At 35.5% G+C, this 72,089-nt stretch overlaps 4 protein-coding genes and 1 non-coding gene across 5 annotated transcripts; 4 read left to right on the forward strand and 1 right to left on the reverse strand.

Moving 5' to 3' along the window:
• The first annotated feature begins 12,760 nt into the window (after nucleotides 1–12,760).
• Nucleotides 12,761–16,178, forward strand: LOC141660248 (histidine kinase CKI1-like). The gene is made up of 7 exons (XM_074467215.1): nucleotides 12,761–12,799; nucleotides 12,956–13,192; nucleotides 13,415–14,125; nucleotides 14,329–14,704; nucleotides 14,794–15,365; nucleotides 15,481–16,111; nucleotides 16,162–16,178. Exons 1-7 carry the CDS (start codon nucleotides 12,761–12,763, stop codon nucleotides 16,176–16,178), a joined length of 2,583 nt encoding a protein of 860 aa, XP_074323316.1.
• A 52-nt stretch (nucleotides 16,179–16,230) lies between these two features.
• On the forward strand, nucleotides 16,231–17,187 carry LOC141723653 (two-component response regulator ORR41-like). The gene is made up of 2 exons (XM_074525511.1): nucleotides 16,231–16,650; nucleotides 16,837–17,187. Exons 1-2 carry the CDS (start codon nucleotides 16,276–16,278, stop codon nucleotides 17,044–17,046), a joined length of 585 nt encoding a protein of 194 aa, XP_074381612.1. The 5' UTR covers nucleotides 16,231–16,275; the 3' UTR covers nucleotides 17,047–17,187.
• Nucleotides 17,188–18,349: 1,162 nt separating this feature from the next.
• On the reverse strand, nucleotides 18,350–24,674 carry LOC141660249 (eukaryotic translation initiation factor 4G-like). The gene is made up of 9 exons (XM_074467216.1): nucleotides 24,535–24,674; nucleotides 24,311–24,444; nucleotides 24,020–24,166; nucleotides 23,859–23,911; nucleotides 23,685–23,741; nucleotides 22,067–22,825; nucleotides 19,477–21,917; nucleotides 18,985–19,179; nucleotides 18,350–18,894 (listed from the first exon to the last, which is right to left on the reverse strand). Exons 1-9 carry the CDS (start codon nucleotides 24,672–24,674, stop codon nucleotides 18,564–18,566), a joined length of 4,257 nt encoding a protein of 1,418 aa, XP_074323317.1. The 3' UTR covers nucleotides 18,350–18,563.
• Nucleotides 24,675–31,540: 6,866 nt separating this feature from the next.
• On the forward strand, nucleotides 31,541–32,386 carry LOC141660250 (uncharacterized). Its single transcript, XM_074467217.1, has one exon. The coding sequence runs from the start codon at nucleotides 31,541–31,543 to the stop codon at nucleotides 32,384–32,386; it is 846 nt and encodes a 281-aa protein (XP_074323318.1).
• A 10,885-nt stretch (nucleotides 32,387–43,271) lies between these two features.
• LOC141663239 (small nucleolar RNA R71) lies at nucleotides 43,272–43,378 on the forward strand. Its single transcript, XR_012551317.1, has one exon. It is a non-coding gene; the product is annotated as a small nucleolar RNA R71 (small nucleolar RNA).
• The last annotated feature ends 28,711 nt before the right edge of the window (nucleotides 43,379–72,089 follow it).

The raw sequence follows: 72,089 nt of genomic DNA on the forward strand, positions 1-72,089 counted from the left end.
TCTTGAGTCTTTTTAATATAAGCAACTCTGTCAAAGGTAGGTTGGAAGAATTTTTTCTTATCAATTTTCTGAATTTGTTCATGTTTGATGAATTCTTCCTGAATCTTGTGTAGCTCTACATGAGTAGTTGAATGGAGACCTTGTAGAAGTTTAGTACTCAATGCAGTGACTCTAAGCTGTGTTTTGAAATCATCAATATTTAACATCTCATCAGCTTTTGTCAAGTGCTCAGCCAGATTCTTTGCAGATGGAACACAAGTAATTGGGTTTCATTCCTTAGTCCACTCCTGACCAGCAGGAGTTTCACTTTAAGGCACTGGTGCTTCTCTGGTAACAAACTTCTTAACAAGTTCAGATTTAAGAACTATTTGTTGAGGGGCATGTCCTGAAGGACCTGCTTCATCAGTATCTGCTTGTAAAGCAGCATCACCAGTATCTCCAGTATTTGCAGCATCAGAACTTACAGAATCAGCATCTTGGGACAAAACAACAGTATGCGAAGCAATTGAGGCTTCAGCATCATCTTCTAAGTGCTGATCTGGATCCAAGTTCTGATCAATAGCCATATCCTGATGCTCACCTATATTCTGATCATCAGCATCTAGATGTAGAGAAGGTGTAGTAGATAATTCTGGAGTTTGAGCAGCATCAGTAACAGGTGTTGTTGATGGATTAGTTGTTGTTGGAGCTTCTAAGTAAAGTACTTCAGGCACAACCAAGTTCTGGATATCAATATCAGTACTTGTGCCTGGGTCAACAGGAGATACAGACTTTTGAACAGGATACACAGATGGTGTGTTGGCCTTTTCAGTAACAGCTTCCTGAGTTGGAGTTGATGGAGAAGTAGTGACTTTAGCAGATTCCTTTTCTTGTGAGATCAGAGATTCCTGATCTCCTTCCTTAGCTGCTGCTTCTTCATCATCTGAAACTGGCCTTTTTGCCCTCTGTTTCTTGTATCTCTTTGAAGATATGGATTCCTTGGGAGTTTTATCAACAGTCATTCTTCTAAGCCTTTTGAGAAGCCTAGATCCCCCAATTGCAGAATCCTTCTGAGAAGTCACTTTCTCAACTTCTATATCAACAGGTTCTGATGTGGAAACCTGTTCCTCACTGTCAGATTTATCTCTCAAAACAATCCTCCTTCTCTTCTGAGGTGTTTGAGGAACAGTCTTTGTCCTCTTTGGCTTGGAAGATGAAGGCTTCACAGGGTTAATGCGCACAACTAACAAGTAAAAAATTACTGTACGGGTATGTGAACCACTATCCCTAATGATATTGACTGTTAATATTCTACCCAAACATAGTCTGATTTAAACTGAAACTGTTTTTAGATTTTATGCACAAATAAGTCAAGTAAAGAATCAGAATTTAATATCAGAACTTAGACTTATATCAGAACTTAACAGTTACCAGAACATAATTTCTTAACTCAAAAAATAAATGCCTATCTTAGTAAGTCCTCACACAAATTAGGATTTAGATTCTTCAGAACTTAATCATCAGAACATGCAATCAGAACTTGTCCTCAGAATTTGTGCAATGTGACACAGAAACTGTTCATCTAAAATAACATAGATCACCACAGTTATTTTCATCATTCATATGGAGTGTTGAGTGTGTGCATTAAGCTAAATATCAGACAAAGAGTAAAGTCTAATTCACTTCAGTACATCTTAGAAATAAGGCATAACTAAAACTTTACTAAAAACCTGTCATTATTCTGAAACCTACTATTGAATGAGTTCATGCTTGAGTCCACCTCAACTATTTTGTGCTAATTTTGTGCATCTTTTTAAATTCCATTTTACAGTGGCTTCTCAGTGTAAGTGAGTTATGACTGCTTATCAGAATTTATGCTATTATCAGAGTATTTCTCCAGTAATCATAGAGTGTGAAAAGTCACCAAGAAAATATTTTGCTTTTCTGATGCATATTTACTTAATACCAGCAATGCACTTGGGTCGTTCCTTCCACATTTTTACTCTAGATCTCAAAGGAGTACCTGAATTTTAATCTTTGAATCTTTTCTTTTTCTTTTGATAAGAGAGTTTTATCAGCACTTAGTACATTCAACAGATTTACTAGCGTCAGAACTTAACAGATGAGAAGCATTATTCTAGTTTGTGACTTAGTAATAAGATAGACAAAGTAAACTCAACTAAGCTCAATATCAGAATTTGCTTGTGTCAAATAGATTTCCACAGAAATAATTACTTCTAATATGGGATCCCTAGTTTATTTAAGACTACTAGGTCAGCATCTAGCACAGGTATCCTTATAGGATTGAATAGTTACATAAACAGACGTATCATTTTCAGAGTTTAGAAAGTTACATCAGACAACAGTCAGTACTTAAGCAAATTTTGAATTAAGCACAGAATACACAAAGAGAGTAATTTCTGTAAATACTGATCATAAAGTCTGATGCATTAGAACAAAACTAAGTAGATTTAGAGAAAGAACCTGAAACCATTCCAAGTTCATTTACCAATCTTGTAAAAGTAGCTTCACACAGTGGTTTTGTGAAGATATCTGCTAGTTGTTGATCTGTTGGAACAAAGTGCAATTCCACTGTACCTTCATCCACATGTTCCCTTATGAAATGGTACCTAATGCTGATGTGCTTTGTCATTGAGTGTTGAACTGGATTACCTGTCATAGCAATAGCACTTTGATTATCACAGTAAATAGGGATTTTGAAATATGTTAACCCATAATCCAGTAACTGATTCTTCATCCAAAGAATCTGTGCACAACAGCTTCATGCAGCAATGTACTCTGCTTCTGCAGTTGATGTGGAAATTGACTTTTGTTTCTTGCTAAACCAAGAAACCAATCTGCCTCCAAGAAATTGGCAGCTTCCACTTGTGCTTTTCCTGTCAATTTTGCAACCTGAAAAATCTGCATCTGAGTAACCTATTAGTTTAAAATCTGATTCTCTGGGATACCACAATCCCAGATCAGTTGTTCCATTAAGATACTTGAATATTCTTTTCACAGCTATTAAGTGAGGTTCTCTTGGATCTGCTTGAAATCTTGCACAAAGATAGGTAGCATACATGATATCAGGTCTACTAGCAGTTAGATAGAGTAGAGAGCCAATCATACCTCTGTAATCAGTAATATCTACTGATTTACCAGTATCCTTGTCCAGTTTTGTTGTAGTGGCCATGGGAGTGGATGCACTTGAACAATCTTGTATTCCAAATTTCTTCAGCAAGTTTCTGGTGTACTTAGTTTGACAAATGAAAGTGCCTTCTTCATTCTGCTTGACTTGAAGGCCCAGAAAATAGCTAAGTTCCCTCATCATACTCATCTGATACCTTGACTGCATCAGTTTGGCAAACTTCTTGCAAAGTTTGTCATTTGTAGACCCAAAAATGATATCATCAACATAAATCTGGACCAGAAGTAAGTCCTTTCCATGGTTGAGGTAGAACAGTGGTTTATCTATTGTTCCTCTGTTAAATCCACTTTCCAGAAGAAACTGAGCTAAAGTCTCATACCATGCTCTAGGAGCTTGCTTAAGTTCATAAAGTGTTTTATCAACCCTGTAGACATAATCTGGATATTTGGAATCTACAAAGCCTGGAGGTTGTTTAACATATACTTCCTCCTCCAATTCTCCATTGAGAAAAGCACTTTTCACATCCATTTGAAAGACAGTAAACTTTTTGTGAGCAGCATAAGCCAAAAATATCCTTATGGCTTCTAACCTAGCAACTGGTGCAAATGTTTCATCATAATCAATTCCCTCCTGTTGAGAATATCCTTTTGCAACCAGCCTTGCCTTATTCCTTGTAATTATGCCATCACTGTCAGTTTTGTTTCTGAATACCCACTTTGTACCAACAACGGATCTATTCTTTGGTCTTGGCACTAGGGTCCAGACTTTGTTTCTTTCAAATTAATTTAACTCTTCCTGCATTGCTTGCACCCAATCAGCATCTTGAAGAGCTTCTTCCACTTTCTTTGGCTCAGTCTGAGAAAGAAAAGAATTATAAAGACATTCGTTTGAAGTACCTGTTCTAGTTTTGACACCTACATCAGGATTTCCAATTATCAAATCAGGTGTGTGTGATTTAGTCCACTTCCTTGCAGATGGAAGGTTTTCTCTAGAACTAGATGCTCCCCCATGATCCATGTTGTCTTCATTTTCATTTTCTGATACTCCCCCTGAAACTATACTCTCTGAGTTGGATTCTTCAGAATTTGGATTTTCAGAATTATCAGAACTTGGCTTATCAGAACTTGACGAATCAGAACTTGAAGAGCCAGATGTATGTTCTGATGCTTCTTGAGATGTGGTAATATTTGAGTATGCTCCCCCTGCATAGGTGCATCTTCCTTTGGCGTAGTCACCACAGTTTCAATAACATCAGAGTTTAATCCATCAGAGTTTGCAGTAACAGGACTTATATTGTCAGGATTTTCAGTATCAGAATTTGAGTCTTCATTTTCAAATCTCAGCTGATCATGATCAATAAATCTTCAAGTCCAGTAATCTTCTTATCATCAAAAGAGACATTGATAGATTCCATGACCACTCTTGTTCTCAAGTTATAGACTCTGAAGGCTTTTGTGGAAAGTGGATATCCAACAAAGATTCCTTCATCAGCTTTTAGATCAAATTTGGATAGTTGTTCAGGATGAGTCTTAAGAACAAAACACTTGCATCCAAATACATGAAAATACTTCAGATTTGGCTTCTTTTTCTTCACCATCTCATATGGTGTCTTTCCTTGCTTGTTAATGAGTGTTGCATTTTGAGTAAAACAAGCAGTCTGCACAGCTTCAGCCCACAAATAGGTTGGAAGCTTTGCTTCTTCAAGCATTGTACGTGCAGCTTCAATGAGAGTTCTATTCTTACTTTCAACAACTCCATTTTGCTGTGGAGTTCCAGGAGCAGAGAATTCCTGCCTAATTCCATGGTTTTTGCAGAACTCTTCCATTATCAAATTCTTGAACTCAGTGCCATTATCACTCCTTATGATTTTCACAGAGTCTTTGACCAATTTATCTAGTTGTTTGACATGATCAATCAAGATAGATGCAGTTTCACTTTTTGTGTGCAAGAAATACACCTATGTGTATCTGGTGAACTCATCCACTATGACCAAAGCATATTTCTTCTTTGCAATAGACATGACATTCACTGGACCAAATAGATCAACATGTAGTAGGTGATAAGGCTCAAGAACTGATGATTCAGTCTTGCTCTTGAATGAGGATTTTCTTTGTTTAGCCTTCTGACAAGAATCACAAAGGCCATCAGGAGCAAATACTGACTTTGGCAGTCCTCTCACAAGATCTTTCTTGACTAATTCATTTATATTGTTGAAATTTAAATGAGAGAGTTTCTTGTGCCAATTCCAGCTTTCTTCAATTGATGCTCTACTCATCAAACAGATTGCAGAACCATCAGTACTTGTTGAAAGCTTAGCTTCATAAATGTTACCACGCCTGTATCCTTTCAGAACAACTTTGCCTTTAGATTTACTCACAACTTCACAGTGTTCTTCAAAGAAATCAACATGATAACCTCTGTCACAGATTTGACTTATACTCAACAGATTATGTTTAAGTCCTGAGACCAGAGCTACTTCTTTAATGATGGCATTCCCAAGATTGATATTGCCATATCCCAATATTTTTCCAATGTTGCCATCTCCATAAGAAACACTTGGGCCAGCTTTCTCCACAAAGTCTGATAGCAGGGCTTTATTTTCAGTCATATGTCCTGAACATCCACTGTCCAGAACCAGGATGTTTTTCCTGTTGCCCTACAAATCACAAAGACCACTAATGATTAGTTTTAAGGACCCAGACTTGCTTGGATCCTTTGGCCTTATCAAGTTTGTTAACATTTGCAGCGGATTTAGCATCAGAGTTTGTGTTAACAATTTTCTTATCAGAATTTACACCATCAGACTTTGAATCAGAATTTACACTAGAAGGAACAATGGAAACTTTCTTTAAAGAAGGTTTTATTTGATAATAATCATAGTACAAACTATGATATTCCTTACAAGTATAAATGGAATGCCATAAACTACCACAATGAAAACAAGGATTTTGTGGCTTATATCTAACAGACTGACTCTTAACTCCTGACTTTGAAGGTAAGGAGTTTATGTTCTTATTCTTCCTGCAAAAAGAGGCCAGATGGTTAGAACTTCCACAGTTATGACACGTTTTCCTAGGAGCTTTAGGAACGGGCTTATAATCATTGCTTTTATTCACGCCTTCCTTTCCATTCCTTTTTTTCCTAGGTGATTTTACCTTGTTTGCATTCTTAACATCTTTCAGCTTATGCTTAAGCTGCTTCTTAGTCATTAAACCTATGTTTACTTCAGCTGTCTTTTCCTATTTAAGTTTGTCAGAAGTTAATCCCTCTTTAACTTCTGATTTCTCATTATCAGACTTTACAGTTACAAACTTAACAGGTTTTAACTTTGGCTTTTGCTTAACAACAGGCTTAATTTCTACAGTTCCTTTATCATTCTTATCATCTCCATAACCTAAGCCCTCTTTCCAATTTTCACTACTTAGCAAATTTTGAGTTGTTTTGCCAGAGTTAGTCCAAGTCCTGATAATCTCTCTTTCCTTTTCTAACTCAGTTTTTAGAGATTCATTCATTTTTAGCACTTCATCCCTAACATAAAAAGCATCATCTCTATCCTTCTGAGTTTGATGGAACATAACTAACCCTTTTTCTAAGAAATCATTTTTTTTCTTAAAAGCAAGATTTTCAGAAGTTAATCTTTCACATGTTAAAGTTTGATCTCTATAACTAACAAACATGGTTTTAAGATATCTTCTCAACTCATTAATATCATCAGTATGAAAAGCATAAGTAGTCTGAGGTACCTTTGATTCAGCAGCTTCAGAACTGCTTTCAGCACTTGCTTTATCAGCATTTGCCATCAAAGCATAATTCTCCTCACTTTCAGAGTCTGAGGTATCTGTCTAGCTTTTCTTCTTTGTGACAAGAGCCTTGCCTTTGTCACTCTTCACTTTCTTGCAATCAGGAGATATGTGGCCTTTTTCACCACAATTATAGCATTTGACATTGGTATAATCTCCTCTGTCAGACTTTCCTCCTCTGCCCTCAGATCTTCTGAAATTCTTCTTATCAGAATTTGTGCCTTTCCTGGAAAATTTCTTTCCCTTCCTGAACTTCCTGTATGCAATTTTTGTGATCCCTTTCACTATAAAAGCACATAGCTTCATCATCTCCTCATCAGCATCAGTCTCAGGCAAGCTTTCAGAATCTGAGTCATCATCACTTTCAGAACTTGATGACTCAGTATCAGACTTTGTGAAAAGAGCTTTACCCTTGTCTTTCCTTGAGGTAGCTGCCTTGGGGGATTCTTCTTCAGCCTTAAGAGCAACTGTCCTTGACTTTCCTCATTTCCTCTTGCTTCTTTGTTCCATCTCAAGTTCATGAGTCTTGAGCATTCCATAAATTTCATCAAGAGTTGTATCATCAAGATTGTAGTTGTCTCTTATTGTTGTTGCCTTCAAATCCCAACATTCAAGAAGAGCTAACAGGAATTTAAGGTTTGAATCTTCAAGATCATACTCCTTATTAACCAGTGACAAATCATTCAAGACTTTGACAAATCTATCATATAAATCAGTCAATGACTCATTAGCCTTTGAGTCAAAGTGTTCATACTCTTGAGTGAGTCTTGTCTTCCTGTTCTTTTTAATTGTATCAGTTCCCTGACACCTCGTTTCCAGAGCATCCCATATCTCCTTTGCAGTCTTGCAGTTAATTACCCTGTTTGACATTACATTATCAATGGCACTATGCAGTAAGTGTCGTACCTTAGCATCCTTAGCGATTGATGCGATATCTTCAGCAGTATAATCACTCTTCTCCTTTGGTATAGTCTTTGCTACTTCACCTGCAACTGCAACAGCGAGCTTGGTTGGTTTGTGAGGTCCTTCCTTGATTCTATCAAGATATTCTGGATCTGTAGCTTCCAGAAACATGGTCATCCTCACCTTCCATATGGCATATTTAGATGGTCTCAATATGGGAACTCTGATGGTTTCATACCGACTTTGAATTTGTGTTTTTGGAGGTTCTTCAGTTTTGGTGGACTTAGTTGGAGTTTCTGTGTCAGACATTATTGTGTTTGGATCTTAAACTGTTTATGCATTAACAGATAGGCTCTGATACTACTTGTTAGGTCACACACACACTGTAGAGGGGGTGAATACAGTGTAAAGTACAATCAAATCGAACTTTAATATCTCAAGTAACAGAAAACAAACTTTATTGAAACAATAAACTCTGTTACAGTATGGAACTGTTACCTCTCAGTGATGAACAAATATCACGAGAGCTGCTAGGGTTACAATGAATAATCTTCTCGTATATGATAACACTTATAGTGTAAACCCTATGTCTGTGTTTATAGACTACACAGTTACAAGATAATCGCTAATTGATATGGAATATAATTCTGCTTCCTAAAATATATCAATCAGATATCTTTTCTTCCAAGTATTCTATTCTTCATAGAATTCCTTCTTCATACATATCTCTTCTTATGTTTGTCTCGATCTTCTTTCCTTTAATCAGTTGTTGTCCTTATCTGAACTTCCTTCAGTACTTAAGTTCTGATATCCATCTTCTGATGATTATCTTCTGATAATATAAGTACTGATATCCTTAAGTCCTGACTTCCAGTAAATACTGATTTATCCTGTTTAAGTAAGATCTGAAAAATAAACATAAATCATATTAGCCATGACATTATCAAATATATCTAACAATAGACCACTGGTCTAGTACCATGCAGGCCCAAATGATAGCAGACTGATTTTTTAGTTTACAAAAAATGTACATATATTAGTTAGTTACATTTGTGTGTGATACTAAAGGTCATTTTACTCAATTATGATATTTTGGGTATTTAAAATTTAAATTATGATAATAAGGGCTATTTCTCTAGACCTGGCAATTCGTTCGTGTCGCATACTTTTGTGTCGTGTATTTTTGTGTTTCGTGTATTTAAAGGTCAAACACAAAACCGACATGTTTAGGGTTCGTGTACTTTCGTGTTCGTGTACTTTCGTTTCGTGTCGTTCGTTTCGTGTCGTGTTTTTCGTGTAAAATTGAATATTAATATTAATTATAATAAATAAATAAAAATATAAGATTATTAGGTATATGTTTACAAAATATATTAAAAATATATATTTAGATCACATTTATATACATATTATAAAATTAAGATATTATTTTAAAAATAAATATGCATATATCTATTATAAATATACATATATTTATTATAAATATTAATATTTAATGATAAGATTTATTTATATTTTATACTTCATATCGTGTCGTGTACTTGAAGGCAAAACACAAAACCGACACTAAAACTCGGTTGTGTACTTTCATGTTCGTGTATTTTCATGTCATGTATTAAAAAAACAAACACAAATACTAAATTTTCGTGTCGTGTCGTGTCCAAAATTATCGGATCTACATTTCTTTCAATTCAGACGTGTAATATTATAGGTGTATTTGATTTAGATTGAAAGGATCGATAATCATCGGATTATAAAAGATTTTCGTTAATATTAATAGTTCGCATATTTTGACGGAATTGATAAAAAAATATTGTAGAGTCTTAATGATATTATGGAGTCTTTTAGAAATCTTTCAAAATCTAGATTTTTAAAGTAATTAATGTTAGGTAACAAATGCATTCCCCAAATATTTAACACATAACAAATTTTTATTAGGGACGTATGTGAATACACATAGGGTCTCAAATTATTATATTGACATCTATATAGTTATACATATTGACCGATGAACATGTGGGGTAAAAATTTGGGTTATCTATCATTTCTCTTTCTCTTTTGAAGTACATGAGTATTCAATTTAAATTTTGAAAATTATTTGAAATCAAGACGTATTCAATTTGAATTTTTAAAAGTCCATTAAAATCCGAGTGTATTCAGTCTAGATTTAAAAACAATCCATTAAAATCATGTAGTATTCAATTTTAATTTTAAAAAATTAGCTGAAATCTAATGATATTTAACGTTTCATAAATTTTGTTTTATTTGATAAATTAGTGGATTTTGATGAATTTTCCAGTAATATTTTTAAAATTTTATATTTTTAATATTTTGAAATCTTTCTAAAATACATGAAATTTTGAAAGATTCCTCAAAAACTCAATAAAATCATCAAGACTTTTTATGTTTTTTAACTACTTTGTCAACATCCGTGAAAGCTAAGAAAATCTCCTAAAATCTACGGATTACTATAAAATTTGAAATGAATACACTCCATATTAATATACTAGCAAATCTATCAAAATCGACCAATTTATCAAATAAAACAAAATTAATGACCAAAATACCTCTTTTTAGAGGTCCTTTTGTCCAAAATACTCATTCTCAAATAAGATACCCCAAATGCCCACTACGATACGCCACTTCTCGTGGAGTATCAGGGTGATACTCCTTTGTCAGTGGAGTATCATGGCCGATACTCCTCTTTCGGTGTAGTATCAGTCTCAATATTCCTTTCCCGGTGAAGTATTAGAGCATTATGTATTTTTTTGAAAATTTAATAATTTATTTAATAATTTTTAATATTTTATGTAACAATTCTCCATCTGTGATTTAGAAATATTTTAGAAAATGAACAAAAGTAAAATCGATTTAAGATTTAGGGCATCCTAAAACCCAGAGCCTAAAACCTACTTAAAGTGTGTACCTTAATTTAATAATTTTAAAATTTTAGATGATACTTTAGTGACAAAGGAGTATCTCACATCTTACTCCAGAAGTATTTGGGCCGATACTTCACTGACAAAGAAGTATCTGACATGATACAAATATCATACTCTTATGACACTGGACTATCAAGTTACTCCACCGAAAAAGGAGTATGTGTTGGGTATTTTGAACAGTTTAAAATTCTGTATGTATTCTAGCCATAGTTATTTAAATATGGCTATTTAGGGCTTTCACCCCTTTAGAATACCATCATGTTTCAATTGATTTTTTAATCCATATTAAATACCACAATATTTTAAGATTTTTTGAAATCTATATTAATACTCTCATGGAGTGTATTTAATTGGGATTTTAAAAGATTTTTTTGGATTTTAAAAATTATGGGGAATTTAATTTGGATTATGAAAATTCTTCAAAATATGATGGTATTCAATAAGAATTAAAAAAAAGTCTTTTTAAATCTGGGGTATTTAATTTAGATTTTATAAAGTTTAATAAAATCTGGTAATATTTGATTTGGATTTTAAAAATTCATTAAAATAAGATGTTATTCAAAAGTCCATGAATTTTTTGTGTATGATAAAATATTTGATTTTAATTGATTTGATAGGGTGTTTTATATATTTTTTTTAGAAATAACTATTTAAATGAGCAAGACTTTACGATTTTTCAATAGCTCCGCATAAAGTTAAAAGCAACAACAATAGCCTAAAATCCATGAATGATCATAAATTTACTAAAATCTGAATTAAATACACCCGATTAGATTTTAATAAAAAAATTGACATTACAAATTGAATACCTTTCAAAATCTAAATTAAATAACGTAGATTCTAAAAATCCAAAAAAATACTTAAAAATGCACCCCATTAGTTTGGGGAGGCGAGTGTACTACTGGGCCCACAATTGCTAGGTCCGGAACTTGAAAAATCCATATTTGGAACTTGAAAAATTGTTCTCATACATATAAGTCAACTAACTTAAGAAAATATATGTTACCTTTTAAGATATCACTGAGATTATATAAACTACCATCACAATAAAATCTAAACATGTAAAGATATTAAAATAATAAAATCTATACATGGATATTGAAATATGCAAGAAAGATTATGTGCATAAATACAAGCTTTTTGACACACAATATACAGCAGACAGTTCTTGATCTTAAAATTCTTCCAATCTCTGTCGCTGCTCTCTCTGGTTCTCTATCTCGCGCCTCACTCATACAGTTGGTTGAAGAAAACTCTCTCTCTCTCTCTCTCTCTCTCTCTCTCTCTCCCCCTCCCTCTCTCTCCCTCCCTCTCTCTTCGTTGGTTGAAGAAAACAAAGAGTTTCAGAAAGCTCTTTTCGAGTAAGCAGAGATTTTACGATTTGGTATTTTGTTACATAACTTTTATGTATGTTTACAATCATGATTCCATCGTATTATCTTGTTGTTTTAATAGTATGATAGTCTATTGTTACGTATATGTTTTATTTATGCATGCATGGATGTTGCTTTCTGCAGAACAGACACTCGAATAGGACCAGCAAGGCAGCAACATCAAAAAAAGGTCATATATATACACAATTATTTGCAAATCGTTCTTTTACTCGGTATTGAATAGATTTATATGTACTGTTTTTTAATTTAAGGCATGTTTTTTTTATTAAACAATTCCCCGTTTTTATTAGCTCTAATTATACATAATAGGAGAAAGAAAATTTGATATTCGAATATACTAATTATAGCTAATATGTCCACAAGAGTTTATAATGTGTGGTGCACACCTTTATTTTGTTGACAGAGACCAACAACTCTGTTTAATTTTTTAATTTAATTATAATGTGTATTAAGTGAGCGCACATATATGAGCTTCCTACAATATCTTCTTTGTTATTTTGTTATCTCATTTGGAATATCTACAATTTCTCATAAAATTATAATGGCAATGCAGGACAATATTGTAACTGTGTATGCAATATGCTGTTAACCGATATGATTGTCATGCGACCAATAATGTTCTTCTTGATTCTGGTAATTCCTCGAAGCTTTTCTTTCACTGTTTAGTAGTTATGGATTATATAAGTTTCGTAATTCGAAACTTGTGATCTTAGTAAAAAAGTATACATGATTTGAGTATTATTGTGAAATCTAGAAATAAATTTTATTTACATTCATGCCTGCCTGTAGGCAGGGGCAGTACTGGTGCCTCCAAGTTTGGTGTTTAACTATTGGCACACTAGAAGTGGGACTATAGAAGAAGATGTAAGGCTGTTTACGCAAAACCTTCACCAAGAAATACTTTCTGAAGTTGGAGTAAAAGCAGATTTGCTATCACCACTGCATTCATCTGCAACCAGCCTAGCAAGAATGCTAAGCTCCAGTGTGAATGAAACACAACTCTCGATTTCCAACATTGAATCCGAGGTAAATTTGTCTTTTCATCTATCTTTCGAGCTGCTAAATGAAATCTCATAGCTAGATAGTGGCCAATTTTGCTGTTGATTTATTTACTTGATCTTTTATAAATGATGTAATTTAAGCAAACCTAGTTGACTATTGTAGAGATGTCAAAAAAACTAGAATTGTTATAAATGAATGTAAGACATAACGTGAACTTTGTTCGGCAATTGGCATTCATACGTGTAGGTGGCTCCTTTGTTGTTTCAAGCATTTTCAACAATTCCATATATCTCTCAAGTATCATACATACGAAGAGATGGTTTGTTATTTTCATATTACAACGGAGGCAACCAGCAACCTGTTGCTGTTTATACAAACACCTCGTTATTTTCAGTGGACAAGGACAAGGAATTAGCTACATCAAATTATAACCTCACTTGCTACTCTCAGCCTGTAAATCGCGACACTGGAAAATTATATGGAGTTGTTACTTGGCATCCTCCAAGTATATTGACAGCCAAAACCCTTCAAGCGGCCCTGCAAAGTGCAGATGGAAATGCTTCACTAGGACCTTCGTGGATTGACATCCAAGATCTTTTGTTCCTTAACACGGCTGTTATGGATGGGAGAGGAGCAGTATCTCTGGGGTTTGAAACAAAAGGGATAGTACAATCCTTATCTGGAAGCATAAGCAATGATGGAAGTTTGTTTTTGGCTACGAAGGACATGCAAGTACTTAACAATGCAAAGATTCAGAACACTCGAATTGTTATTGACGGTAACAATTCTGTTGCATTTGAGTTGTCAAATCAAAGTGGTGGTAAAGTAGCGGGCGATGTTATTGGTAATCTTACATGTCAAGAAAATGATGGCACACTGCGACCTAAAACTATCACCACTTCTGCAACAAAGTATGATGCATATTGTTCACAGGTTGAAATCCTTGGGGTGGAAGTGGTATGTATATCTTCTTTTAGTTATCATTCTTCAAAAATGTTTTAATCAAAATTATTACATTGTTGTTTAACCATTTTTACTTGAACTCATTTCTAACATTGCAGGTGAACATTAAACTGAACACATTATTCACATTTACAAATATTTTGAAAATATAAAGTCATGTTAAAGATTTCGACTTCTACTTATGATTTTATTTGCAGGTTTTTGTATTGGCTATGCCACTTGAGGGGCCGGAGAGATCCCTGCACAAGCACTTAAGTAGATCGTACCAGTATCTTTTTGGGACGATTGGCCTAATATTCTTTTCTACTGTGGTTTTTGTGTTCCTTATTGTTGGAGCATTACAAAGATTGATACAGTTGCGTGCTGCATTAATGAAACAAATGGATGCAACAGTTCAAGCAGAAAGGAAAGGTATCAAGAAGAGCACCAACTACGCCAATGCAAGCCATGATGTTCGTGCCTCTCTAGCAGGGATTACCGGTCTAATAGAAATATGCCTGACTCAAGTTGCTCGTGGATCCGATTTGGAGGGAAATATAATGCACATGAAATCTTGTTCCGATGATCTTTTAGGTAATTATCTATTTAATTTTAGTTATCATAATAATAATAATAATAATAATAACATATTTAATGAATACTGTACCTTTGTTTATGTGTAGGTATTCTGAATAACATTCTCGACCGAAGTAAGCTAGAAGCAGGCACTCTCGAACAAGAAGAATTTGAAGTGTCAAAGTTAATTGAAGATGTCGCTGACTTGTTTCATGCTGTTGGGATCAAGAAAGGCATAGATGTTGTGTTGGATCTCAGTGATGGTTCTGTTGATAAGTTTGATCACGTTATAGGTGATCGCAAAAAGCTGAGACAGATACTATCAAATATAGTAAGTAATGCTGTCAAATTTACCTCAGAAGGACATGTTTTGATTCGAGCTTATGCTAGAAAGCCTAGATGTTCAAGTTTAAGACTCGATTCAACTCGGAAAGGTCCTCTGTCATGGTTGTTATGCTATCAATTTCTAAAAAAAGAAGCCTTAACCAAGTACGGAACAACTGTGGACAGTATTCAAAAGGATGAAACCTGCATGGAGTTTGTTTTTGAGGTAGATGATACTGGAGTTGGCATTCAGAAAGATAAGCAAGATATTATTTTTGAGAACTATGCCCAAATAAAGGAGACATCAGCTGGGCAAGAGGGCACGGGCCTAGGACTTGGTATTGTTCAATCTCTGGTACGTATAACTCGCTTATAATGCAAATTTATATTCTAATAATGATCCTACCATATACAAAGAATGCACTTATTTTGCATCACTGAGAATTTTAATATATTTATTTTTTTATTAGGTACGTTTAATGGGCGGGGAGATAGAGATCGTAGACAAAGAAGCAGGAAAAAAAGGAACTTGCTTCAGGTTCAATACATATCTTCCTGTATGTGAAATAGACCAGAGGACTAGTAGTGGAAGAGATCAATATGAGGATATTGAATCACATGTTGGTGGTCGCATGTCATCTTGCGAATCATATTCAGTACGAAATATGCAATTCATTAGTTCTGACACCGAAGGATCACAAGTTGTACTCTTCATTAGAAACGAAGAAAGACGTAAAGTTTGCAAGAAATTCTTCAAAAGACAAGGAATAAAAGTGTTGGTGGCTAGAAACTATGAAGAACTTTCCACTACTTTAAAGAAAATCTGGCACAGGAGGGTTCTTTCTCTAAGCCGTTCTTCCAAGAGGTCTGATGCACTTCTTCAAGTTATAGCTGTACCACGCAATTCGAGCACAAGATCAAAAGAAGTACCGCTGAGTTCTCTAGATGGAACTGATCAGGAGATGCCTCCTTCACATAGAAGGTCAACCACCAAAGGGAGTGTTCTGCCAAGCTTTATATTGGTTGTGATTGATACGGATGGTGGACCATTCCGTGAGCTCAGTAGAGTTGTAGCTGCATTTAGAAAAAATATCTCTACTGGTTTTAACAGTGTTGTCTGGTTGGATAGACCTGGATCTGATCATATTCAGCTACAAGGCCTCAATGAAGACAAACTTCCTCCTAGTGATATTATCATTTCCAAACCTTTCCATGGATCACGTTTGTATCAAGTACTAAAGCTTCTTCCTGAGTTTGGAGGAGAGATGCCAGAGGCCACTTCACCATCGATAAATAGCCATAAACTAACAATCAGCTCAGCAACATATAGTGCTGCCAATGAAGCTAGTACATCTGTATATCAGCCAAGGCAAGTAGCATCATCTTCTTTTGCTATTAATACCCAGCCTCAGGTTGTAGAAATCAAAGAAGCTGATAAGCCTTTAAGCGGGAAGAAAGTGTTGCTTGTAGAGGATGAGGCATTGCTACAAAAAATAGCTGTTGCTGTTCTTTCTAAGCTTGGGGCAATTACTGAAATATGCGCTAATGGTCAACAGGCTGTGCAGTCTGTCTGCAAAGCCCTTAATGATGAGAGGGAATCTCATGTTTTGCCTTACGATTGCATTTTCATGGACTGCGAGGTAATTATGTGACTTATTAATTATCATTTATTGTGCCTAATTATGAAATATTAAAATGAAAAATCTTATAAATGGTTGAATGTTGATCTTAAGACAACATTACCCATGACACGCACATATCACACATGCATATGCACAAAAAGATATGAAAACACGTTTTAACAATGATGTTAAATATTTAATTAGATGCCAGTCATGAATGGAATTGAAGCAACCAGGAGAATCAGAGAAGAGGAAGCCAAATTTAAAGTGCACATACCAATTTTTGCAGTGAGTGCACATACAGATGGCCCAGAGATAAGGCTGATGAAAGAAGCTGGAGTGGATTATAACTTATCTAAACCCCTGACTGCTGCAAAGATTGAAGAAGCTATCAAAAATTTTCTAGACAACTAAGAAAGAAAGTTAGAGGGTAAGCACATCATGCATGTATCTCTAAACACTAAATCTATATGTCAGTATGTGTGGTGGGGTAATGTAGCATAGTGAAAATGAGACTTTGTTGCAGTAAATATGTACATGTAGTAACGTAGGAATGATGAGGCCTTGTTGCATTTTTGTATACCAAATTCATTTACTTTTGCACATTATATGGGTTTTATATTATTCAACTTAAATTTAGTCCATTTAATTTCAGTCTTTCATTCTACTCGGGGTACATCAGGTGTAAAACATAAATTAACTCATATTTCGTCCACGCTCAAAATCAGTTTTTGTACTGTGGTTGTTGAGCCCGACCCATATGTACTATGAAGTTAAGTAAATTAAATCTGCCTAGTTCACATTGGATTGCGTTAGGCATTGCCTACTATTACAATTAGAGCTGCCTTTTAAGGACGATGACTACCTGTGCGGACGGATGCAGGAATTATATTATAGAGGATACCAACTATATTTTGTTAATACATCCTTATTTATACTATATTATAATAGCCGGAATAGAGATAATTTGGTTCAACGGTTTGGTTCAACGATAATTCCCTAATTTTGATTATTACAAAAATAGATAAATAGTGTTATATATCTAATAAACTACTAAATTATTAAACTACTACTAAATATAGTATACCTATCCTACTAAACTACGAATACAACTTATCATTTTACTAAAAGATATAAATAATAGTGTTACATATATGCTAAACTACTAAATTGTTAAACTACTAGAAATATTCTATTTATTATACTAAATTACGACCACATGTTATTCTATTATTTTTATTATAAATTTATAATCATTATATATTTATATAAATATTTTAAAAATATAATATGACTTGATAAATAAAAATTTAAAATATTAATGGAAACCCGTGCATCGCACGGGATTTATGTTAATATTTTTTAATTTTCTGGGACACTTTCATATATTTTCAAAAATTTTAATGATAAAAAAAGTAAAATTTTATTTTAGGGTGACACCCCGTGTCCCTTACTAGATCCGCCTCTGCTACCTGTAACATGCAAGTTCCCTGTCAGTCACACTAATACAAGTTTTCCTGCAGAAGCTTGTTTCTCGCTTCAGATACTCGAAAGTTACACTTGATATGCGACGCCTTTTTAACGTGCATGGAATCTAATTACACATGATTGTACGTACACGGCTTCGGCTTTTTAAAGTTATGCATGTCAGACTGCATTACCAAGCAGCCTTTAGAAGATTAAACAAAATAGTTAAAAGACAAGGCATGAATTATAAATTATAACCCTTTATATTGCTGTTAATTATGTATTGGAAGAGATGGATACCAATAATTTGAAGGAATATTAGAATGCGGCCACAATATTAGAAGTCAACCATCTGAACCAGATTCTTTTATGAAATCTATGTCTGCATATCGAAGAGAGACCCTAATAGAGTTAACAAAAAATTCTTCTATGCAGAGAAATCAGCAATTACCCTATATATAGATCTAAATAAATTTATCTAATCTTAATGATTTCTTAAAGTTTGGAGGCCTAAAATTTTCGAGATGTAGATTGGACGCAGAACGAATTTCATTCAGGACGGGATCACCTTTCTCGTTCTGTATAATCTCCAGTACGCTTCCAAGGACTTCAGATGCAAGGCCTATTTCTACTAGTCGTCCCTGCTCCTCCCCACCTTCATATATTAACCTCTCAATTTCTGTCATTGGAATCACATTTTCTAAAATAACTTTGGCAAATATACCTCCAAGAAAGTCTGCTGCTTTTGGTGCATCAGTTACAGCATCCTCTAAACTAGCTAGAACTGATTCAAACCTGGCAGATGGAACACGATAAAGTTACAGGTCACTTGGCTAGAAACTGGCAACATTTACTCAAAATAGAAATCAATCATCAACTGCATACCCTTTAACGAGTTCAACTTCACTTATTATGGCATTCTGAGAATTTGAAAGATTCACAAGAAGCTTAGCCAGTAGATCCCTCTCCATGTCTTTCCTCTCGAAGGAATCAGTTACCCAGATAGATATCATTGATGGATAAAAGCTGGGAGCATTCAAATCTTTTACACACAGAGCAACTTCCTTCTCATCTTTGGCACTGAGAAATACAATATTTATATTAATAACTGATGTTTTGAGAAAGAAAAAAACAACAATATGCAGGGAAACAAATATTGCATCTATGCCAGCTAATTAGAACAAATTTTAGCTTTTCTACTACATGTATGAATTACAATTTATGACATGTATAGCATAACTAAACATAAAAGCATCATTCTTATTATTCTATAATATGCATCCTCATGCGAACCATACACATATTTTAAGATTAAAAAATTTACATAAGCTTGTAGGAGAGAAACGAAAAGTAAAAAATGTAATAACCTTATTTTACCTGTAAAATTCTTTGATAGCTTCCAGTGACATCTTTTGCAGTTGTTCTTCTGGCCACACCTTTCTACAAGAAACACTTTCTATGGAATGTGGCTCTCTGTTTCTGATTGGAGGTGTAACTGGGCGAGATGTATCAGGAATGTTATCGGAATTTTGTACTTCCCTGCTACCAAAATTCATATTTCTATCAGGCGAATCTATTTCGTCATTGGCAGAAAGGCTAACAAACCGGTCCGGAGAAATTTTCCGTATATATTCCTCTCTTGAAGCATTAGCTGGATGATTTGATACTGACCCATAACCATTAGGACCGGCTGGAATTTTTCTGGAGTCAGAAACGTTCGATGCCAATGGTTGCCCTCTAACAGACATTCCCTTAGCAAGGCCACCTTGGGGGCCTAGAGTGATAGAGTCATCACAAAGGGGCTTCTGGGGCAATGGAACTGATATATTCCTGTTCTCAAACGAGTGTCTCTCACTGGACCAACCATCTTGCATGCCATATCCACGTGGTTGCTGCGGTAACCCACGAAAACCCCCCATGTGTGCCTTCGGAGAAGGTGATATATTTGATCCTCTTGGAGCAAAGTCTGTGGGTTGCTGACGTCTATAAGAAGATCCCATACTTGATCCACGAGTCAACCTATTGGATTGAGCTTGCCGTTCATTGGCAGCATCTCTGTGCACTTCATCAATCTTTTTTGGACCTTCAACTTTCCTCCTCTGCTGCCATTTATTCTTCCGCAGGTCAATTGAGTCCTTCAGCATGAACCTCACCCTAGACGAAAGTTTCATGTTATTAGATAGCTTAGCCATCATATCGAAATATGCATCAATGTGGACCTTGGCTTTGGGATGATCAATCATTTCTCCAATCGTGCTCATTAGTTTGCACAATGCTTCTACATCTTCCTCATCAGGATTTTGATACTGACCCAGCAGTTTTTTAATGCATTCATGCATGATTCTCTCTGTCAACATCTTTTTCTTATATAATTCCCCAATTAGTCTGATGTTGCCCAACATTCGCCTTCGTGCCTGGACTCTCTTTTCTTCTCTTTCTTCGTTGGACTGCTTAACCTCACCCTCCTCTTCAGGTCTATTAGCTTCTTCTTGTTCCCTCTCACCTCTCTCAAACTCCTCCTGGCACTTGTTTAAAAGTAGTCTTTTAAAAGTAATTTTTTCATTGTCTTCACAAAAATCAGGTAACTCCCCAGAAAGATGATCGCAGAAGTTGGCATACATTTCACAAAATGTCGGTTCCATCAGAGCTTTATCAAATATTTGAGATATCACACCAGTTAGAGTACCAGCACTGTCAATGTTAACTTGTTTGACTTGCTCGAATAGTCTTTCAAAGTTTTGTGGAGTTAACTTATTCAGTATACCTTTCAACTGCCTTTGTTTAGCTTGTTCCTTGTCAGTTATTTTACCTACTTCATACTTTCTCTCAGCTCTATGCATTACCTGAGAAGGTATTAGACCTCTCTGAAAATTAGTTCCTCTCTGCCATCTGTCAGAATCAGACTTAGTTCGCTGCAGACCTACCTGATGACGCATATATTGCATTGGCCCAGATAGGATTCCACCACCATATTGACCTGGAAAATGTCCGTGTTGGTTCTTTAAAACACCATAACTCCCAAACTTCCCAGGACGAGAACCAACAAAATTAGCCCCATGGTTCCCATATCCAGTATCCAATTGCAAATCTCGTCCAGGGGCAAAGGGACCAGGTGCCTTACCCCATCTATCATCACCACTTCCATGGCGTTGCAACTGAAGTCCCCCCACAGGCCTTTCAGAATTTCTTCCTGGACTCGGGAACGAATCACGAGCAACAGTCCCAGTACACACTGTTAATACTTCTGCGATGCCTGAAGTGATCTCGAACCCCTCAGGAAGATCTATACATCTTTCTGAGAATTTCATAAGAAAATCTCTAGAATACTTTCTGGCCAATAAGTTGACGTCCTCATTATTCTGTTTGAGTTCTCCTACTTTCTTCCCACTGCCTGAAGTTTCAAGAGGGTGTAATACCTGATTTCTCATAAGAGAGTGACTTTTCCTGCTAGGCACCCTGCCATCATCATTGCTGTCATTTGATTTATTAACCATATCCCTTCTTGTACCTTCTGTAGTACCTTGGACAACCGAAGGGTGCTTTGCATGTAAATTAGGAGAGGAAGATGTGTCCTTTTTCAGGTTATCCGCAGAAGATACTTCAACTGTTGGTCCAGCTGGCACAGACATTAATGGTTTTGACTGATGTGAAGACCTCTTATCTATATTAGAGGGATCCCCTTGAGTATACACTGAGCGAGCTTCCTCACGTGGACTGGGAACTTTGGAAGTATTCTTCTCAGAAGAAGTTGAGGTGATTGGTAGTGAAGATTCAACAATTTTCTCTGAATGTGGTTTGGCTGCTGGTTTCAGCATAACCTGTATTGAAGCTGAAGAAAGTGAGGAGATTACATTATGAATATCGCGTGCATTGACGAATTTGATAGCTTTGTGAAGTGGTGTGACAGGATGGGTGGTAGAGGGAAAAAATGGGTACATTGATGAAAAAGCTGTAGACATTCAATTACCTGAACCTGTGAGCTTGGAGTGATTTGAGTACTACTAGTTAGAGGAACAGAACTAGGACCTGCAAAAAGTACGGAACCTGGACTGTAAGACTGGTTTGTATAACCAGAATGGAAACACCGGGAAGGTTGGGACCGACCTGATAGATTAGGAGGTGATTGGGAGGTTGAAGATCCCGACTTTTGGTGGCCATTTGTCCTCTGAGCTAACATTAACTCTTCATGGGTGTCTGGATGAGTAATCTTCACAGCTTTACGAGGACTCCCGAAATTTCCTGGATGCTGTTGCAAGAATTGAGATGTGATGTTAATTCCCATACTGCCCAGCTGAGGCAATTGGGCACCCAGTTGAGATGAAAAATTTATGTTCTGGCTTTCCAGTATGACACCTTGAGATTGCATTATATGGGATTGCAAATTTTGAGCATATAACTGCTGCTGTATCTGAGGATTTCCCATTTGCAAAGGTATTGGAATGGGCATTGGCATGCCGTGAGGATGCAGTTGTGCATTTGGACCACTAGATTGAATTGATATGTGTGCCTGGTGAAATGGCAATTGCATCGGCAACCCATGAATAGGATGAAGGGTGTTCTGAGTTTGGGGTGAGGGTGGACCGGCTGAAACTTGTGCATCCATTCTAGCTCTTGAGGTAGAATGACCTTCAACGGCATTAGATGTGTCAATATGGCCAGCGTTCTTTGCAGGCATATATTTCGGAATGGCTTGAACCGTAACCTCATTTAAGGAACCACAGCAAGCCTACCAGAAGAAATTATTTAAACAACTTCTTGAAATGGTATTAAAATTGCAATTATGCCATCTATATTATGGTCAAAAAATAGTTTTAAGCTCACAAGCAAAACATGAAAATTGTTCTGCTCGGGAATTCCAACATCTAGCAGAAGTGTGCAACACAAAGAATTTGTCATTGCATGACAGATTACAGTAAAAATTAAAACTTACAATAATGAAGTTTTATATGTAGAATTTATGTAACTAGCTGTAGAAAAAAGAGAGTGACACACAGACTAGTTCTGTAGCAAGTTTATATGTTGCTGTATGAGATTGCGCAGGCCAATATTTTCTCTTGAATTGAACAAATGTTAAATTAAAAGGAAGAGGGTTCAGAATAAAATTTGGGAAATGATGAAATGTAAAAAAGTACACATATAAAGAAGGCCTAAAGGAAGGGGGGTGGGGGGCTATCTTATTCCAATTTTGTTTTATTTCAAGCATCAATGTCTTAAAAATGCATTACTGTACTTGATTTTTATACCTATAACAAGGACTGTTTACATCAAGCTATGGTCCTATCAAGGAAATTATATTACTATAAATTTTAATTATTAGCACCAATATATTTGTAATAAAATTAATACATTATTAGAGACGAACTAGCATAAAACATCATCACAGGCTACAGCCGCATATATAATCTGCAATAGAGGTAAACTAATTTTGTCTACTGATAGATTTCTACAGATTTACTAAGTAATGCTGATATATGAACAGAGTTTTAGGAACTCGTCAAGCAGGCTCTAGTGTGTTTCAGTTAACGTATCAGATGAGTAAAAATGTTTAAAATTGTCGACATCCAGAAGCGGGACAATGTACAGACCTGTTCATGCTCCTGCTCATCCAAAGTAGGAGGTGCCAAGCTAGTTCTAGCAGGTATCTGCTAATACAAATAACAAATGCAATTAGATTGTAAATATAACTTGAGGATATTGAGGGCCATCTATTTGATTAATTATTACAATGTACATGATGTGCGACAAAATTTTAAGCTTACCTGCATTAAACCAGGACTTACAGATCCAAATTGAAGAGGAAAAGGTCCTTCACCTGATTTATCAAAATCCAGAGTTGAATTAGATTATGATTCAGCACAAGCATACATAATTGACAGAATACTCTTAAGAAAACTAAGTTTTCTGTAAAAAAACATGTAACCTTTCACATGAGTTGAGGGAGAAACAGGATTGGAGCTGATAGTCGAAGTATCTGTAACTGGAGATTTTGGTGCACCGCGGTTGCTGCTCTTTTGATTCGACGTATCAGTAGGCTTGCCAGTGACAGGGCCATCAGATATAGACACTCCTGCAATATTGATATAATAACAACCTAAACTTAACCATAGTTACCATGTATAAAATTTCAAAAATGGTCATTATATCATTAATCCACTATTCATGTTATCATTAATACTCACGGCTAATAAAACAAAATCGACTATCAACATACCAGTTGATGGAATTTGCAATTGTGCACCATTTTGTTCACCGTTAGTTGCACCAGCAGCATTAGAATAATTCGAACCTACACTCCCGCTACTAACTCTATATTGCGTTGCTTTCACATTATTTTTCTTCTTAAAGCTAACAAATCCACCAAAAACACGTCATCACCAAAATTTGAACAAATTATAACAAAAGTAAATATTACAATAAGTCGAAACACTAATGTACCTTCTATTGAAAGGTGGATGGGCATTCCCACCACCAGTCCCGCCTCCCTTACCACCGCCCGAATAACGAGGAAGTGAACGACCTGTTTTTCTATACTGGGGCAGCTCGTTTTTATCAAATCTTGATTGATTGTAGGACATAAATGGTAATATTCAAACCCTGAATACATAAAATTTGCTCAAAAATATATACACCACATACACAGATCACAGAAAAGAAATCATAAAAATAAACAAAACATGCCTGCATAATTTACCACTCTTTAGAAAATAAAGAAATGATCATTAGAAAGAAGAGAGTATGTATAGTGAAGAATGACAATCATTTGTGTAGGTGTGCATGCAGATAATGATATGATAAAATGGCCTTGATTGACAAGAAAAGTAAACCTATCAAATAAAATTAAGGAGAGGCTGGGATGAGATTGAAGAAAGCAAACCTGGAGAAGGAGAGAGCAATGTCAATGGTAATGGTAGGGTGGAGAGATGATGAATGAGGAGTGATTTGTTTTTGTGACAACAAATTAAACTAAGGAGACTACTTCGTTCCTTATCAATTTTATAAAGTTTTTGTAAAAAAATATAATTTTATTATACTACTTATGATTATACTCCTTAAAAAAATGTTAATTATATTTTCACCTAAAAAAATGTTAATTATATTTTGACCAAGAAAAGTATGAAGGATAATTATTAATTAACTAGCTTTATTACACGGGGTAGCTTTATTTATAAAAAATATTGCTATTTTTTATGTACTTTTACGATATTTCATAGAATATTGTGTGGTTCATGTTAGAATGAATAATGTAATGACGAATATCCTTAAATTTATATTGTGTCACGAATATAAAGTTTAGAGTGCACTCTTACCATTGAAAATAATGGCTTTCTATCAAGTCTCAATGATTTTTTCAATTGTAGATTCCAAAATACTATAATGTTTAGGTGTCATATTTATCAAAATATGGGGGCAAAATAGTAAATTTTTTAACACGGGAGAGCTCGAACTTCAAATTACTCGGCTCATAAGGTTCACGAGTAGTATAGAGCCGATACTATTTTTTAATATAAATATATTTGTATATAAATATTTAATATTTTATTTATATTTTATATATTAAATAGAATCGATTTCGAGCATAACCTATGTTATTTCGAGTTTTTGTCAATATTTGGTGAAATTGATTCAAGTTTTCGAGCCGAACTTAAGGCTATCAGACTATTTACGACCCGAGTTTCAAGCTTGATTTAAGATTCGGTTGAAACCGAGCTCGTACTCGAACCCGAACATTTTTAATCGAGTTCGAGTCTGAAAATTTTCGACTCAGCTCGGCTTGATTATAGCCTTAGTTGTAGTACACAAGTATAAAGTTAGTATTTCGAAGTGAGTTAATTACCCAAGTCTCGATAACTAATAAATTATTATTATATGATAATATATTATCAACAAGTTAATATGGTAACATAATATCAACAAGTTATTTATTTAATGTTTGTAAATTTTTTATAAATAATAAAAAAAATTATAATCATGTGGTTGTACGTGAGTATAAAGTTTGTATATTGTAGTGAGCTAATTACCCAAGTATTAGAATAATTTTATTCTATATCAATATTATATTATATAGGTTTAGTCATTGAATATAAAAAAACAAATATATAACTCAGTACTTGATGTTATCAAAATATAATCAAATGGGCATCTAACTCAATTGATTGAAGTCACATGTTTGGACATATGTGTCACAGGTTCAATTCAATAAGCCAACAATATTTTTTCATATTTATTCATATACGGACGCAAAATAGCGATTTCGAATCATATGTTTCCCCTTAAAAAATTGAGTCTATCGAACTTTTTACGACCCGAGTTTCGAGTTTAAAATTTAAGGTTCGGTTGAACTCGAGTTCGTGCTCGAACCCGAACATTTTTAATCGAGTTCGAGCCCGAACAGTTTTCGACTCGACTCAGATTGATTATATCCTTAGTTGTTACATGAGTATAAAGTTAATATCTCGAAGTGAGTTAATTACCCGAGTCTCGCATAAATAATAAATTATTATATGGTAAGATATTATCAACAAGTTAATATGATAATTTATTATCAACAAGAAGTTATTTATTTAATTTATAAATAAAAAATAATTATTATAATCCCGTTGTTGCACATGAGTATAAAGTTATTATACTGTAATCAGCTAATTACCCAAGTCTTAGAATAATTTTATTCTGTATAAATATTCAATTATATAGGTTTAGTCACCCAAAATAAAGAAAGAATTATGTAACTCAATAGTTGATGTTATCAAAATATAATCAAATGAGCCTCTACCTCAGTTGGTCGAAGTCATATGTTTATTATAAGTGTCATGGGTTCAATTCTCCAACATTATTTTTCCATATTCATTCAAATACAAGGGCAAAATAGTAATTTTGAATTAAATGTTTCCCCACGAAAGCAAGAAGTTATTTATTTAATTTATAAATTAAAAAAATAATTATAATCTCGTCGTTGCACATGAGTATAAAGTTATTATATTGTAATCAGCTAATTACCCGGTCTTAATTTTATTCTATATAAATATTGAATTATATAGGTTTAGTCACCCAAAATAAAAAAAGAAGTATGTAACTCAATTGTTGATGTTATTAAAATATAATCAAATAAACCTCTAGCTCAATTGGTTGAAGTCATATGTTTGTTATAAGTGTGTCATTATTGATGATTTCTCTTTATAATTTTAAGATGTAGAGTATCTAATGTATGTGAAAGAGAATAAAATAATTCATGATTACCTAATTAATGGGAAATTAATTATGTACGGTTTGAGTTATAAATAAAGCCCATTTAGAAGGGCCCAAAATCCTGAATATTAATTAATTTCGTAATTAATAAATATGGATAAAATCAGTTGACAAATAGAGTCCATATAAAGGAATAACTCATTGGGGATTGGCCTCCAAGGAACCTCATAAGATAAGGAATCAATTTTCTGCATTCTAGGACTCCAAAGTCCACACCAAATCTGAGACTTGCCCACCAAGTCTCCTAACCCTAACTCAATTCAAGGCATCTCATGCCTATATAAGGGGTCTTACCCCATAAATCAGAACTACGTTTTTTACTTGATCATTAGCGCACAACAAGGTACATAGGCATTTTGTGAAGGCAGATTGAGTCACGAAACATGAGAGCAGTCAAATAAAGTTTTGAATCTCACGAACCCTCATAATAAATACTGCTTTAAATACACCCTAATTTTTTATCCATAACATTTGGCGCGGTCTGTGAGAAACTAACAACAACCATGGTGAACACACGGAGCAGAAATAACGTCCCTGAAGGAACGACGGCAGGGAAAACCCAGAAATTTCATCCTCCATTGAGATTCCCCCTCACTCAACTTACTCCCAAGTGACAGCGGATCCTTGAATCCCCGATCTGAATCACAACCACCCCCGTCCTTAGGGGCGAATCCTCAAAATTCGAATCTGAATGCACCTTTGGGAACTCAATCCACGGGTTTTGAGATGTCAACCATAGTGCATCACACACCTATAAATCCCACTTATAGGATACCAATCTACTCGGAGGATAGAGGGAGTAGGCCACCCCTACCGTCTCGATCCCAGCCATAGGATGACCCCGATTATCTTAGAGGTCTACAACCAATCAACAATGAATGAGATGTATCAGGACCCTATACTACTGAGAAAAATGAATAGTCGATCGATGAAGATGCCCATCATAGAAGGAGAGAGAGGGATAAAGAGCCCGTTGGAGGTAGGCATCTCGAGCCCGTTGGTGCAGGCAACCCGAATTTAAAGAAGTTCAGGGAGTGGCACCACAGTCTTTCGAGGAAAGGATACGTGCCCATGAGGTAGAAATCCTAAGGCTAAGGAAGGACATGGAGAGGAGTCAGGTTAGACGGCCAACAAGGGCCAACCGATCCGGAGGAACTAGGGGAACTACCCAGGTCATCGATTTGGAGGAACCTCCTAGAAGAAAATCAATGGATGCCCCTCGGGGAAACCTGTTTGAGTTGCTCCCGCTTGGAGACCCAGACAATTCAACCCCGCCTTTCAGGGCAAAAATCATGAACACCCACATCACAAGAAAATTCAAGATGCCGACTATAAAGGCATATGATGGAACGGGAGATCCCGCTAATCACGTAAAGACCTTCTCTAATGCACTGCTGCTGCAGCCCGTGAACAATGCAATCAAATGTCGGGCTTTCCCTCAAACCCTATCACGCATGGCTCAAAGGTGGTACAGCCATTTTCCACCAAACTCAATTGGGTCCTTTAAGATCTAAGTCAAGCCTTCATCAAACAGTTCATCCGCGGGAATGTGCATGAAAAAAGCTCTATTTCTCTCATGAGTATAGTGCAAGGGGAAAAGGAATCTCTTAGGGACTACTTAAATCGATTCACAAAGAAGGCTTTGAAAGTCCCAGATCTTGATGACAAGGTAGCTATGATAGCGTTGCAATAAGAAACCAAGGATGAGTTCTTCAAGATGTCTTTGGCCACGCGGCCATTGGAAAATATGCTACAGCTCCAAAGTAGAGCGGGAAATATATCCAAGTTAAGGAAAACATGAAAAAGAGTGTGATAAACAATGAGCCCGCTAGTGGAAAGAAGAGGAAACCGGACCAGGAATACAATGCCAAGGACAAGTATCCTAGAGTCGATAAATACGCTAATTCACCACCCAGGAAGGGGGACCTGGACAAAATTTTACCGAATATGCTAGGCTGAATGCTCCTAGAAGTCATATCTTAATGGAAATTGAGACATATAGGGATGTTCGTTGGCCTAAGCCCTTGAAGGCTGATCGTGCCAAGCTAGATAAAAACAAATATTATAGATTTCACAAGGATGCTAGTCACGACACCCATGAGTGCCGACAACTGAAAGATGAAATTGAATTCCTTATTTAAAATGGAAGATTGAGTAAGTATACTGGAGATAGGGAGAGAGGAGAAAGAAATATTAATGGGAGAAGGAATTCTGAAGACCGTGGGAGGGATCAAGATGATTAGGGGTGAAATCCCCAACCCCGAGGATCGATGATAAATACAATCTTTGGAGGACCAACTGTGGTTGGATCGTCTAAAAACTCGAGGAAAGCTTATGCTAGAAAAGTCATGCACATCATTGGAGAAGCTCCAAAGAGGGCCAAGACAGGGGTAACAATGATATTCGATGACTTCGACTTGGAAGGAATCAAGTTTCCCCATGACGACCCCTTAATCATAACGCCTATCATAGGGAACAGCCCGGTAAAGATAGTCCTTGTAGACAATAGAGCATCGGTAGACATCTTACTCTATGATACCTTCATAAGGATGGGATACAATGATTCTCAACTAACCCCGACTGATATGCCGATATATAGTTTCGCTGGAGTCGAATATCCGGTTGAAGAGATAATAAAACTACCTCTAACAATGGGGCATGAGCGAAGATAGGCCACACAGATGTTAAACTTTGTGGTGGTTAAGGCTGGGTCAACATATAATACGATCATGGGAAGGACATGTATACATTCCTTCAAGGCAGTCCCCTCATCCTACCACTGCGTAATCAAGTTTCCAACCAGAGACGGGATAGGAGAAGAAAGAGGAGACTAGGAGATGGTGAGAAGCTGTTATGTAGCCTCGCTGAGGGCAGATGGAGCCGCGGGCAGGTCTTGCCCATTAAAGATCTGGATATTTTTTAGAATGATGAGAAACAAGGAAAATCGGCAGAAGACTTGATCCCGATCCCTTTGGCTCCCGAGGATCCCGAAAAAGTAACTTTCGTTGGAGCATCGTTAGTGGAGCCCTTTAGAGTAAAGTAAATAAGGTTCTTACAAGAGAATAATGATGTGTTTTCATGGTCGGCGGCAGATATGCCCAGTATAGACCCGGAGTTGATCACCCATAAGTTGAACGTGGATTCGAATCGAAAGACCGTAAAGCAAAACAAAAGGAGTTTTGCCCCTGAAAGGAAGGAAGCTATCAAGCAGAAGTTGAGAAGCTCTTAGAGGCTGGTTTTATTGAAGATATACAGTTTTTGGAATGGTTGGCGAATCTTGTAATGATAAAGAAGGCTAATGTAAAATGAAGAATGTGCATTGATTTCACCGATCTGAATGATGCATGTCTGAAGAATTATTTCCCTCTCTCGGGGATAGACACTCTGATAGTCGCTACTGCAGGGCACAAGATGCTGAGTTTCACAGATGGGTTTAGCGGATACAATCAGATCAAGATGCATAAAGATGACTATCCCAATGTATCATTTAACACCGACTTTGGTGTTTATAGTTACCTCATTATGGCATTTGGTCTCAAAAATGTAGGAGCCACGTACCAAAGGTTAGTGAACAAGATTTTTAAGGACCTTATTGGGAAGACCATAGAGGTTTATGTAGATGACATGTTAGTCAAGAGTCTCGAGAAGGCAGATCATGTAACCACTTGAGGGAAACTTTTCAGGCCTTAAGATATCACAAAATGATGTTAAATCCTGCCAAGTGTGCTTTCGGAGTAGATCCTGGAAATTTTTAGGATTGATGGTTTCTAAGAGGGGAATTGAGACCAGTCCGGACAAGATAAAGGTCATCTTAGACATGGAACCTCCACGTTCCGTAAAGGATATTCAGATGCTTACCAGAAGAGTTGCAGTTTTGGGACATTTCATCTCTAAGTTCGGTGACAAGTGTTTGCCATTCTTTAAAGCATTGAATAAAGTGAAAGACTTTGCGTGGACTGATAAAAGCCAGATGGCATTTGAGGAGTTGAAGAAATGCATGGTTTAAGCCCCTCTTTTGGCTAATCCAGTTTTGGGTGAAACTTTGTACTTGTACTTGGCTACTTCTGAAAATGCCCTGAGCGTCGTGTTGATGAAGAAGAAACTTAAAGTCCAGAAACCCATATATTATGTCAACAAGATCCTGTATGGGGCTGAGTTGAATTATTCAACCATAAGAAAATTTGCTTTATCATTGGTGATGGCCTCAAGAAAGTTGTGTCCTTACTTCCAGGCTCACAAGATTGAGGTACTAACAAATCAGCCTTTGAGAAACATCATCCACGGTCCTAAAGCCAGTGGGAGGTTGATCAAATGGGCCATAGAGCTGGGGGAATTTCACATTAAGTATAAGCCACGAACGATGATAAAAGCCCAGGACTTGGCTGACTTCGTGGTTGAATGTACCATCCCCAACCAAGAACTCGGGGGGCATGAATATACTACACCTCAAGGCATGGAGGGAAAGAGGAAAATAAAGGAGAGCAGATCAAAGACAAGGAATTCTGAGTACTCTATTTTTTATGGAGAATCAAAAAATAATTTAAGTGGAGCAGGGCTAATTTTACAAAGCCCCGACGGGTTCCTAATTGAATATGCTATGAAGTTGGATTTCCCTACCACGAACAATGAAACAGAGTATGAAGCTCTGATCGCTGGAGTAGGCCTAGCTAGGACATTGAGGGTCAAGAACTTAAAAGTATATGGAGATTCGAAACTTATAGTGTCCCAGGTTAAGGGAGAGTTCGTAGCAAGGGACGAGACCATGACAAAGTATGTACGCTTAGTGAGAGCTGTGATGACTCAATTCGACGAGTGTCATGTCGACCATATTCCAAGAGAAGAAAATGCTAAGGCGGATGCATTGTCCAAATTTGCTTCCTCGGAAGTAGAAAAAAGTTTCGGGAGTGTGTACTTTTGTGTCTTAAAAACACGGAGCATTGATGTTAAGCTTGTTGCCCCCATAGGGCTTGGGGGATCATGGATAGATCCCATTAAGGCCCATATCCAAACTGGTTGGCTCCCAAATGATGTGATGGAAGCGTGAAACTTGGCTGTGCGAGCATTGAGATATTCCTTGATCGACGAAATCTTATACAAGAGGTCTTATGTGGTTCCTTATCTTAGATGTTTTAGGCCCGATGAGGCGCGATTGGCTCTTGAAGAAGTACATGAATGTATTTGTGGACAAAAGTTGGGGATCAGGGCCCTTGCGTACAAGATAACTCGTTTATGCTTCTACTGGCCAGAGATGATGGCTGATGCCAAAGATTATGTGAAGAAGTGTGTGTTAGTGTTTATGTCCTAGAGACAACAATATGATGTTTTTAGTTTAAGACATTTGAATTATTAATATTTATGTTCTATCGATTATTTCTTTTATAATTTTTTAATTCTTAATTTACTGTGATATAAATGTTAGATTATTAAATGTCCTTGGAATATGATATGTGAGTTCTATATCTCTAAGTACGTGACTTAGAAATGAGATTATGAAAATAGTATCAATATTCCTAAAGGTCCCTAGTCGAGTATTATTATTAAGGGACAATAATAACACATTAAGCCTAGTGTGTTTGATGACTGATGATCACATCTCATTGATCATAGGTATAGTGATACTAAAGTCAAAAACATAGGCAACTGTAAATATACATGGTGCTGGACAGACCTAATGTGAGATTCTACATGTCTATTGTGTCATAAGTAATTCTCACTGTGATAATGATGTAATGGTCCTAAGATTTGAAATCATTATATTTTTATACGAGAATTAATGTACTTTGATTACATTAATAGTTACCTTTGACCGGGTAATGATAAAAGTGTATTTCGGGTATATTATAAATCGTATGAGAAATATGAATGATCTAGAAAGGATTTAACCCTCCTAATTTAAGGAGTGATATTATTGGCCTCTTGTGTAAGCTAGACTATATAAATGCGTGGTCATGCTCAAATGTTGATTTGATATGATAGTCTACTCATTGATCAAGAACACTTGGATTAAACTATGATGAGGATGACACATTTCATGCCTCTAGTTTAATCTATAATATTTGGTTAAAGGGATTATATTACATTATACATTATCACGAAAGATTTAATCGAATCACCGATTTAATTATTATTACTTGGGTACAATGATGTATTACTAGATGCCGCTCATTATTTATAATTTTAATATGAGATATTAAAATTATTTCCAATGTAATAATAACCTACAGGGTCACACAAAGAACGCTTGAAGGAGAAATAATTTAAATTATAAATTTAAATTAAATAAGGAATTTGCTTTATTTATGATATTAATTAAGTTAGAATTAATTAATTAATTAATTAATTAAATAAGAGAAATTACTCAAACTAATTCTGAAATAAGTTATTAATTAAGTGGCCTTAATTAAATAATAAATTGGAATTTTGGATTAGTATTAATTTCAATTATATTATAATTAGAAAACTCATTCTTCTCTCTATATAAACTCTTTGAGGGCTGATTTATATATAAGGTAAGATGATTTATAAAACCCTAGCCGTTCAAGGAGAAAGAGGGAGAGAGGTAGAGATAGAGTTTTCGGGTGCTAGTACACATCAATCCTTCAAGAAAAGCGTTCGTGTACGTGGTGATTCAAAAAGGTTTGGAAATCCATTAATCCTCTAATAATGAACTCTTAAAGCATTTTTAAGGTATATATTCTTACTACGAATTAAATATCTATTTTCGCATGGATCCTGCGTAGGGTTTCGATTTTATTCTGGTTTTAATTTAATTTTACATCATTTTCGTTGCGTTTATATGCTCGAAACCCTTCAATGGCATCAGATCTACTTGCAAAAGTGTTTAATTTGTTTATGTGTTTAACCGTTTTTGATATACTTACAAAATATTTTAAAATGAACAAATGATTATGAGATTCTCGTGTTTATGAAACACGGAATAAAAAATTAATCTTCTTTATTTCTGACATGGGGTGATTTTGTCAAAATCGAGTTCATTGAACTTGTAAGGTTGTGGGTTTTAAGAGAAACTATTGTGACTCCCTCACTACCTGGAAATAAAACCATTGACGAATATTGTTCTGAAGTATTTTATTCAAGAAAAAATTGGGAATCTCTTTATGATGGGATCATGATCATGATCGTTTTAAAATTAACAAAATCCTAAAGTTAATATTAAGTTGATCATATGCCTTCTAATGAGTCTAATGCGTTAACCCCTAGATCAATAAGGAATGGGAGATGTGTTGAAGTATATTGATAATTTTTGACTATTGGGTTTGACTTAACTAAGTTACCATAATGGGATTGTGAACTTAAAGACATAGAGTTTGACAAGATTTATTAGATAACTATGAACAAATATTATTCCATCAAGCTATCTAAGAGTTATATAATTGATATAATTGACAAATATTGTCTACCTAAATAATCATGTTTTAGGATAAAAGCCAAAGTTGACCTAACACATGGTGAAATATGGATCTTGGCTCACTAGAAAGGATATAGAAGATATTTTTTCCGAATTAATAGTTAGGGCTATTGATTTGATAAAAATAGTGGGAGATATATAGTGAATATATATGAATAATCACTTGAACATAATTTAATGATCATCTATAGACTAATTCATTTTATGCACTTTAATATTGTAGATATTAAATGACAAATAACACAAATAACTTCTCTATGTAATAGTCCTTGAGAAGGATAAGCTGACTTGAAATAATTTCCTCAACCGACATGAGAACTTGAGGATTATCCTCAGGTTCAAGTATGTCACTCAAACCCCTCCCTTATTTCTTCAAGCTGAGAATGAAACATGTGCTGAATAAAATACTTACCAGAAGCAAATTGATTATGCTACTGGTGTTTCATGTCTCATGCTTGTAATTATGAGTGTTGAGCTTTAGAAGCAACAAGAGCATAGTGATGCTTATGATGTAATTGAGCACCTTCAAATGATGTTTGAAGGATAGGTTCATCAGAAAGATTTGATAATAATAAGGCACTATACTTTTGCATTAATGGGAGAATGAGATTCGGTTGGACCACATGTTCTAAAGATGATATGTATACATACCTTGATATTTTTGGTTTCAAGAATCGTCTAGAGACTCAGCTTGATTTGATCAAACAATCTTTGAACAACCTATATTCTCAGTTTCTTAAGAACAAAAGGAATGAGATAGACTAAACACTCATTGAGTTGTTAGGCATGTTTAGAACTGTTGAAAATAACACGGTAAAGGCATGAACTACGTCCATATTTATGGTGTACACATGGAATGTAAATGGGAAAGGAAAGTGGACAGGCAAGGTGAAGATTTGATCTTATTCGGTGCCAAACCAAAGTCCAATCCCAAAGGGCTTTTGAAGCCTGTGGAAATAACTGGATGATTGAAAGTTAAATTATCGAGCTTGTTTGGAAGATCTGAAGAAGAAGACCAGCAATGGTCAAGCTTCAGGTATCGGGTTATAATTGGAGCAAAAGTTGTTGCTCTAGTTGGAGGAACTCGATACCTAATTTTTCCCATAAGGTGAGATTGAGAACTTGATAAATTGTTATTACATGCCTGCCTTTAGCAGATATATTAAATCAATTTCTTGTCAGAACAAGAAAGGTTTTCATTTTAATTAAATAAACAATAGTTGTTTATTCTATTTTAATGATAAGGCTTATAATGTTGCACAATTAGTTAAAAAATATATGTTCTAAGATGACTCAAATCAAACATTATCTCTAGCATTGTCGTTAAGCCATATTAATGAGAAACGCATTTTTGAGTTACATAGAGATGGATACTTGGATAAGTTTGATTTTGATACATACGGAAGATGCGAACTTTGTCTCATTGGCAAAATGACTAAAGCTTCTTTTACCTGATAAGGTGAAACGGCCACCGAATAATTAGGACTTATACATAATGATGTATGTGGTCGAATACGTATGATGACAAGGGGTGACTTATACTACTTTATAAAATTTATTGATGATTTTAGTATATATGGATATGTGGTTCTTATGAAGAATAAATTCGATTCTTTTGAAATGTTCAAAGAATATAAGGCCGAAGTAGAAAAGCAAACAAGGGAAAAGTATAAAAGTTTTTTATTAGATCATGGAAGAGAATACTTAAGCCTCAAATTTAAGAATTTCTTGAAGGAATGTGATATTGTATCATAAGTTACTCCTTCTGAAACACCTCAATGGAATAGAGATTATGAGAGGAGAAATCGTACCTTGTTGGACAGTGCGATCGATGATGAGCGCGGATCTTTCAATCAGTTTCTAGGGTTATGCTCTAGAAACGACTTCATATACACTTAATTGAGTTTTCGAAAAAAGTGGTTCAAAAGGATCCATATGAGATATGGACTGAGAAACGTCACAGCATGTCATTTATGAAAATTTGGGGACATGAAGCGTTTGTGAAATGTTTAGTCTCTAACAAGCTTGGACCAAAATTAGATGGATGTTATTTTGTGGGATACCCGAGTGAGACTAAAGGGTGTAGTTTTAATAATCCTTCCGAGAATATAGTGTTTGTTGCTCGGACCGCTGTATTTCTTGAGGGAGAACTGTTTTCTAAGAAAACCAGTGGGAGGATAATATATCTCGATGAAGATCGAGAACCACATGATAACATTGAACCAAAGTTGGAACAAGATCATGATGTACATCAAAATATTGAAAGTAATTTTGTTCGATAAACACATGTTATTTATAGATTTAATAGAATTCACCATGGGCCCGAGAAAAATTATGGATTTCTCTTGACGCAAGATGATAATGTGATGTTTACAGATGATGATGAGCCTCTCACATACCAAGATGCTATGAACAATCCAGACTCCGAGAGATGGTTGTAGTCCATGAAATCCGAGATGGAATCCATGTATCAAAATAAAGTATTGACTTTAGTTGATCCACTCGAAGGGGTAAAACCTATAGGGTGCAAGTGGGTTTTCAAAAAGAAAACCGACATGGATGGTAAAGTACGGACCTATAAGGTGCGACTAGTGGCAAAAGGTTTCAAACAAATTCATGGTATAGACTATGATGAGACTTTTTTACTAGTTATTGTGGTCAAGTCCATCAGCATTTTGCTAGCAATAACTGCTTACTTTGACTATGATATTTGGCAAATGGATTTCAAAACCTCTTTCTTATATGGGAGCCTTGAAGAGGATGTATATATGATACAATATGAGGGTTTTATCTATCCAACGTTTGCTAAGATGGTCTATAAGTTGCTTCTATCTATTTATAGATTGAGTCAAGCCTCAAGGAGATGGAATATTCACTTTGTTGAACAATCAAATAGTTTGGCTTTATTCAAAATGAAGATGAATCATGTGTTTACAAGAAGGTTAGTGGGAGCCATGTGACATTCCTAATATTATATGTAGATGACATATAACAAATATGAAATGGCATACCTTCTCTACAGGCTGTTAAGACTTGGTTGAGAAATAGTTTCTCGATGAAAGACTTACCCGATGCTACCTATATATTAGGGATCAAGATCTACAGAGATAGATTAAAAAGATTAATCGACCTAGTCGGAGTACATACATTGATAAAGTATTGCATCATTTTAGGATGTAGGAGACAAAGAAAGGATATATTTCGATGTCTCATGGGATAGTGATCTCAAAAGATAATTTGCCCCCTAAATTATTAGATGATAAGGACCGTTTGAGAAAGTTCCATATGCTTCAGCAATTGGATCTATAATGTGTATAATGATATGTATTTATCCTGATGTTTCGTACGCTTTGAGCATGACGAGCAGATACTATTCTAATTTAGGTGAGGGTCACTGGATAGTTTTCGAGAATATTCTTAAGTACTTAAAGAGGACTAAAGATTTATTTTTGGTGTATAGAGAAGATATGGAACTAGTTGTAAAGGTTACACCGATGCTAGTTTTTGAACCTAATTTTTGGACAGACAAGGATGGTTATGTGTTTATGTCTATTTTGTGTTTTATTTAAATATAAGTGATGTTAGCTGGAATAGTTCACAACAAGAACATTGATGATTCTATAATGGAAGCCGAATATATTGATGCTTTTGAAAAATCCAAGGAGACTATTTAGACATGTCCTTAGGCGATATCACCTTATTAATGAGATTAATGATCAAGGAGATATAAATGTAAAGTGCATAGTAATGATAATGTTTCAGACCCACTGACTAAGGCTTTGTCGCAGCAGAAGCACGATGGTCATACTAGTTCCATGAGTATTACATACATTTGTAATTGGCTCTAGTGCAAGTGAGAGATTGTTATTGTTTATGCCCTAGAGACAACACTATGATGTTTTTAGTTTTAGACATTTGGATTATTAATATTTATGTTCTATCGATTATTTTTTTTATAATTTATTAATTCTTAATTTACTGTGATATAAATGTTAGAGTATTAAATGTCCTTGGAATATGGTATGTGAGTTCTATATCTCTAAGTACGTGACTTAGAAATGAGATTATGAAAATAGTATCAATATTCCTAAAGGTCCCTAGTCGAGTATTATTATTAAGGGACAATAATAACACATTAAGCCTAGTGTGTTTGATGACTGATGATCACATCTCATTGATCATAGGTATAGTGATACTAAAGTCAAAAACATAGGCAACTGTAAATATACATGGTGTTGGACAGACCCAATGTGAGATTCTACATGTCTATTGTGTCATAAGTAATTCTCACTGTGATAATGATGTAATGGTCCTAAGATTTGAAATCATTATATTTTTATACGAGAATTAATGTACTTTGATTACATTAATAGTTACCTTTGACCGGGTAATGATAAAAGTGTATTTCGGGTATATTATAAATCGTATGAGAAATATGAATGATCTAAAAAGGATTTAACCCTCCTAATTTAAGGAGTGATATTATTGGTCTCTTGTGTAAGCTAGACTATATAAATGCGTGGCCACGCTCAAATAATGATTTGATATGATAGTTTACTCATTGATCAAGGAAACTTGAATTAAACTATGACGAGGATGACGAATTACATGCCTCTAGTTTAATCTAAAGTATTTGGTTAAAGAGATTATATTACATTGTACATTATCACGAAATATTTAATCGAATCACCGATTTAATTATTATTACTTGGGTAGCAATGATGTATTATTAAATGTCGTTCATTGTTTATAATTTTAATATGAGATATTTATGCCAACGTAATAATAACCTACAGGGTCACACAAAGAATGCTTGAAGGGGAAATAATTTAAATTATGAATTTAAATTAAATAAGTAATTTGTTTAATTTATGATATTAATTAAGTATGATTTAATTAATTAAATAAATAAAATAGAGAAATTACTTAAACTAATTCTGAAATAAGTTTTTAATTAAGTGTAACTTAATTAAATAATAAATTGGGATTTCGGATTAGTATTAATTATAATTAGAAAACTCATTCTTCTCTCTATTTAAACTCTTTGAGGGCTGATTTATATATGAGGATAGATGGTTTACAAAACCCTAGCCGTTCAAGGAGAAAGAGGGAGAGAGGTAGAGATGGAGTTTTCGGGTGCTAGTACACATCAATCCCTCAAAAAAAGCGTTCATATGGATACCGTAGAGCGTCTCGCGAGAACGGGATACGTGGTGATTCAACAAGGTTTGGAAATCCATGAATCCTCCATTAAAGAACTTTTAAAGCTTCTTTAAGGTAAAGATTCTTACTATGAATTAAATATCTATTTGTACATAGATCTTGCGTAGGGTTTCAATTTTATTGTGGTTTAATTTAATTTTACATCGTTTCCGTTGCGTTTATATGCTCGAAACCTTTCAGTGTGATTGTTGTCAGAAACATGCACCAGTTGTTCGACAACCTCTTGCATGGTTTTATTCAACACATAAAACAAATGCTTATTTGATCGTGCAATGAGTGAGGTCCACAAAAGACTTATACAATGGTACTCATTTAGCGAGCGATAGGTTAGCGGATCCCAGACTATAAAAACCTTAGGTCACTAGGCACAAAATCCCCTAAGAACTTAATAACTCGAATACCAAAGAGCCCACTCATGATCAATTGTGCATTAAACCGTATTTTTTTCTCCTTTTTTTTCTTTTTCACACAAGTGCGTTTCGCTCCATCTTGCTCAACCCTAGACAACTCGTATACAATACGAGCCGGCTACTAGCCAATTGACGTCTAGCCATAACTAGCAATGAATTCCAATTTTCTATCTCCAATTGTTACCTTTTCATGTCTTTTATCATTAAGAGCCTAGCATACATTCTAAGTATAAGCAATAAATTAACCTCAAAAACCATCAAACCATGACAACAATCTAGTCCTTAAGCATACTCTAAGACTTAGTGAAATTACAAATGTTTCTAGCATGCATGTCAACTTAACAAGATTCAACATCACTCTAACACTATCACTACACTCGCATCAATATCATATATTAATCGGTAAAGCAACACAAAGGGATCATGGCATATGCATGAAAATGCAACTACATGGACTCACATAATAACACAAACAAAAATGCAAACAAATATGTCCTAAATGAACAATCATGCAAAAATATGAATGAACTACAACTAAACATGCAATATGAATCTATATAGACACACACACTACTAATCCTTACATTATCACCCCCAAACTTAAAATTTTCAATGTCCTTATTGAAGGTAATAATATGGATTTCAGGCATACCTAATTAGCGGGAGAATCACCCTCGTCAAGTGGAGGATCAGGTGGCCAATCAACCTCGCCACCAGTGTCTCGAACAACAGTACCAAAAGTGTGTGTCAAATCTTCAGCAAAATATCGGTGGATGACATGCATGGCCTCCCTACGCCTAGTCAATCTTCTATACTGTGCATCACCAACACCAGTCCTATCAACTACCTGTTGCACATGAGAAGAACCCTCTGTAGGAATGGGAATATCCGTCCAGCCACTCTCTATATCATCAAGAATATATCCCAACCCTTTATCATGGGGTGCACCTAAGAATAAATAACTCAAGTGATCTGGCATTCGGTTGAGCTCAAGTGTGGGAGCTTCTTGAATAAATGGTTCAAAATGCTCCTGAGAAATTTTCAGCTCTGCTAACCCAAGAGAATCGAATGGTATATCCAACTTCCTCATCCACGGAGGTGCATTCAAATCCTGCAATTGCTCTCCTCCTTCTTTATCTTCAATAACTGATTCCCCTATTAAGGATCTCTCTAAGGTATCTGACTTTGGCAATTGCTCAGGGTCTGAATTTACTACAGAGTCAACCCACTCTACTTTAAAGCACTCCTCTTTAGCCGTGGGTAACTTTATTTCCTTGAACACATTAAAAGTGACCTTTTAATCGTAAACCTTCATCGAAAGCTCTCATTTTTGCATATCGGTCATAGTTCGGCCTGTAGGCAAGAATGGTCTTCCCAAGATAATGGGAATCTTCTTATCTTCCTCGAAATCAAGAATTACAAAGTCAGCAGAGAAGATGAGTTTATCCACCTTGACCAAGACAACCTCCACTATACCTCGTGGATAAGCGATGGAAGGGTCAGCTAGTTGCAATGACATGTATGTTGGTTTCGGATCAGGCAGACCAAGCTTATTGAAGATAGATAAGGGCATCAGATTGATGCTCGCTCCTAAATCACATAAACACTTGTCGAACGACAAGTTTCGGATGGTGCAAGGAATAGTGAAGCTTCCAGGATCTTTAAGCTTCGGAGGCAACTTCTGTTGCAGCACAGCACTGCATTTCTCCATTAGAGCAACGGTCTCTAAGTCATCGAGCTTCACTTTCTGAGAGAGAATACCTTTCATAAACCTCACATAGCTAGGCATCTGTTCAAGAGCTTCAGCGAAAGGTATATTGATATGAAGTTTCTTGAACACCTCCAAAAACTTCTCAAATTGCTTATCCAGCTTTTTCTTCTGCAGCCTCTTAGGAAAAGGAGATGGAGGATAGATATGTTTCTCCCCTGTATTACCCTCAGGAGGAGTATGTTCCACAGTAGTCTTCCTTGGTTCCACATCTGCTTCCTTCTACACTTCTTCTTCAGCCACAACTGCATTTTCTGAAACTTGAGATTTTTCAGGCTCCTCGTCTTGCTGAATTTGGTGGCTTGCGACCTTTCCAGACCTCAAGGTGATGGCGTTCACCTATTCTTCAACCTCCCTCTTGCCTGGATTTAATTCTGTATCACTAGGAAGCGTTCCTGGTGGTCGATTCAATAAGGCATTAACAATTTGCCCTATTTGGTTCTCCAGAGTCTTGATAGAAACAGCCTGGCTTTGGCATATAAGAGCCTGGTTTTTGCACATAAGTCGCAACTCCTCCAATTCAGATTTTTCATTTGAAGATAGACATGCACCATGAGTTTGTTGTTTTGGTGTAATTTGTTGCTGAAAACCAGGAGGGTTGAATAGCTTATTTCCAAACCGCTGGAATGGCTGTTGCATCACATTCTGATTGTTACTCCAGCTGAAGTTAGGATGATTCCAGTTGTCAGGATGATAAGTGTCTAGAACTGGTTGCTTCTATCTCTGAAAGTTGCTCACAAACTGAGCTGAGTCACGAGATATAGCGCATTGCTCCGTCATATGCGGACCTGCACACAGCTCACAAACACTAATTATCTGTTTAACACCATAGTTAGCCAGAGAATCGATCTTCATAGATAACGCCTTTAGTTGAGCAATGATAGCCGTAGTTGTTTCCACTTCAAAAACTCCTGCTACCTTGCCCTGTGGACATCTCTGGGTTGGATACTGATATTCATTAGCAAACATCAGTTCAATTAGATCATAAGCTTCCTCATAGCTCTTTGCCCATAATGCTCCGCCTGATGCTGCATCGAGCATGGGTCTGGACTGTGCTCCCAACCCATTGTAAAAACAATTGATGATCATCCAATCAGGCATTTCATGATGAGGACACTTCCCAAGCATCTCCTTGTAGTGCTCCTAAGCTTCACATAGTGATTCTCCCGTTTGCTGCGCAAATTGAGTAATAGCATTCCTGAGTGCAGCTGTATTCGCCATAGGAAAGAATTTAGTAAGAAACTTCAAAGCAAGATCTTCCCAAGTAGTAATCGAACCACCTGGTAGAGAGTGTAACCAGCTCTTAGCCTTGTCCTTCAGAGAGAATGGGAACAGTCTCAGCTTCACAGCATCTTCAGAAATACCTTAGAACTTGAAGGTGTCGCAGATCTCAATGAAATCCCTAATGTGCATATTGGGATCTTCAGTTGGAGAACCCCTAAACTGGATTAAATTCTGCACCCATTGAATTATGTCGGGCTTGATCTCAAAGGTATTAGCTGTGATAGCTGGTCGGACAATGCTAGATTGAATGTCATTGATCTTAGGTTGAGAAAAATCCATCAAGGCTTTCGTTCGTGTTGCTGCACCCATTGTACTAAGTACCTGAAACACAAACAAATAAACCGTGAGAATAAAAGAGTCCGTCAGTGAACTTTAATGACCACTGATGACAAGCACATATGTGGTGCCCTCCAAACCCGGGTCAAAAGTTTGGGGTCCACACCACACATAATATACATACACCTGTATAAGAAATATTATTTATAATGACCCTGCTTCACAAAACCACGGATCGCAACAGGTTAAAGTATGAAAACAAGCCACAACCTTAATTTATTACATTGTACCAAATCCCAACTAATTTAACTTTACAACTGATAATAAAATCATTCTTACAATCTGACTATCTCTCTACCGTATGAAGCTTCTGCTAGCTCGATCCAACTCAACTGGAACCTTAGCCCGTACTTTTGGACTGAGGACTTCACTATCATCCATATTCTTTTCAACTGTAAAATATATAAAAGAATCGCAAGGGTGAGCTAACTAGCTCAGCAAGTCTTAATAAGGATAACTGAGGTTAAGCAATAATCAAATGAAATGATTCAGAGGAATCCAGTTTCTTTTTAACTAATCATTAGAATTGTCATTTTAAGTTTTAAAACCAAGGTTAGGCTGCTGATCAGTCATGCACTAACCCTGAGCAAAGCACACAGCACTGCTCTAATTACTGGATCCAAGGCACACATTGGCCTAACTTGACCATTGGTATGGTCTGACCACGAATCTGGTCCACATATAAAAAACTATCCAATCCCAAAGCAGTTCAATACGATAAACAATATAATTCGATAACACAAGATCATAATCAATGATGATTAAACATTTGAATAAAACGTAAGGAAACTCATAGATATTACAAGGGTATATCGGGGTATGTAAAAGAAACGGCTTTCAATCGGTAAAGAATCAGGTATTAGATAAATAGTGATTTTTCGAGGTATAGTTCTTTGATGTTTTAAAGAATGGCTGGAGTATAAAAGTTTCTGTGTTTTCAAACAATTTTCTTCCAGTGTTTGGTAGTTATACATTTGGGGAGTAGTATCATATTTGTGTGATTTGGTATCTTGAGGATTAACAAAGGATGGTTTACAAAGAATAAGGCTTACGGCTCAAGATCAAGAAAAATCAGGGTTCAAAGGTAAATAGTCTAAAGCACTTGCAATTTAAAACAGGAGTTATCTTGCATAATAACGACATGTTATGAAACAATTCGAAAATATTTGCGATGTATTTTGGAGAAAAGTTTAGAAATACTTGCCTTACAGGCTTTACAACTATTACTGATCAACTCTGAGTCGACTCTGCTGCTCTGGCTCTAACGTCCAACCATTAGATCCCATTGGATTCGACTTCGACACTCAGGTTTTTCTGTTGAAACTCTACTGAGCTCGTCGACTGCCTACTAGGTCATCTTTAGTCCAATGTCCACTTCTAGGTTTCCAACTATAACCTACAGGGTTGAAATACCCTACGTTAGACGTTTAGGTATGCTTGATATATTCTCGACACCAATTCTACCCATAAATATTCAAACCCGACTCGTAATTATATACATTAGTACAACATAATAACATATCCCATAGTCAGGGTTCAAGTTCTCGAGAAATCGGTTTGGTGTTTGTTTTCAGAAAATATATATATATATACTCTTTATTTTACGAAATCAGGGTTATCGATTTGGCAAAATATTTCATTACATCGTACATTCAAGTTTCATATAAAACACACACATATATATAGATATAGTCACTCAACATCCCGATAATCATCGGGTACATTTTTGTATTTACGTAGCTCAGTTCCCGAAAATCGGGCAGCGTTTCCTTTGTTTATCATACTACCCGTCGACACATCATCGACGTCAATTCATCACAACAATCCATAATCACAACAACCAGCATCCATACTTTCCCAGTCACCAATTCAATAATATTACTAATTATTATTCGCATTTTATATTTATTTATTTTATAAAAATTAGGACTCAGAATAAATTCATCACCGTCCACCGTCGGCTCGCCGAGGCTCATCGCCGACGGCAGCAGAATTCGCGGGTTTTCATTTATAACGAACATCCTACACGAATTCCACCGATTATATCCATACTTCCTCGTAACAAATATATGTTATTTTCATGAAACCAATTAATTAAACACCTGCAGAATTAAATAAAATAATTAAAATTCCCGAAATGAACATGGCAACACGCGCGTATACACGCGCCAAACACGGGCCAACCATCGTGGCCGGAAGAACACAGAAACAGGCAGCAAAACACCACCACAACACTCAAAATCTCAACTGACAACCACACACACGTAATAGCACACACAGATACGCACATATACATACGGATATATATATATTCACCGAACTGGAATCATCAGGAACAAACGGCAATTATCGGAAAATCAGCCGGAAAAGAAAGCCGCGACCAGGAGAAGAAAACGGAGAAAGGAGCGGAAAAAGAAAGGAAGAACAGGGAATATTGCAAGGAAGAGGGACTGAGACGAGTAAGAGAGATTGAGACGATACAGAGGAGAAAGAGATGATGTTTTGGGGGTTAATCTGTAGCCCGCACGTGTCTTTTAAATGGATACGTGTTAAAATCTTTTATTAGATGTTAACACGTGTCCCTGAATACCCGGGGACCCGATAATCACCACGAATTCTGAAATTAACGAACCGGGTCATTTTTAAAACAAATTCGATAAATTATAATAATAATCCTAAAATGCTAGAAATATTCCGGAGTAAATGAAAACAAAATTTTTGAAGTTTTAACACAATTTCTGGGATGCCACTTATACCCGCTTTTATCAATAAAACGAAATAACGCGCGGATAAAAATTAAACCTAAAATTACCAAAATAATTTTAAAATTCTCAAAATAATATGAAATAAATAAAATATAAGTTTCATGATTTTTGAAGATTTCCATATTTAAATACGGATTTTACCATTAAACACACTCTGAAAAATCATTTATAATTAAATAATTAATGAAATATTGATTTCTCAATTTTATAAAATCCTAAAAAAATAATTATTGTAACTATAAAGTCATAAAAACAATTTTAGAGACATTCCCAATATTTATGCAAATAAATTTGCACTAAATCCACTTTTAAAAGTACAAACAATTCAATACAATCCCATAATTAATCACGCGGACAACCCGGTATACCATAAATCACATATGGATAATAATCAAACAACACATAGCGGTCAAAACCAACACACATATTTTATTTATTTAATAATTTCTATAATTAAATATTTAAATAATTCAACAATACACGAGTCGCTATATCCTTCCCCCCTTAAAAGATTATGTCCTCAGAATCTGATCTAACTAAACAAGTGAGGATATTTGTCAAGCATATCTGACCCTAATTTCCAAGCAGACTCTTCTACTCGAGGCTTTCAAATATAATCACCATAGATATACATTTATTTCCCAAGGACTCGCCTTTAACGATCAAGAATTTGAATCGATTACTATATGCAGAACAAACTTGGACAAGAGCCCATTAGCTCCTAATTAATCACTGAATTTAAATCGGATACTTATCGCTTTGACCATAACAGGCCAAACATATTACATGTACACACTGCTGTGACGGTAATATCAACTCATGAATAACTTTATCAATATTTATCGATACCTCAAATGGTTTACTAAATTTATGACTCAACTTGTCCTCTCTATTCAGATCTATCCAACCTTCTTTAAAGTAAAACTTTTACTAACACTAATAATCCTATTTCTATACCCATACAATCTCTCGATACAAATCCACCTTCGGGCTTTGTCTATCCCAAACTTCTTCAATCAATAACACTACGCCCCTGGTGTGCTGAATTATCGTAGAATTTAACAACTTCCTTTTTCCCATTTTATCTCAATACAGTGGGGACCTACACTTGCGTCCACATAAGGCTTGGTAAAGTAGCATTCCAAAGCTGACATTGATGATAAATGATCATCCCAATTTTCCTTAAAACTCAACCTCTCCACATATCTTGTTTTCCTGAATCGCTTCCTCACTTTGACTATTCGTTTAAGGATGATAGGTGGTGCTCGTTTTCAACTTGGTTTCCAAACATTTAAACATTTCTTACTCTTTTTCATCAGTTAGGGCTGCAAAATAATCTCATAGATTCACGGATTATCACCTTTAAGTATTTGGACTTCAGATTCCATTTTTTTTCAATTCATTTATTAATTCCTCGGTGGTCTTAATTACATCCAATCCTTTCTGTCGGCATCATGCATCTGTTATCATACGGCTTTGCTTAGGTAGTTGTTAATGGATTAATTCGGAATCTTTTGTTAACCTTAGTCAAAATTTCATTCTTGAAGACTCAACGTATAGTTCCCTGAATAGCTGCAGATGTTATCAATAAATATAATTCACTTATCTGAGTACTCCTTATACAACATGTTCCTTAATTCCTTATAGACAACCGATACACTTATTATTTCACCTAATATCACCGGAGCTTGTAATGCTCATAACTCTCTTTAGTCGTAATCTCTGATATGTTCTCAAGTCGGGTCTTAAATTAATCCCCGAAATGTAACATACTTTGTGAATTAGGTCTTGTAAGTAATTATTTCTTTATAAGGGTCACCTTTTCTTATTCGCTATTTTGTTAAACTCCCAATAATCCGTACATAATCTCATAATTTCATTCCTTTTCTCTATCAACATTACTGGTACATTTTACGATTCGCTTCTTGTAAAACCACTCTTTGGTCTGCCTTGTCCACTAGGCTTCCAATACTTCGTCTTAATTCTTTGACATATCCACCACTTCTTAATCCATTTTGAAATTTCCTTCTTGTACTTGGTTATCACTGTTTTTCTTTAAATTCTCGTATGTCTTGGCATTTCTTCAGTAAATAAAATTCTTTATATTGTGAATTTCCCGTGGGATCTCAGTTCTTAACCCTTTTACTTATAACATCCAAGTACTGGAAGAAAACCTGGGGATATCGTGATCGTTCTCTAGGGCACAAAAATTTCCTCTCACTACTGCTAACATCGTGATCCATTATCTTCTTTCGACATCTCCTTATCTTTCTCTTAACAACTTCGACTGAAAGGTCATACTATCCATCCTTGCTCCTGTTTGGATTATAAACTCTGACTCCCCATTCCAACTTCTGAAATTCCATAGAAAATTCTTCCGGTATAGTTTCTATGTTCGTTATTGCTTTCCTCTATCTTTGCTTTTCCTCATGAATACATACTTCAACCTCTTATGGCCCGTATAGATCTTACACCTTTCTCCATACATATCATGTTTCCCAAATCTTTCAAAACGAATATTATTACCGTTAATCCCAAATTATGGGTAGGATACTTCTGCTCATAAGGTTTTGGTTGTCTGGATGCATATATAATAACTTTATTGTGTTGCATTAACACACATCCTATTCCCTAATGAGAAACATCACTATAAACTACCAAACCTCCTTGATACTTTTAAATTAATAAAATAGGTGTTGAAACCATTCTTTCATTTAACTCCATAAAACTTTCCCTTCACCCTTCTCCATTTCACAAAACTTCTTGCTTTTCCTGGTTAGCTTCGTCCAAGATATTGCAACTTTCAAGAAATCTTGCACAAATTTCCGATAGTAACCGGCCCATGATAAAATTTCTTACTTTTATTGGTGCTTTTGGCCTTCCTTTATTCATAATAACTTTAATTTCTTCTGGATCTCCTTTAGTCTCCTTCTCACTAATTATTTATGCTTTTTACCATTAAAACTTTCATCTGGTAAACTTTACATACAACTTCTTTCTTCTCTGACTCCCCAATTGTCATTAAATGCTTCGCATGGTCCTCTGTTGACTTTAAGTAACATAATTACAACTCATCCAGATATTCTTTAAAGATTCTGTCTATCGAGTTCAAATATTACAGGTATATTGGTTAATCTCAATGACAATACAAGAACGGTACTTAGTTCTGAAAATTATCTTTGATATGTTCATAGGTTTAATCTTCAAATGGGTAATACCCAAATCTTAAATCAATTTTAGAAAATAATTTACCTCTTCTATCGGACTAAGTAAATCAGTAATTTGAGGTAATAGATACTTGCTCTTGATAGTATACTTGTTGATCTTTCACAAATCGACACTGTTGGATTTTAAACGCAGCGGGGGCATGGCAAAACACTTTTACACATACAAAATCCAAATAAAAGCATATAAATCGTGAATAAAAATTCGAGGGATCGAATCTAACCTTTTAAAATAATTCGGAGACAACTATCAGAGATCCTTAGCAGTTGCTTCTCAAGTGTGAAGCACTCCACCGGTATCCACCAAGAAAACGATGTTAAGGAGGAGGAAGGAGGTGGAAAGAATTGGGTTTTCCAAACTTTTTTGGTTTTTTGTGGTTAGAATAAAATTAGGGTCTATAATAGTGTATTTATAGGCAAAATTTTCAGCTGAAATTTTCCCATAAATATTATTATTATTATCCCATTTATTATTCTCATTAATAATTAAAACACCTTTTAATCATTAATCCTTTTTCTAAACACTTTAGAAATAATTCTCTCTCTTGATTTAATTTCCAAAAATTAAATCCTTTAATTAATAATATTAAGAACTTTTCTTAATTAATTTATAATCAATTAAATCTCATTTAATCAATTATTAAATTTGCCAATTAATTATTTATTTCACAAATAAATAATTATTTAGCCATTATTAATTAATTCCTCCACCATTAAATCATTCTATTTTTATGGTGTGACCCTGTAGGTTCAATATTAAGCCGGTAGTAGAAATAAATAATAATAAAACTATTTTATCATTATTTATATAAATTCTCTAATTTATTAAATATGATTAATTAATTAATCACATTTATTCTACATCGTGAGGGATACTTCTCAGCATATCGCGACTATCCGGATAATATGAATTCACTGCTTAGAATATCAAGAACCTATTCAGTGAATAGTATTCAGTGAATAGTTACCGTACAATAAACTCCTTCTACCCTACAATGTCCCGATTAAATATAAGGCATGGATCTCGTGTCAAGCCTATCTAATTCAATCACTTGCTTACCATTTACTATGCGTAGTTCTATGCAAATTAGAAACTCCTTTCTAATTTCATTTACTCTGGCCAGAGATTCCTGAACTAGCATAAGTGGATCAGCCTTGAACATTCGCTTCCTTCACTGGAAGGGGTAGATCCTTTATTGATCATACAATATCTTCGTGTACAAATTCCTATACCCAGTAGAGCCCTAATAATTGTCCCTAGACACTAAGAACTAAACCAAAGCATAGTTCAGTGTACACAAGATGACTATGATGACCTCAAGTCTAAGGATACTTGTACAACTATCACTATGTGAACAACTGCTGACACGTGAGTGAACTCCATCAGTTGTTCAGCTGTGCGAGTCATGTTCAGTGAACTTATTCCATAATAAGCACCTACATACTAGCTATAGTGTGGCGCCCTCCAAACCCGGGTCAGAAGTTTGGGGCCCACACAAACACCTTAATTATAACCTGCTTATAACAAGAATAAAGATAATAATAATATATGCAATGACCCTACTTACCAATCACCACGGACCGCAACAAGTTAAAGTATGCACACAAGCCAAACACACTATATATTACAAACCGTTCAAATCCCAACTATTTCAAATTCAAACTGAGTATTAAACATTATTACAAACTTTTACAAACTTAAATTATTCCAAAAGAAGCCTACTAGCTCAGCTTTCTCAACATGAACCCCTAGCTCTCGCGCTGGACTGGGGATCCTCTTTACCAACTGGTTCCTTTTTACTGGAAAGAATATAAACAACATCGCACAAATGAGCTAACTAGCTCAGCAAGTCACATTGACAAAACTGAGAATAATGATCATCAGGTGAATATGTTTATGATATCAAGTGAACAATGGATTATGATTTAGAATTAGATATTATACTTTTAATTTAAAAACCAAGGTTAGGCTGCTGATCAGTCACGCACTAACCCCGAGCAAGGCACACATCATTGCTCTAACTACTGGATCCAAGGCACACATTGGCCTAACTTGACCATTATATGGTCTGACCACGAATCTGGTCCACAATTTTATAAAAACAATCCAATTCTAACATAATAACAGAATATGCAATAATAAACAATAACCGAAATCATTAACAACAATAAATGTTTAACAATGAAAGGGTTTCAATTCTTGTAAGGATCAACAAGGTACTTTCAAAGCTTGAATGCTGGGTAATGAAAGAATTGGATAACAAAGGAAACAACGTTTCAGGATTTCAAGGATTTGGTCTTTCAAAGCATAAGATATCATGGATTGAGTATATAATAATTCAGTTCAGTGTCTGGTATTTAGTTTGTATGTATTTGTGGAGTAGTATCATAGATTTGTGGTTCTTGTTTGGGTATACAATAATCAATGGATTAGAAAGAATATGGTTCATAGCTCAAGAACAATAACTGAAATCAGGATTTAGGTTTTCGTGCTTCACAGCACTTGCAATGTCAACAAGACTGTCAAGAATTACAATATCTCGAGAGAGTTCAGAACACTTGCCTGATATTAGCTTACTATCCTGCACTTGCTTTCAATCTCAATCGTCTTACTCCTCAACTACCTGTTTCCCTTTCCTATGCCTTCCCTCTTCTGCTCACATATCATAAGCATCTATCAATCATCAACTCACAGGATTCTATTCAACACATACTTCTATCTACCCTTCGTTTTACCCAAATCCGATTAACGGATTGAAATCTATGCAATAACCAAGTAAACACCGAATATATAGACCGATAGTCAAATAACAGGTCACGTATAACACATAATACATCATGTAATCAATGACATATCATCTATAAAGAAGTCTCGGGTCATAAATATGCTTTCGGGTATTTAAAATGATTTTTAAAACATTTTTCGGAATTAAAACGGGTCGTTGGATCAATTTCGGAATAATAAACAGCGTTCGGTTGGCCCATTCTGGCTCCAAAATAATTTTAGAATAATTATCGAGCCTTGAAAATAATTTAGAATAATATTTTAAAGCTCGAAACTATTTTTCAGAATTTTTAAATCATTTTTAAATAATTAAATCTAATTAAATAACTAATTAAAATCAATTAATAATTAATTAAATCAATTAATCAATTAATTTTTGAATTAATTGACCAATTAATCAATTAAATTAACTGAAATTAATTAACTAATTAATTCAGATTTATTTGTGAATTAAAAATAATTTTCGGAATTAAAATAATAATTTTCAGAATTTTCAGAAATTAAAAATGAATTTTTATAATAAAAATAAATAGGAAATATGATTTTTAAACATTTTATAAACAGGAATCCTATTTTTGAAAACTTTGCAAACTACAGGGACTAAACTTCACCATCTCCAAAAATACAGGGACTAAACTGCAATTTTGCAGTTTCAGTCGCCGGAAAATTGGGGGTGGCCGGAGAAGACGATCCCGGCGTCCTCACCCCACCAACACCTCCAGATCAACACTACACAACACCAGGAACTTGTTCATGCATTCAAAACATTCTAATCATCCCTGTTCTGGCCGGAAATTGGCCAAGAATATCGCCGGTTTCCGGCGAACATCGCAAATTTTTAAAACACAACTCCCTTCGATTCAAGCATCCTCTGTTAACGAGCTATATATCAATCGATTGCAAATTTTATAAGGAACACAACCCACTATAAATCAACAGTTAATAACCCCTGAATCAAAAACCCCCAAATTTCAATTGAAAACATTCATACGGGTTATAAACCCTAATTTTGAAATTCGAAAATTAAACCCACTTTTGAGCATGTTATTGAACTCCAAATCAGACGTATGACATATGAAAATCATCAGGAAAACAAGTTCTACAACATGCAATCATCAAATCATACAAACAATCATCCGAACAAAAATTCATATTTTTAATAAAATAAATTCGAAAATAAATAAATTTTTAGAAAAATAACCTTGATTTCTGCAGTGAAACAAAGCTCAGAATCTGATAGAACACCTCAAATCCTTCGTTTTGGTTACTCAAGCTTTAAAAACAGATATCGGTAACGCCTTCGTTTTGCTGTTTGATTCTTAGAACATTTTTAAGAAATTAGGGCTTTTCTCTGAAAATTATATAATTAACTATCTGCAAATGATTTTGATACGAAATAAAATATGGTAAAAGGCTATTTATAATTATGGAAAATTTGTATCCCGTTGGATCATTCCGGATATAAAACGGTACGTTTATTTGTAAAAACTGATCCAAACGGTATCGGTTTTCGGGATAATTATCCAAATCAGTACAATTTGTACTGTGGTCATGGTCTCAGGGCCTGGTTACACGTATTACGAAGTGATAATTGGGATAGTTTAATAAAAAGCTCCCGTTTATCGAAAATACGGGTTTTATTGATTTACCGAAATGAATATTGTATCGAAAATATTGCGCCGGGACCCGCGCAGGACAAACCGTAAGCCGGATCGAAAAAGTCGAAATATGGAATATGCTCGGAATATTACAATTAGGTTAGGAAGGAGTTCTCGAACGAGTTTCGGGATCCAAAAACGTAACAACGGTTGACGTCGGTTGGTTCTCGTTTTTATAAAATAGATTTTAATTACCCGGAAAAATATTTTAGAAATTTCATATGATTCTTATAAATCCATAAACCAACATAAAAATAATTAGGAAGATATGACAATTATCTATATTTTATTTTGGACATATAAAAATTAAAATACTCAATTAATATTATTTTTGAATATTCAAGTACAGATAACACTTAACAATTAACTCACAGAATAGATACTGAACACACATAATAATTATATAATAGCAAAAATAATTACACGATATATCCCGGATATTACATCCTTCCCCCCTTAAAAGGATTCTGTCCTCAGAATCTCTAAGAAAACAAATGAGGGTACTTTTCTCTCATATCACTTTCTAACTCCTAGGTTGACTCTTCAACCTTTGGGTTTCTCCACAATACTCTTACTAACTTTACCACTTTATTTCTCAATACTTTCTCTCTTGCCTCTAGAATCTCTATCGGACTCTCTACATATGATAAATCTGGCTGAAGCTCTATTGGCTCATATTCTATTACATGCCTGGAGTCTGAATTATATTTCTTGAGCATCGATACATGAAAAACATTGTGAATGTGCTCCATGTGTGGAGGTAACGCCAATTCGTAAGCTACTTTGCCAACGCACTTTAGGATCTCAAAAGGTCCGACATATCTTGGGCTTAGCTTCCCTTTCTTTCCAAACCTCGTTAGTCCTTTCCATGGTGATACTTTCAGTAATACCAAGCTTCCTTCTTCAAATTCCATGTCTTTCCTTGATTGGTCTGCATATTTCCTCTGACGATTTTGAGCGGCTATTAATCTTTTCTGGATACGTTCAACAACTTTCTTTGTCTGCTGTACCAGTTCAGGTCCAAGTATCTTGCGTTCTCCTACTTCGTCCCAATTTATTGGAGATCTACATTTGCGTCCATAAAGGGCTTCATAGGGTGGCATTCCAATGCTGGCATGATAACTGTTATTGTAAGCAAACTCTACCAGAGGTAAATGTTCATCCCAACTTCCTTTGAAATCAATCGCACAAACACGTAACATATCCTCGATTGTCTGGATCGTTCTTTCACTTTGGCCATTCGTTTGGGGGTGATAAGCTGTACTCATATTCAGTCTTGTTCCCAAACATTCTTGAAAACTCTTCCAGAATCTTGAATTAAACCTTGGATCTCGATCAGATACGATAGACACTGGAACTCCATGACGAACTACAATTTCTTTTAGGTACATATGGACCAACTTGTCGAGCGAAAATCTTTCATTTATAGGCAGAAAATGAGCTGACTTGGAAAGTCTATCCACTATAACCCAAATGGCATCATGATTAGCCCTTGTCCTTGGTAATCCAACTATGAAATCCATGGTAATATGTTCCCACTTCCACTCTGGAATCTCCAATGGCTGTAGCAATCCGCTTGGTCTTTGATGCTCTGCTTTAACTCTCTGACAGGTATAACATTTGCTAACTCATTCCGCAATTTCTCTCTTCATATCTGGCCACCAATAATTCTTCTTTAAATCTCTGTACATTTTGGTACTCCCTGGATGGATGGAATATCTTGAACTATGTGCTTCTTGTAAAATTTCATTCTTTAACTCCGTCACTGGTGGAATCCAGATTCTAGATGAAAATCTCAAAATGCCTTGATCATCCTTCTGCGTGCATAATTCTTCACCTACCAAACGATTTATATCTTGATCCATTACATCTTTCTGACATTTCTTTATTTTCTCCAACAACTCCGGCTGGAAAGTCATACTGTACACTTTCGCTTCCTCAGGTTCGCAAACTCTAATTTCCAATTCCAATTTCAGAAATTCCTTATTTATATCTTCAGGTACTGATAACTCATTTAACTTTTCCTTCCGACTTAATGTGTCTTCCACCACGTTCGCCTTACCGGGATGATAATTAATCGAGCAATCATAATCCTTGATTAATTCTAACCATCTCCTTTGCCTCATATTAAGTTCCTTCTGGGTAAATATATATTTCAAACTTTTGTGATCCGTGAAAATCTCACACTTTTCTCCATACAAATAATGTCTCCAAATCTTCAAAGCAAAAACTATAGCTGCTAGCTCCAAGTCATGAGTAGGATACTTTTGTTCGTATGGTTTCAATTGCCTTGACGTATACGCAATCACCTTGTCGTGCTGCATAAGAACACATCATAATCCTTTGTAGGAAGCATCGCTATAAATTACGAAATTCCCTTGATCGTCTGGAAGTGACAACACAGGTGTTGTGATTAATCTCCGCTTCAATTCCTGAAAACTTTCTTCGCACTTGTTATTCCATATAAACTTTTCATTCTTTCGTGTAAGCTTTGTTAATGGTGTGGCAATCCTTGAGAAATTCTGAACGAATCGTCGATAATATCCTGCCAATCCCAAGAAACTTCTTACCTCAGTGGGTGTTCTCGGTCTCCCCCAATTCGTAATTGCTTCGATCTTTGCCGGGTCCACTTTGATCCCTTCGTTACTGACTATGTGTCCTAAGAACTGAACTTCTTGTAGCCAAAACTCACACTTCGACAATTTAGCATATAACTTCTTTTTCCTTGAAATCTCCAAAGTTGTCCTTAAATGTTCCGCATGATCCTCCTCCGTCTTTGAATAGATTAAAATATCATCTATAAATACTATAACGAACTTGTCCAAATATTCCTTGAAAATTCTGTTCATCAGGTCCATAAACGCTGCTGGGGCGTTGGTCAATCCAAAAGACATCACTAAAAACTCGTAATGTCCATACCTTGTTCTGAAAGCTGTCTTTGGTATATCTTCTGGTTTGATCTTCAGTTGATGATATCCCGATCTTAAATCAATCTTGGAGAAATACTTGGCTTCCTTCAATTGGTCTAACAAATCATCAATTCTGGGTAACGGATACTTATTCTTGATTGTCAACTTGTTGAGCTCCCTATAGTCGATGCACAGTCTCATGCTTCCATCTTTCTTCTTGACAAATAATACCGGTGCACCCCACGGGGATACGCTGGGTCTGATTACTGCTTTCTCTAACAATTCCTGCAATAGCTTTGCTAGCTCTTTCATCTCAACAGGCGCCATTCTGTACGGGGCCTTGGATACTGGTTCTGTTCCAGATGCTAAGTCGATCGCAAATTCAATTTCTCTATCTGGAGGAAGTCCTGGCAATTCATCGGGAAATACGTCTGGAAATTCATTCACTACTGGGATATCTTCATGTTTTGCTGGCTCCTGACTTTTGTCAATCACGTATGCTACGAAATGCTCGCATCCTTGCCGTAGTAACTTCTTGGCTTGAATCATCGTTAAGAACTTCTTTACTTGTTTCTGACCTTTGAACGTTACTATTCTTTCGTCTGGCATTTTCACCATCACTTTCTTATTTCGACAATCTATCTGAGCATCATGCTTAGATAACCAATCCATCCCTAATATCACATCAAATTCTCCTAACTTAAATGGTATCAAATCTACACAAAACTTACTACCAAAAATCTCAACCTCACAATTCTCACAAACTTGATTCACAGCTACACGTTCTTGATTTGCTAACTCCACAGTCATTATTTCATTTAAGCACTCAACTGGACAATTTAATTTACTAACAAAATCTTGTGAAACAAACGATCGAGTTGCTCCCGAATCTATTAACACTTTGGCACATAAAGAGTTCACATTAAGCGTACCTGCCACGACATCCGTATCCTGGATCGCATCCTTCACCGACATGTCAAAAACTCTAGCCCTCGGAGTCTCATTCACTGTTGGGGTAGATCCCATAATTCTCAATGCATTACTAACTGGGGCTGGTGTCTTGCAATCCCTGGCCATATGTCCTGGCTTCCCACATTTAAAGCATGTAAATCGAATGACTGGAACTTTCACTGCTGGATTCCGGATAGGTTGATCTTTATTTGCTGGCTCTCTTGCTGGCTGATTTCGGCACTCCCTCGAGTAGTGCCCTTTCTGGTTGCATTTAAAACATACCACATTCAACTTGTTACAAACTCCTCCATGCTTCTTTCCACATACTTGACAATCTGGAAAAGTTAATCTCAACTGATTCGGCGGATTCACATTAGCTGGACGATTGCCCTGGCCTCCGTCTCCTGCATTTTGTCTCCTGAAATTAAAATTTCTCCCTGGCTGAAACTTGCCCTACTTAAAATTTGGAAACTTCCCTGTTTGTGACTGACCCTCACTTCCCTCAAGTTTCCTTTTCTTGCTTTCCTTATCTTTCTGGAACATCTCACTCTCTGTCTCTGCGATCACAGCCTTATGTACAACCCCGGCATAGGTATCCAATTCAAAAATAGCTACCTTCCCCCTGATCCATGGCTTCAAGCCTTGCTGGAATCTCTTAGCTTTCTTTCTATCAGTATCAACATACGACGGCACATACCTTGACAATTCCTCAAACTTCCCCTCATAATCTGTTACCGACATATTCCCTTGCTTTAACTCTAAAAGCTTCAACTCCATTTGATCCTGAACAAACTAAGGAAAATACTTTTCTAAAAACAATTCCTTGAACCTTTCCCAACTAATAACATCTGTGCCTTCCAGTGTCTTCACCATTTCCCACCAATAGGCGGCCTCATTCTTCAGATAGTAACTTGCAAACTCAACCTTCTGTTCCTCTTTCACTTTCACTAAGGCAAATGCCTTTTCTATTTCCTTTAACCAAACATTTGCTTCAATTGGCTCTAAGGAACCCTTGAATTCTGGTGGGTTTATTGCCTGAAAAGTTTTGAAAGTTACCTGGGGATTGGTCTGTCTTTGTTGTTGTTGTGCCAGGTGAACTGTTTGTTGGGCCAAGATTTGAAGAATCTGGGCTATTGCTGGGTCCATCGGTCCTGGGTTCACATTTAGGGTTGTATCATCTTGGTTATTATTGTTGTTGGTTTCTTCATTCTGGGTGTTGGTGCGGGTATTTCTTCTGGGAAGCATTTTCTGTAAAGAATCAATCAACTTATTTAGCTTTTGAATCAATCTTTTACATAAAAGAATAGTTTTGCAAAACAGAAATATTTCTTTTTGAAAACAGTTGTGACTAAATAAATTGCATGCTTCTTTACAGAATATAAACAGTTATGGAAAACAGGGCACATGGTATCACAGGGTATAACTGGTGCAATAAATAAGGTAAGGTAAAACAGGTGCGATAAAATAAATGACAGTGTTGGAAAGGAAAAAGGTATTGATATATATAGATCAAAAGTTTTAGGGTAGTACAAGCGTAAAGACGCTTCGAAAGTCAAAGCAAAAAGGGTACAACAACCTACTCACTAGTCAGCATTGCTAGTCTATAAATACAACTCAAAAGTCTTCTGATACACACTACACACTACTATCCATACTACATAACCATACAACACTGCTCAGCATCTCCATCTCAGAAACTCTGGCTCATGGCAAATCTGGACCTCCTATCTCCTCAAGCTCCTCTAGAACCTACTTAGCCCACTCCACTAGGAAATCAGGGGTGATGTCCTCATGTGTAGCCTTAGCAATCCTCACAGCAGCTGCTCTATGAAATGCCTGGAGCCTCTCCCTAAGTCGCCTCTCACCACTCCCCATCTCTCTGGTACGCATGATATGCAATAACTCCTGGATCTGACCCTGTAGGAATCGCTGCTCCATAAGGCAAGCCTCAAACTGATGATATGGAACAGGATAGGAAGACAACTGGAAAGGTACTCCTGTGACTGAATGACTAGTAAAGCCTGAATCAGCAGGTGGGGGTCCTCTGACAGGTGGCCTCATGCCTGGAGGTGGAATAGCCTGCAATGGTACGGGCTGCAATACCGGTGGGGGTAGAATAGCAAATGCTGGTGGAATAACAGGACGTGGATCCGATGCTGGTGCTCCAACTGAAGGCTCTGAATGATCAGCTGATACGGGAACAAAAGAGTCGGCCATCTCTGCTATCTGAAATTATATCGTAATATAAGAATCTCGTACCACGACGCAATTTACACTAATACCTGATATACTGAAACACTCAACCTCTCAACGTTCTATCATCCTATGTCTTACTTCTAATCCTAACCCTTTACCCATTCCCGTTAACCTAGGCTTGTGTCAGTGACTTATAACCTGTAGCTCTGATACCAAACCTGTGGCGCCCTCCAAACCCGGGTCAGAAGTTTGGGGTCCACACAAACACCTTAATTATAACCTGCTTATAACAATAATAAAGATAATAATAATATATGTAATGACCCAACTTACCAATCACCACGGACCGCAACAAGTTAAAGTATGCACACAAGCCAAACACACTATATATTACAAACCGTTCAAATCCCAACTATTTCAAATTCAAACTGAGTATTAAACATTATTACAAACTTTTACAAACTTAAATTATTCCAAAAGAAGCCTACTAGCTCAGCTTTCTCAACATGAACCCCTAGCTCTCGCGCTGGACTGGGGATCCTCTTTACCAACTGGTTCCTTTTTACTGGAAAGAATATAAACAACATCACACAAATGAGCTAACTAGCTCAGCAAGTCACATTGACAAAACTGAGAATAATGATCATCAGGTGAATATGTTTATGATATCAAGTGAACAATGGATTATGATTTAGAATTGGATATTATACTTTTAATTTAAAAACCAAGGTTAGGTTGCTGATCAGTCACGCACTAACCCCGAGCAAGGCACACAAGCATTGCTCTAACTACTGGATCCAATGCACACATTGGCCTAACTTGACCATTATATGGTCTGACCACGAATCTGGTCCACAATTTTATAAAAACAATCCAATTCTAACATAATAACAGAATATGCAATAATAAACAATAACCGAAATCATTAACAACAATAAATGTTTAACAATGAAAGGATTTCAATCCTTGTAAGGATCAACAAGGTACTTTCAAAGCTTGAATGCTGGGTAATGAAAGAATTGGATAACAAAGGAAACAACATTTCAGGATTTCAAGGATTTGGTCTTTCAAAGCATAAGATATCATGGATTGAGTATATAATAATTCAGTTCAGTGTCTGGTATTTAGTTTGTATGTATTTGTGGAGTAGTATCGTAGATTTGTGGTTCTTGTTTGGGTATACAATAATCAATGGATTAGAAAGAATATGGTTCATAGCTCAAGAACAATAACTGAAATCAGGATTTAGGTTTCCGTGCTTCACAGCACTTGCAATGTCAACAAGACTGTCAAGAATTACAATATCTCGAGAGAGTTCAGAACACTTGCCTGATATTAGCTTACTATCCTGCACTTGCTTTCAATCTCAATCGTCTTACTCCTCAACTACCTGTTTCCCTTTCCTACGCCTTCCCTCTTCTGCTCACATATCATAAGCATCTATCAATCATCAACTCACAGGATTCTATTCAACACATACTTCTATCTACCCTTCGTTTTACCCAAATCCGATTAACGGATTGAAATCTATGCAATAACCAAGTAAACACCGAATATATAGACCGATAGTCAAACAACAGGTCACGTATAACATATAATACATCACGTAATCAATGACATATCATCTATAAAGAAGTCTCGGGTCATAAATATGCTTTCGGGTATTTAAAATGATTTTTAAAACATTTTTCGGAATTAAAACGGGTCGTTGGATCAATTTCGGAATAATAAACAGGGTTCGGTTGGCCCATTCTGGCTCCGAAATAATTTTAGAATAATTATCGAGCCTTGGAAATAATTTAAAATAATATTTTAAAGCTCGAAACTATTTTTCAGAATTTTTAAATCATTTTTAAATAATTAAATCTAATTAAATAACTAATTAAAATCAATTAATAATTAATTAAATCAATTAATCAATTAATTTTCGAATTAATTGACCAATTAATCAATTATAAATTAACTGAAATTAATTAACTAATTAATTCAGATTTATTTGTGAATTAAAAATAATTTTCGGAATTAAAATAATAATTTTCAGAATTTTCAGAAATTAAAAATTAATTTTTATAATAAAAATAAATAGGAAATATGATTTTTAAACATTTTATAAACAGGAATCCTATTTTTGAAAACTTTGCAAACTACAGGGACTAAACTTCACCATCTCCAAAAATACAGGGACTAAACTGCAATTTTGCAGTTTCAGTCGCCGGAAAATCGGGGGTGGCCGGAGAAGACGATCCCGGCGTCCTCACCCCACCAACACCTCCAGATCAACACTACACAACACCAGGAACTTGTTCATGCATTCAAAACATTCTAATCACCCCTGTTCTGGCCGGAAATTGGCCAAGAACATCGCCGGTTTCCGGCGAACATCGCAAATTTTTAAAACACAACTCCCTTCGATTCAAGCATTCTCTGTTAACGAGCTATATATCAATCGATTGCAAATTTTATAAGGAACACAACCCACTATAAATAAACAGTTAATAACCCCTGAATCAAAAACCCCCAAATTTCAATTGAAAACATTCATACGGGTTATAAACCCTAATTTTGAAATTCGAAAATTAAACCCACTTTTGAGCATGTTATTGAACTCCAAATCAGACGTGTGACATATGAAAATCATCAGGAAAACAAGCTCTACAACATGCAATCATCAAATCATACAAACAATCATCCGAACAAAAATTCATATTTTTAATAAAATAAATTCGAAAATAAATAAATTTTTAGAAAAATAACCTTGATTTCTGCAGTGAAACAAAGCTCAGAATCTGATAGAACACCTCAAATCCTTCGTTTTGGTTACTCAAGCTTTAAAAACAAATATCGGTAACGCCTTCGTTTTGCTGTTTGATTCTTAGAACAGTTTTAAGAAATTAGGCCTTTTCTCCGAAAATTATATAATTAACTATCTACAAATGATTTTGATACGAAATAAAATACGGTAAAAGGCTATTTATAATTATGGAAAATTTGTATCCCGTTGGATCATTCCGGATATAAAACGGTACGTTTATTTGTAAAAATTGATCCAAACGGTATCGGTTTTCGGGATAATTATCCAAATCAGTACAATTTGTACTGCGGTCTTGGTCTCAGCGCCTGGTTACACGTATTACGAAGTGATAATTGGGATAGTTTAATAAAAAGCTCCCGTTTATCGAAAATACGGGTTTTATTGATTTACCGAAACGAATATTGTATCGAAAATGTTGCGCCGGGACCCGCGCAGGACAAACCGTAAGCCGGATCGAAAAAGTCGAAACATGGAATATGCTCGGAATATTACAATTAGGTTAGGAAGGAGTTCTCGAACGAGTTTCGGGTTCCAAAAACGTAACAACGGTTGACGTCGGTTGGTTCCCGTTTTTATAAAATATATTTTAATTACCCGGAAAAAGATTTTAGAAATTTCATATGATTCTTATAAATCCATAAACCAACATAAAAATAATTAGGAAGATATGACAATTATCTATATTTTATTTTGGACGTATAAAAATTAAAATACTCAATTAATATTATTTTTGAATATTCAAGTACAGATAACACTTAACAATTAACTCACAGAATAGATACTGAACACACATAATAATTATATAATAGCAAAAATAATTACACGATATATCCCGGATATTACATATAGTGTCACCACACAAATGTCTATGAGAACAGACATCCTTCATAATAAAGCAAGCATAGTATGTACCGATCTCTGCGGATTATTAATTACCAGTTAGTAATCATACGACCAGGAACTATTTAAGTTTAGAGTTATCATCTTTTTAGGTCTCACTATTATGATCTCATCATAATCCATAAAAAGCTTTACTCTAAACTATGGTATATCTAATTTAAACACTTAAATAGATAGAGCCCGTAATAAAAACAAAACAAGTCTTTTATTAAAATCAATGAAATCAAAACAGATTATATAAAAAGTTATTCCTAAATCCTAATACATGATTGGACTTAGGACATATTCCTTTCAATCTCCCACTTGTACTAAAGCCAATCACTCTGGTATCTAATACCCATCTTGTCTTTATGATGATCAAAGTGACTTTCATAAAGTAGCTTTGTGAGTGGGTCTGATATGTTGTTATGTGTGTCAAATCTATTTCAATACAACACAAGAAATGTTATCGCGCTCCCACTAACCCTTTTGTAGACGCATGGTTCATCTTCGTTTTTGATAAAATCAAACTCTTTGATTGTCTCATCAAAACGAATGTTCCATCTTTCGAGAAGCTTGCTTTAACCACATATGGTTCGCAGCAGCTTACACACTAGGTTTTCATTTCTCTTGGAAAGAAAACCATCTGGCTAATTGCCAGATCTCATAGTCGTAGTAAGCAGCAATCGCAAGAAAAATCCGAACTGATTTTAACAAGGCTACAGGTAAAAGGTTTCATCAAAGTCAATCCATTGCCTTTGTTTGAATCCTTTTGCCACAAGCCTGGCCTTATAGGTCTCCACCCGTCCATCTGCTATAATCTATCTTTTGTATACCGTATACATAGATTCCATTCTGGATTTCATGGCACTATGCCATTTCTCTGAGTCAATACTACTCATAGCCTCATTATAGGTTACAGGGTCGTCATCATCAATGATCGACAACTCATTGTCATTCTCAATGACAAGGCCATATTACCTCTCAGGTTGGCGAGACACTCTCCCTGATCTATGAATGAGCTGTTCCACAAAAGGTTGTTCAGTCAGAACAGGTGTTTCCACTTGAACCGTAGTAGTTTGTGCTTCTTGAACTTCATCAAGTTCAATTTTGCTCCCACTGTTTCCTTCAAGGATAAACTCCTTTTCCAAGAAGGTAGCATGTCTGGATACAAACACCCGATGATCGGTGTAAAAGTAATACCCTAAAGTCTCTTTAGGATATCCCACAAAACTATATTTTACGGATCGATATTCTAGCTTATCTGGGTCAACTTTCTTGACATAAGCTGGACATCCCCAAATCTTAACGTGTTTAAGACTCGGTTTCCTTTCTTTCCATTTCTCATACGAAGTTTGAGGAACAGATTTGGAAAGCACCTTATTCAGTAAATATGCTGAGATTTCCAATACATAACCCCATAGGAATACTGGAAGATTTGTATAGCTCATCATGGACCGAACTATGTCTAACAAAGTTTGATTTCTCCTTTCAGATACCAATCTGGAGGAGTCCACTGGGAGACTATACCATTTACTTTGAGATAATCTAGAAACACTCCATTAAAGTATTCACCACCTCGATCTGATCGAAGAGTTATAATACTATGTTTGGTTGTTTCTCCACTTCATACTTATATTCTTTGAACTTTTCAAAGGCCTCAGACTTGTGTTTCATCAAACACATATCTGAATCCAGATCTACCATCTATGAAAGTAATGAAGTATGAAAATCCACACATGGCTTGCTTAGACATTGGTCCACATACATCTGTGTGTACCATTCCTAGCAAATTTGCAGTCCTCTCTCCATGTCTACTAAATGGAGACTGCAGTGCCACTATAAAGTGAGATTTTCATCATCCCTTTTCTTTTATTAGTTTGTTCAATCTTAAGTAAATTATGTCACATATAAACAGACCATTATTTAAAGTACCAAGTCCATAAAGAATATTATCTCTAAGAATAGAACATTCATTATTCTCAATAATAAATGAAAATCCAGCCAAGTCTAACATGGGAATAATATTCCTCACAATCGAGGGAACAAAATAACAATTATTTCAAACAATAGCCTTGCCCGTAGGCCTATGTAAATGAAATGATTCTACATCTACAGTAGCAACTCTTGCTCCATTTCCCATCAATAGAATCACCTCCTCTTCCTCAAGAGTCCTACTTCTCCTTGGTCCCTGCAACAAATTGCAGATTTGAGAACCACAGGCGGTATCTAATACCCAAGTAGAAATTTGATTTAATGACATTTTCACTTCTATAATGAACATACCTGAATCAGAAGCGGTAGTCTCACTACCCTTCTTCTTCTTCAATCCTGCAAGGTAAACCTTGCAGTTACTCTTCCAGTGCCCCACCTTGTTACAGTGAAAGCAAACAACTTTGCTCTTGGGGTCTTCAGCTTTTGGTGGAACCGGCTTTTCTTCACCTACTTTCTTCTTCTTGGAAGAGTTCCTCTTCCTTTTCTTAGGATTGGAACCTTCACCAATTAGAAGAACATAACTCTTCTTAGGGGGAAAATTCAATTCCGCAGTCTTCAACATGTTGTGGAGTTCAGGCAGGCTGACATCCAACTTATTCATGTGAAAGTTCACAACAAACTGCGAGAACGAACTCGGAAGCGATTGCAAGACCAAGTCTTGGCTCAGCTCCCCATCCATGGCAAAACCAAGTTGTCCAAGACGTTCAATCAAATTGATCATCTTAAGTACATGGTCATTCACAGATGATCCCTCAGACATCCTACAACCGAACAACTCCTTCGATATCTCATATCGAGCTGTCCTCCCCGCCACATCATACAACTCTTGTAGATGCATGAGGATAGTATGAGCATCCATATACTCATGTTGCTTCTGTAGCTCAATGTTCATGGAAGCTAGCATGATGCATTGAGCAACATTTACATCATCTATCCACTTACGATACACAACATGTTTATCATTATGTGCATCACTAGCAGGTTCAGTAGGCTTAGGTGAGTCAATCACGTATTCCAGCTTCTCAATCCTGAGAACAATTCTCAAGTTTTGAAGCCAGTCAGCATAATTAGGACCAGTCAATTTGTGAGCATCTAGTATGCTCCTGAGTGATAGTGCAGAAGACATGACGTATAAAGTAAATCTGTAAATGATAAACACATAACAACACTTAGCAAATATTCGATTTCATTTCAAAAACACTATATGAATCGGGTCTTTATTCATAAGTGGCCCCCACTAGTTTTCCTAATTTATTCAACCCCCTACGTGAAAAATTAAGCATTCATAATGCTAGTGGGAATAGGGATCCTACATTCCATTACACAACCCCGGCTATAGCACGAACCGCCATGCAATGTTCAATAGGCAGACAACTCTTGTCAATTATAACTCATGTTATTCCCTAATCAAACTTTAGCCTCTTGAATAATTGAGTCTCGGCTGTAGCACGACAAACTCAATATTCTAAGTCAAGTCTAACCCAACATTCCGTACAGTTGAATCAGTCCCCAAAGGCCCACGGCTGTAGCACGTACCGACCTTTAGATTCTTATTCAATGTACACATCTCTATGTAATAGACAAGTATTTCTTATTTCGAAATCAAAGCCCTCGGCTGTAGCACGAACCGACAATGATTCAAAAATAAGAACTACTTTTCTATCATGTTGGAAGGCTATGACCGACACAAGCCCGTTGTATCATTGGCCAATTACTACTTGATATTATTTAATTTTAGAGGGATTATATTACGTTACAATCATAATCATATTATAAAGAGATTCTTCCTTTTAAATTAAATATTTTAAATCAATAATCAATAATCAGATGATTCCCAGATCGGGTGGAGCATTGTCAAGAGACGTCACTTAATAACTCTTTCTTACAGATAGAAATCTGTTGTTGACAGAATCATCATTTCTCTCATATCAAAAATTCATATTCAATTACGTGTTTCACAAACACAAGAATCTCATGATTGTATTCATAATATTATTGTTAAGGTTATGAAACAATTTCACTATACTAGGTTGTCTAACAAACGCCTTATGTTCATTTAAGTTCACCTAAATCTATCATCGCATGATAAACTAAGCATATATCACATATATAAACATTAATAAACATCAAGGTAGGCATGTTACATCATCTAGCACATTAGTCTAAGCATTATACATCTCTATGTATCACATGAAGCATTTAAAAGCAATTAAAACAGTCAAAAACATCTTTAAAACACTTCATGGAAATATAAACAGTTCAAAACTTTTATATAAACTAAAATTGATCACTCCATTAGATCCGTCTTGAAAAAATGAATCCAACGGTATATTGCACGCCTAAAACGGAGTTACGAAACTCCCAGAAAATCAATTTTAATATGGACAGTCGAGCTGTAACGCATTACAGGAACGCGTTACTAGCCCTGTAACGCATTCCGGTGATGCGTTACACCCCTTTTAACCAATTAAAAGGTGTAACGCATTCCGTGAATGCGCCACAGGTGTGTAACGCATTCCCGGAATGCGTTACACCCCTATTTTTTATTTTTTTTCGCAGCAGCCGCCGCCTTTTTCTCAGAATCCGCGCCGCCTGACAGAACCTGTACCTATGTCTGCCGTTCTTTGCTTCCGTACAGCAGACAACATTCAACAGCAGAGCAGGTGTACAAATATATAACAGATATATACATACAAACAATTCATATATATATATAACTTTATTTAATTACGAATTTTATAGATACAATTTCAAAAATTCATAATAAAAAATCTATACATCCGAAAATTGTGAAAAAAATACCCAGACGATCTACAACACTTGTAGAATCCAGATCAACATTCAAAATTATTCTGAGAAACGATTTCTCATCAGACAAAATTAATCCATAATATAACTTGTAAAAATCATAATTAATTTATACAAGCACATAAAATTCTGAAATTTTTACCACAGATCTATATGCATACAACCTATGCTCCGATACCATTGTAGGATTTTTAACGCAGCGGGGCATGGTAAAATACTTTTACACATATAAAATCCAAATAAAAGCATATAAATCGTGAATAAAAATTTGAGGGATCGAATCTAACCTTTTAAAATAATTCGGAGACAACGATCAGAGATCCTTAGCAGTTGCTCCTCAAGTGTGAAACACTCCACCGGTATCCACCAAGAAAACGATGTTAAGGAGGAGGAAGGAGGTGGAGAGAATTGGGTTTTCCAAACTTTTTGGGTTTTTTGTGGTTAGAATAAAATTAGGGTCTATAATAGTGTATTTATAGGCAAAATTTTTAGCTGAAATTTTCCCATAAATATTATTATTATTATCCCATTTATTATTCTCATTAATAATTAAAACACCTTTTAATCATTAATCCTTTTTCTAAACACTTTAGAAATAATTCTCTCTCTTGATTTAATTTCCAAAAATTAAATCCTTTAATTAATAATATTAAGAACTTTTCTTAATTAATTTATAATAAATTAAATCTCATTTAATCAATTATTAAATTTGCCAATTAATTATTTATTTCACAAATAAATAATTATTTAGCCATTATTAATTAATTCCTCCACCATTAAATCATTCTCTTTTTATGGTGTGACCCTGTAGGTTCAATATTAAGCCGGTAGTAGAAATAAATAATAATAAAACTATTTTATCATTATTTATATAAATTCTCTAATTTATTAAATATGATTAATTAATTAATCACATTTATTCTACAACGTGAGGGATACTTCTCAGCATATCGCGACTATCCGGATAATATGAATTCACTGCTTAGAATATCAAGAACCTATTCAGTGAATAGTTACCGTACAATAAACTCCTTCTACCCTACAATGTCCCGATTAAATACAAGGCATGGATCTCGTGTCAAGCCTATCTAATTCAATCACTTGCTTACCATTTACTATGCGTAGTTCTATGCAAATTAGAAACTCCTTTCTAATTTCATTTACTCTGGCCAGAGATTCCTGAATTAGCATAAGTGGATCAGCCTTGAACATTCGCTTCCTTCACTGGAAGGGGTAGATCCTTTATTGATCATACAATCTTCGTGTACAAATTCCTATACCCAGTAGAGCCCTAATAATTGTCCCTGGAGACTAAGAACTAAACCAAAGCATAGTTCAGTGTACACAAGATGACTATGATGACCTCAAGTCTAAGGATACTTGTACAACTATCACTATGTGAACAACTGCTGACACGTGAGTGAACTCCATCAGTTGTTCAGCTGTGCGAGTCATGTTCAGTGAACTTATTCCATAATAAGCACCTACATACTAGCTATAGTGTCACCACACAAATGTCTATGAGAACAGACATCCTTCATAATGAAGCAAGCATAGTATGTACCGATCTCTGCGGATTATTAATTACCAGTTAGTAATCCTACGACCAGGAACTATTTAAATTTAGAGTTATCATCTTTTTAGGTCTCACTATTATGATCTCATCATAATTCATAAAAAGCTTTACTCTAAACTATGGTATATCTTATTTAAACACTTAAATAGATAGAGCCCGTAATAAAACAAAACAAGTCTTTTATTAAAATCAATGAAATCAAAACAGATTATATAAAAAGTTATTCCTAAATCCTAATACATGATTGGACCTAGGACATATTCCTTTCAGACACACAATCTCATACTTCCATCTTTCTTGTTAACAATTAATATCGGTGCACCTCATAGGATACACTGGGTCTAATCATTTTTTCTTCTAGCATTCCTTGCCTCTGTTTTGCTAACTTCCTCATTTTATCTAGTGCCATTTTATATAAGGCCTTGTTCACTGCTTTGTCTCAGGTACTAAGTCAATCACGAGCTTCATTTCCTTATCTGGAAGAAATGCTGATAACTCATCTGGAAACATATCTTGAAACTCCTTAATTTCTATAAAATCTTCAAATTTTGTTTGCTTCTGACTTTTATTTATCTCATAATCACCATAATGCTCACATTTTGATCACCGTATGCATCGTTAACAAATTCTTTACCTTTTTTTCCCTTTATACCTCATCACATTCTTATTTGACGTCTCCAGGACTATCTCTTCATCACGACGGTTTATCTGGGCATCATGTTTAAATAGTTAATCCATTCCTTAGAATAACGTAAAATTCTCTTACCTTAATTGATATCAATTCTTCATAACTTATTTCCAGAATTCTTAATTTCACTATTGGTACTCACATATTTAACAATTACACGTTCTTGACTTGCTAGTCCTTTAATCACAATCTTATCAATTCAACAGGGTAATTCATCTTATCAACGAAACCTTGGGAGTTAAACAATCAAGTTGCTCCCCCATCTTCTAATATTTTAACGCATAAGGTATCCATGATAATCATCCATGTCATCTCATCCGTATTCTGAATAACATATTTCACAGGAAAATGGCATATTCTCGTTCTCGAAGACATATTCCTTATTGGAGTAGATTCCCTTGATCCTTAGTACATCCCTGACTGGGTTAGTGATTTGCAATTCTCGCCGTATGCCCTTGTTTGCTTTCCATGCGTGAGAGGTAAATGGAACTTTGCCCACTTGGTCCATAATACATTGATTTCTATTTGAAAAACTCTTGCAGAGAACGATTGTACAACCAAACAACCAGAAAAATTCACAATTCAACAAAAATTAGAGTTGAAAAGAAAGAAGAAACAAGAATTTGAATATGAATGAGACAACCACATTGGTACTTAAGATGGCCAATCTTTCGTACCATATGGCATACAGCACATGATTAGGTGGCGTCCCACCCGACTCTTCGTCATCCTGACAAAGCGTCTCACCATAACACTGTTTGTCCCAATCAGAGAATAAAACTTGAGGGAAATAATTTAAATTTGAAAGGAATGCAAGATTCTCCTTTTTGATATCATCATAAGGAGTTTATTAAGAAAAGAAGTTCATATAATTTTAGAAATTAAAGAGGAATATACGCTGTAACATTGAAGACAAGAATGACACCATTGGTCACCATCCATATTCCACTTGTATTCATCTTTCGAGCTTGTTCGATCATACTCCCATTGTTCCATATAACAATTTTAGAAAATATGTTGAAATGTCTTCGCGAATTAAGTATTATGATGG

The sequence above is a fragment of the Apium graveolens genome, chromosome 5 (assembly GCF_009905375.1).
Source record: "Apium graveolens cultivar Ventura chromosome 5, ASM990537v1, whole genome shotgun sequence".
Taxonomy (NCBI): domain Eukaryota; kingdom Viridiplantae; phylum Streptophyta; class Magnoliopsida; order Apiales; family Apiaceae; genus Apium; species Apium graveolens.

What these genes read in the sequence shown, in the direction of transcription:
- LOC141723653 (XM_074525511.1), top strand. Translation starts at nt 16,276, where the DNA reads ATGCCAGAGGCCACTTCACCATCGATAAATAGCCATAAACTAACAATC. An exon ending in GCATTTTCATGGACTGCGAG is followed by an intron (nt 16,651 to 16,836) that starts GTAATTATGTGA and finishes ATATTTAATTAG; the next exon opens with ATGCCAGTCATGAATGGAAT.
- LOC141660249 (XM_074467216.1), bottom strand. Translation starts at nt 24,674, where the DNA reads ATGTCCTACAATCAATCAAGATTTGATAAAAACGAGCTGCCCCAGTAT. An exon ending in CTCCAAGCTCACAGGTTCAG is followed by an intron (nt 21,918 to 22,066) that starts GTAATTGAATGT and finishes GCTTCAATACAG; the next exon opens with GTTATGCTGAAACCAGCAGC. An exon ending in GCTATCAAAGAATTTTACAG is followed by an intron (nt 19,180 to 19,476) that starts GTAAAATAAGGT and finishes TGTATTTCTCAG; the next exon opens with TGCCAAAGATGAGAAGGAAG.
- LOC141660250 (XM_074467217.1), top strand. Translation starts at nt 31,541, where the DNA reads ATGGCCTCAAGAAAGTTGTGTCCTTACTTCCAGGCTCACAAGATTGAG.
- LOC141660248 (XM_074467215.1), top strand. Translation starts at nt 12,761, where the DNA reads ATGATTGTCATGCGACCAATAATGTTCTTCTTGATTCTG. An exon ending in AAATCCTTGGGGTGGAAGTG is followed by an intron (nt 14,126 to 14,328) that starts GTATGTATATCT and finishes TTTTATTTGCAG; the next exon opens with GTTTTTGTATTGGCTATGCC. An exon ending in TTGTTCCGATGATCTTTTAG is followed by an intron (nt 14,705 to 14,793) that starts GTAATTATCTAT and finishes GTTTATGTGTAG; the next exon opens with GTATTCTGAATAACATTCTC.